The sequence below is a fragment of the Phacochoerus africanus genome, chromosome 15, assembly GCF_016906955.1.
Source record: "Phacochoerus africanus isolate WHEZ1 chromosome 15, ROS_Pafr_v1, whole genome shotgun sequence".
Taxonomy (NCBI): Eukaryota; Metazoa; Chordata; class Mammalia; order Artiodactyla; family Suidae; genus Phacochoerus; species Phacochoerus africanus.
In genome coordinates this window covers 52,463,924-52,522,275 of record NC_062558.1, presented here as the reverse complement: position 1 = coordinate 52,522,275, position 58,352 = coordinate 52,463,924, and the positions used below count along the sequence as shown (strand labels likewise).

Sequence of the window (58,352 nt, the reverse complement as noted above, 5' to 3'; positions counted from 1 at the left end):
CCAGCATCTTTTAGCTACTGTCAATTTTCAAGGCTGTCTCTTGGCCCAAAATGGCTGCTGGAGCACGAGCCTAGACCAGCCACCATGTCTTCATTTCTGTGGCTGGAAGGAGTAAAGATGGAAGTCCAATGGGCCCACACAGCTGTCTCTGATCTATGTGGTGTTTTGGGGGTTTTTCTTTTTGTTTTTTTTTTGTTTTGTTTTGTTTTGTTTTTGTCTTTTTGCCTTTTCTAGGGCCACTCCTGTGGCATATGTAGGTCCCCAGGCTAGGGGTCTAATCGGAGCTGTAGCCACCGTCCTATGCCAGAGCCACAGTAATGCAGGATTCGAGCTCACTCCTTAACCCACCAAACAAGGCCAGGGATCGAACCCGAAACCTCATGGTTCCTACTCAGATTCGTTAACCACTGTGCTACAACGGGAACTCCTGTCTTTGGCTCTATCTAAGCAATCCCCAAATTTTTGCCAAATCCCTCTCCCCACATCTGACTTGCCTGAAATTCATCTGGCCACTCAGAGCTGCAAGACAAGCGAGGCTTTAGAGCATTTAATTTGGGGAATTGTTATCCTCAGTAAAACTAAGCTTCTCTTCTTCAGGAAATAAGAATGAAAACTACATGGAGGCATAAGTTCCCACTGCACAGTGGAAACGCATCCAACTACTAACCTTGAGGTTGGGGGTTTGATCCCTGGCCTCTACAGTGGGTTAAGGAACCAGCGTTGCTGTGAGCTGTGGTGTAGGTCACAGACACCGTGCTGATACAGCATTGCTGTGGCGAAGGCTGATTCAACCCCTAGCCTGAAAACCTCCATATGCCTCAGGTGCTGGGTGCTGGGTGCTGGGTGCTGGGTGCCCACCCCCCCCCACCCCCTGCCAAAAAAAAACACTACATGGGGCTGACCCTTGCTCTCTTCCTACAACCAACAGTAAGATGAAGGGGAAGAGGTGCAATAATTTTCAGATGAGTTAGTTGGACCTTTATTTCCCCACAACCGATTCTCCTTGATGTTTCTTCCTTCCCAGAGAAATGAGAGATGTGGTTTCTAACCAGGATATCAATTGGGAAAGATTCTTTCAATTCCTGGGCAGGCCATTAGCAAACATTAGGTAGCTTTCATTTGCCTTTACCTTGGAAGCAGTTCTGAGAAAATCTTCTTTTATTCTCTAAGGAAAGTGGAACCTTTTGGGGAAGGAGCATGTTCAAAAGTTGGATCAAAATTCAGTATCTGTCATCAAGGAAATAGCTGTGTTGGACACGCACATTTTGACCCTATGGACACATGGACCATCATGGTGATTATTAGTAAATATAATGCATATCCAAAACTCCACATGATAAAGTGTATTCTTGACTGAAAACTGATGGAAGAAAAATATAACTTTGAAAAAATTTGTTATCTGACTCAGGTCAGTTGACCAAGGACAAATAACGATCACCACAGAAATCTTACAAAGGCAGAATCTATAGCCATTTAATTATGATTTGGACAAGAAATCTTGTCATTTATTTTTTAAAATTGAGCTCCAGTAACACACTAGCAGGAAATGAGTAAGAAACATGGGTATCCTGGCCAGAAGTCCTAAGGCTGGGCTGGGAGGCCTGCCTCCCCTTCCCGCCCCCCTGCTCAGGTGGAGCCAGTGCGCAGGCTCCAGCAGAGGCAGGTGTGAGAGCTCAAGGGCAGGGATTCGCCGCTGAAGGCCCCTCGCCCAGAGGAAAGGGAAGTAGGAGACATTGAGGGGGTGGCCAGCGATGCGGGTGTCTCCACGAGGGAGCCGCGCAAAGACGGGTGAGTACAACTCTTTCCCGCGGCCCCGCCCTCCAACCGCCACCGCTCCCCCCAACCCCTGAGCCCACAGCTAGGGGCCCCGACTCCTCCCGCCCCGAGGAGCACGAGCCTCCATCGGTCCTCGGCTCTCGGGGCCGCCGCCACCTGCTGCAGCCGCGGCCCGCCCGGTGAGGACGCCCGTTCGGGGCGGCGAAGGCGGGCGTTGAGCGGCGGGCGCCGCGCGCGCTCTCAGTCCTCCCTCCTTGGCCTGGCCTTCTGCCTGCGGGGCCGTCCCCACCAGCGGCTGGCCTCTGGGTCCGAGGACCCCGGGACTCGGCCCCGTCGCCGCGGGCTCGCGGGCTGGGACCAGGAGGCGCCGGCGAGGAGCCCAAAGTGGGCCCGCGGGGCGCGGGTCCTCGGCGCGGTGGGTCGGCAGGTGTGACGCGGCCTCTGCTTTTGGGCTGCGCGCGTGCACAGCGCGGGGCTCCTCCAGCCCCCGCCAACTAGTAAGGTGCTGAGATGGGGCCTTTGTGTTCTTTCCCACAGCCATCAGCCCTCGGGAGGGTCCCTCCAAAAGGCTCCAGGTGACTCTCCAGTGTTTTTACGCTTTATTAACTAAAAGGAGTCCTCACTGCCTCTCAGAGCGCTCACTGGAGGGCAGTTTGTGACAGAGTGACGCCTAACCAACATCTGAACTAAAGGAATTTTCCTGCTTTTCTAGGGTTTGGCACGATGAAGGGCCCTTAAACACGTTATATTTTTCATGTTTGTGTTACTCTTTTCTAGCAACAGGCCGTCTTTTGGCGAAGCAGGGTTACTCTAAGTTAATGAGCATTTAAAAAATTCATTTTTGAGCAGTTATCATAGAGGCTCAAATCTTTGAAAGTTCTAGCCACTAAAGGGCATGACTGTTTTTGTGGCGGGGGGGATGTTGGGGTCAATCTTACATGAGGAAGGGAAGACTTCTAAATCAGGAGAAATGTTTATTTCATGATATTTTGCTATGTCACTCTTGGAGTTTTGCATATTCATTCTCTGATATATCTCAGATCAGCTCCAGCAAATGCTTATTTTGAGAATAGTTTGGGGTTTTTTGGTTCTGTGGGGTTTTATGTGCTATTTGGTTGGTAGGAGCTTGACTACAAAGTTGGATTTCAGATCATAAAAAAAATGTAGTTAACTTTTTGGCACAGCAGAAATTATCACAACATTGTAAGTCACCTATACTTCAATAAAACTTTTTTTAAAAGAGAATGTAGAATAAACAATGAGGTCCTACTGTATAGCACAGGGAACTATATCCAATCTCTTGTACTAGAACATGATGGAAGATAACCTGAGAAAAAAAGAATGTATGTATGTATGACTGGGTCACTTTGCTGTACAGCAGAAATTGGTACAACATTGTAAATCAACTATAGTTTAAAAATTATTTTAAATATGTGCCAAAAAATCAAAAGCAACCCAAGTGATTACACTAAAAAAATAAAATGAAAAAAATGGGAAAAAGAAAGAATGTAGTTAAAACTGGTGATTAGTATAACTCACAATGCTTTGTGGGATAGCAATTGGTTGTCTTTCTCTCTTGAAATATTTTCCTGAGTTATCAAACTTTCCACACAAAACACTCAAAAATTACTTTAAAACAAAAACAAAAAACCCTGCACCTGGGTAATGAGATAGCAAGCACATGGTTTCATTGTTAAAGATAATGGCACATTTTCCAAAGATGGGAGTTGGGTACAAGAGAGTCTCCTGACCTGGAAGTGACTGTGGCATGTATCCGCTAAGAGGTACTGACTGTAAATGAGTATTTCCCAGGCATCATTGTCCTACAGGTGTAGTGAATTTTTGACGGGGGCAATTGCCAGTGATGATATGTTATGAAACTGCACTGCTGTGTGGCCATGAGAGGCACAGAAATATTAATCAGGCATCAACCACATCACAGATGAGGCAAAAAGAGCCAAAGAGATCAAGTGAGAGAAAGAGGAGAAACAGAGAAAAAGACTAAGAGGGAGAAAAATAGAGTTGAACAAAGAGAAGTAGATGGAAAGAATCAGAGAAACAAAAAGACACAGTAACTGTCTGGGCTGACTGCCAGAAGATGATGGAGAAAGGATGTGTTAGCGAGCTCATTCTGGCTTTGAAAAAGTAAGCATTGTCTCCTCAGCCGGGGTCTTTAATTTGGATACCATGATGATGACTAAAGGAGACATTATTGTTTTCATTGATTATAGATTGTGTATTTCCTGGAACTCTGTGCTTTTATTCAGGATAAAAGCATTATTCTGCATGTAGCCCAGAGACACCCACCAGAGGACACTTAGGTTCTACCCTAAACTGGTGCTTTGAGCCCCACCTGCTTCTCAGTATTCCTAGGGGCTCTGGTGAGTTCTCCTGATATCCTGACATAACTGCTTTAAATGATGTCCTGAATTTTACTCCAGCTGTTTTTCTTGGGACTTGGAGTTCTAAAGAGGGTGCCAGTACATTTTCTTAGGCAGGGACCTAAGGGTAACTTTGGATGGAATTGGGTTGACTGTCCTTTTTCAAAAATGGACTTAAATTGGAAAGATTATATATGATCTGAACAAAGTGTTTGCTATTGAAATGAGAGACTAAGCCGGCTCAACTCTGAAGAAAAGGGACATTTACTTATTCACACTACAGTGTGTTCTCAGACAACTGAGAACCTTGCAGAAGTGTCTGAGGTTCAATCCCCTTGACGGTTAATGGTCCTGCAGGGGATCCCACTACGACCATTAAGTCAATTCTGCTTGCACAGGGGGCACAGTAAGGCTGATCACCTGGTGCTCCAGGCACCCACAGCAATTTCTGCTAGAGGGGAAAACTGAGACAGGTGACAGAGTAGAACTGACGTAAGGGTAAGTCCTTAGGGAGCTAGACTCAGAAGCAGCACACGTTTGATCCATCACACTGCTCTCAGAAGGGTGTTCAGATCCATCTGATTGAGGCTACCAACTTAATAATGGGAAGTAATGCCTCAAAGACTGAACAGCTGGCAAATGGGCAGCCACTCCCTGGAACTCACACTGACTTCATTTGCAGTGGGAATGAAGTCAGTGCTTGCAAGCACTTACCTTTACTCTTAAATGTCCGGGATGGAGCTCTTTTGACACTCTCAAACTAGAGAGAAAGCCAGCTTGATAAAACATCATTTCCAAAATTCTGACCCTGAGAGAAAAAGTATTCCTAGTAGAAACCTTGAAGTTATAACACTTATGGTGTCCTTGAAATGTAAACACAGCCCATATCACCTGAGACTACTGCTTTGGCTCAATTAGGAGAACTTAAAAGTGAAAGGAAAAAAAAAAAGGGAAAGAGGCTTTTTAAAACTCAAGCAGGAAAGATATGAGATCTCTGTTTCGCATCTATCTGGATGGATGTAAGGCTGTGTATATAACAAGCAGGACCCTGTGGAGCCTCTTCGGGATAGGCCCTTCCCCCATATCCTCTGCTTTAGCTCTTCTCTGAAGTATAGCATGTATTTTGTTGGAGGTTTATAGGAACATTGGTATCTGACCTCTGTGGACAGCTTTAAGAACAAGGGATTTCTACACGGAGAAGTGTGCAACAACCAATGGAGCCCCTCCCTCACTGTGCCTTTAAAAATGCTTTGCAGGAGTTCTGGTCGTGGCACAGCGGAAACAAATCCGACTAGGAACCATGAGGTTGCAGGTTCGATCCCTAGCCTCGCTCAGTGGATTAAGGATCTGGCATTGCTGTGAGCCGTGGTGTAGGTCACACACATGGCTTGGATCTGGCGTTACTGTGGTCATGGCAAAGGCTGGCAGCAACAGCTCCGATTTGACCCCTAGCCTGGGAACCTCCAAATGCTGTGGTGCAGCCCTAAAAAAACAACAACAAAAAAAAATGCTTTGCAAATTGGGGAGTTCCCCTTCGGGGCACAGTGGAAACTAATACAACTGGGAACCATAAGGTTGCGGGTTCACAATGAGGTTTTGGGTTCAATCCCTGGCCTCGCTCAGTGGATTAAGAATCCAGCATTTCTGTGACCTGTGGTGCAGGTTGCAGACGCAGCTCGGATCCCGCGTTGCTGTGGCGAAGGCCGGCAGCTGTAGCCTGTGAACTTCCATATGCTGCAGGTGCAGCCCTAAAAAGCAAAATAAATAAATAAAATTAAAGTGCTGGAGTTCCCGTCGTGGCGCAGTGGTTAACGAATCCGACTAGGAACCATGAGGTTGTGGGTTCGGTCCCTGCCCTTGCTCAGTGGGTTAACGATCCGGCGTTGCCGTGAGCTGTGGTGTAGGTTGCAGACGCGGCTCGGATCCCGCATTGCTGTGGCTCTGGCGTAGGCCGGTGGCTACAGCTCCAATTCAACCCCTAGCCTGGAAACCTCCATGTGCCGCGGGAGCGACCCAAGAAATAGCAACAACAACAACAACAAAAATGCTTTGCAATTTTGTTTAAGGGAGTTAGTGATGATTTGGGGGCTTGAGCCACCTGGCTCCTTGCATGGCCCTACAGTAAACCTTTCTCTGTTCCAAACTCCAATGTTTGGGGTTTTTTGTTTGTTTTTTGGTCTTTTTTGCTTTTTAGGGCCGCACCTGGGGCATATGGAAGTTCCCCTGCTAGGAAGGGTCTAATCAGAGCTACAGCTGCCAGCTTACACCACAGCCACAGCAACGCAGGATCAGAGCCATGTCTGCAACCTACACCACAGCTCATGACCATGCCAGATCCTTAACCTACTGAGCGAGGCCAGGGATCGAACCTGCATCCTCATGGTTCCTAGTCGGATTTGTTTCCGATGCGCCACGACAGGAGCTCCAAACTCCAATGTTTTGATTTGTTTGGCCTCACTGTGTGTTGGGCACATGGATTTGCACTAAAAATTCTGGTAAAGCCAGCCTAGGAGTCTGTCCCCGTGGCAGGTTGGCCCTGGCCAGGGTAGGGGTGGGGGAAGCACCCCCTTCCCTGACTCCTCAGCAGCTGCCATAGCCCACTTCGCTCCAGGGATATTGGAGGGACTGTCCCCAAAGGTGCCAGCTGCCCACAGCACAAGGCTGTTGGGAGCTGAGAACCATCCAGAGCTGTCGTCCACACTCAGCATCACCTGGGGATAAGTCACTCCAGCTTGTGCAAGCCGGGAACTCTCTCCACTCTGTGTGGGCTGCTTCCCTTTCAGGAAGGGAGCCATTTGAGACCTGGGCCAATCTGGAGCTTTCCTCCATTTGGGAATGGAAGTGGAATTTTATACTACATCTCCTCTGATTTTCAGTCTCTGTGACTGTAGCCTATTTGTTGTTTGTGTTTTTGTGTGTACTTTTTGGGGTGAGCCAGTCCTGGTCTGGCCACTGTGGAGGCCTCTGTCTGGGAATGGAAGTGGAATTTCTGGGCTACTCTTCATCTGATCTTTGTTTGTTGTTTGTATGTGCATAGTGCTTGCATTGGTCAGTGAGACGTCTTTAGTAATGGGGCTCACATGTGACGACACCAGGTAACTTTGCCTATTGCATTGGGTTTCACCTGTGGTGGAGCCTTGGTTGGGATTTTCCCTTTGCAGTGGATGGGAATCTCCCTTTTTGGTGCCAGAGCCCTGTGATCCTGAAAGACTGTTTTGCATTGCATTTGTTTGGTATTTGATAATACCTGCCCTGATAATCAGAGCTCTATTCCATTTGATAGTACACCTAGGGCCCATTTTGCAAAACTGCAAGATCTTAGGTATGCTTCTATCAAGAGAGAAAGAAGATTTTTTTAAACACTGTATGGCCACTCTATTCTTCAGACTTGAGAAAATTGATTGAGATGAAACTCTTGAAATTCCAAAACTGGTTCTTTTTGCATATGCAGTAGAGAAAGCTAGCTTGGTGACTTCACCTAGGTGAAATAGAAGTTAAATCTTGTTATATCTGTTACCAGTTTGTCAACAAGAAAAATAACTTGGTATGATGAAATTTTATGAGTGAATTAAATGCAAATGAGATAAAAGCTTTTAATAAACTCTGTAGGAATTTTTTGTTGTTGTTGTTAAAAGGATAATTATGTTTTAAAAATGCCTGTTAGAGCGCCAGAGAAAGAAAGACAGTTGACCAGAGCAGTGAGATTTCAAGCAAGATTTATTGACCAGTAGAGTGGTGGGGAGCACTGAGCAAGAGGAACTCAGAACCCCCCAACACACACCCCACCCCACCCCCGTTGGGAGAGAATCAGGTTTTATCATGTGCTGTACTCTCTAGGTCCAGGACAGTGGTTGAGATCATGGTATAAAATTTTAACTTTCTCTTTGGGTCCGTCTTTGTCCATTTGAAGTCAACCATTTCATGGACTTGGTCGTTTCACCTGTGGAAGTCCGATAATGCAGAGACAGACTGCTGGTCTGGGTCTGGATGGGTCCATGAGTCATGAGGACTTCTTCTTTTTTAGGCCTTCATTTTAGTTTCCACCTAAGAATGCCTGTCTAAAATTGTCTCTCTAGATTATGGTAACAATTACTTGCCTCTTGGTTTTCACTAGAAAATTAAGATTTTTAAGAATTGAGGATTCTAATCTAAACATATAATCAGGAGTTCCTGTTGTGGCTCAGTGGGTTAAGAACCTGATTAGTATCCAGGAGGATGTGGGTTTGATACCTGGCCTTGTTCAGTAGGTTATGGATCTAGCATTGCTGCAAGCCGTGGTATAGATTGCAGATGTGGCTTGGATCCACATTGCCGTGGCTGTGGCATAGGCCCGCAGCTGTAGCTCTGGTTCCACCCCTAGCCTGGGAACTTCCGTATGCCACAGGAATGGCCCTAAAAAGAAAAAAAAAAAGTAATTAAAGCAACTAAAAATAATAAACATTTCGCTATATTGCAAGAAATGGGGAGTTCCTGCTGTGGTGCAACATGATCAGCGATGTCTTTGGGGGGCTGGGATGTAGGTTTGATCCCTGGCCTGGCACCACAGTTAAGGATCCAGTGTTGCTGCAGCTGCAGCAGTATAGGTTGCAGTTTGGCTTGGATGTGATCCCTGGCCTGGAAACTCCATATGCCATGAGGCAGCCAAAAAAAAAAAAAAGAAAGAAAATGGTATATATGTTTTTAAAAAAAGGTTTTATGTATGTCAGGCTGATTAGATTAAGCTTAATTAGGTAAATGGATTTTGTTATTAAAAAGTAGACTAATGCAGGACTAGATTTGGTTCTTCTCTGCTAAGAGAGCAAGTTTACTTAGAATGCTGCTTTTGATAACAGATGGTGATCTTCCTTGCCTTTAAGTGATCTGTGTGTTTGTTTTTTAGTATTCACAGTGACCTATGATTCTATCTGACCAAATGTTTTTAAAACTGGTATTTTTGACAAACTTCCTATCAAACTCAGGTTAAAGTTCCTTTGATTTCAGCTAATCTGGGGATGCTTCAGTGGGTCCCTGAGGCATCTCAGAAAAATGTGTATATATTTTTAATTGGGATTGGTTGGTTTGTTAAGTTACACGGGAAGTATAAGCCTCCTCAGGTTATACAATATGACTAAGAGTTATTAATACAGATATTCTATAAATTATATAAGGTTTCTGAAATTTGGGTATGTCCTGGTATGATATAGTTTGGCGGCATACGAAGTTTCTGGGCCAGGCATCAGATCCGAGCCATAGCCGCTGCCGCCCACACTGCAGTGTAGACCTTCAACCCACTGTGCCAGGCCAGGGATGGAACCTGTGTCCCTGTGCTCCAGAGATGCCACTGATCCCACTGTGCCACAGGAGAAACCCAGCTGTTATGTTAAAATGTTGTATGTCACAACTTGGATAAACTTCTTTGTCAAGAATATTGTCATCAGATCTTTACCCTTATTTTAAGTCTTTAATAGGCAGTGAAGCTGAAGCTTTGCAAAACTGCCAACGTCTTCAAGAAGGACCTTTTTAAAAATTAGTTTTCTAATAGCTTTTAATTCCCACTGCTAAAGTAGTTAAGATATTTTGAAAGTCTAATGGAAACACTGATTTCATAGAACTGTTGGTAAGAGGGATTGATTGTATAGGACTGAGGAAACTAATGAACGTAGTGGTGATTTTTTTTTTTTTTTTTTTTTTGGTTTTACCTGAGATGTTACTGGCTTCTGATCTGTGTTTTTTCCAGATGTGGGAAAATCTTTCCCCTTGGGCTAGTTGTGACTTGCAGCAGTTTGATGGATTATGCCTTTGTGGGCGGAGTTGAAGCATTTGTCCTTTCTCTCTACCTAACCTCTCCAGAGAGTGGAAACTCTTAGGTTCCCAATAGCCTTTTCAGATAAATTAGGAAGGCCACCTTCTAATAGGTGCAAAAAATCTCAAAGTATTTTGGGGACCTCAAAAAGGGAAGAATTCACCCAAACCTATAACGTGAAATCTGACAGCTCCTTGGCATGGCCTTCCTGGCCCTGGGAGGCCTTTTAAAATTTCATCTGAGACTCCTTATGAAAAAAATTCCAGCACAGCCAATTTAAAGGAGAAAATTATCATCAATTAACTGGACTCATTTTGAAAACAAACTAATCTTCATTTGGATGTATTTGATTTTTAAATGAGGGTGTTTTTAGAGAGAGACTATTTTAATGGATATCAAATTCTGATTCTGTTAATTGAGATCTGCATATACTGTTTAAGGTCCACCTCCCATTTCCCTCATTATAGCTTGGAGAAGTGTGAGTTAACCTACTTGTTTAATCCTGTTCAATAGCACAGCATGGGAATCTAGTATAGTTAAGACACAGTCAGAAAGTTAATAGATAGATGTGAGAACTGGAACCAAAAGCCTCAGTCCAATTACAAATTAGGCAACAACAGAGCTAAGTCAGGTTCAAATAACTGTAGGCAAAGAAAGAGCGAGCCTTGTGTAATTTACTAGACTCTAAGAAATATTTCCCTGCCCAAACCGATCAATTCTGTTTCACAATCACCTCTTCTTCTCATATCTAGAAAAGCACTAAAGTCATTAATGGTGACATCTGCTTTGGCCACTGAGGAGAGAAATGCATTTTGAAGTAAAAATGGCATAGCTGTGCCAGACTTAGACGCCACCGGCCCCTCTCAAAGCAGTGTCTGCTGGTAAAACCAAGCAGGACCCTGTGGATACCTCTGTCAAGCTTATGATTAACCTTTTTATCTGAACTTTTATTCCTTTTCTTGTCCAACACTTGCTCCCCTCAAGATTGAGGAGTATCACCAGGAAGTAACATCCCCACGGGCCTTGTTTACTATATAGGAAGTGTATCTACGCCCAGATGGACATTAATCTCTAATCTGCTGTGACTCAGTTTATGGGACGAAAGGACAAAGAAACTATGAGATTTACAGGACATTTCCACCCCTAAGACCCTATTGAACAAGCACTGATATAGGTAACTAAGCAAGGCCAATGGGAGAAGACCACATCTCTCTGGACCCCATGTTGGTACCTCCGCCAACTTTAAGGAATAAAAACCCCTATAGGAAAATAGAGAAAGAGAGCTCTTCTCCCCTCTCCCATCAGCCCTGGGAGCTATTTACTTTCCTTTAATAAAGACTTTGCTTTCTTGCTACCTGTGTATTTGCGGAGTTCATTTTCCAACTGCCATGAACAAGAACCCAGATTCCGGTATCATCTTTCCGGTATCACCAGCAGCCCTGGGAACTATTTGCTTTCCTTTAATAAAGACTTTGCTGCAGCTCCATAACAAAAAAACAAACAACCCCATCAAAAAATGGGCAGAAGATCTAAACAGACAATTCTCCAAAGACATACAGATGGCCAAAAAACACATGAAAAGACGTTCAACTTCACTCATTATTAGAGAAATGCAAATCAAAACCACTATGAGGTACCACCTTACCCCAGCCAGAATGGCCTTCCTCAAAAAGTCTACAAACAATAGGTGCTGGAGAGGGTGTGGAGAAAAAGGAACCCTATTTCACTGTTGGTGGGATTGTGAATTGGTGCAACCACTGTGGAAAACAGTATGGAGATGCCTCAGAAAACTAAACATCGAACTACCATTTGATCCAGCAATCCCACTCCTGGGCATCTATCCAGAGAAAACCACGACTCGCAAAGACACATGTACTCCAGTGTTCACTGCAGCACTATTTTCAATAGCCAAGACATGGAAGCAACCTAAATGTCCATCGACAGAGGAATGGATGCAGAAGATGTGGTACACATACACAATGGAATATTACTCAGCCATTAAAAAGAACAAAATACCAGCATTTTTAGCAACATGGATGGACCTAGAAACTATCATGCTAAGTGAAGTCAGCCATACAATGAGACACCAACATCAAATGCTTTCACTGACATGTGGAATCTGAAAAAAGGACAGACGGAACTTCTTTGCAGAACAGATGCTGACTCACAGACTTTGAAAAACATATGGTTTCCAAAGGAGACAGTTTGGGGGGTGGGGGGATGTGCCTGGGTTGTGGGATGGAAATCCTGTGAAATTAGATTGTTATGATCATTATATAACTACAGATGTGATAAATTCATTTGAGTAATAAAAAAAAGATTTTAAAAAAGTACAGCAATACTAAACCCATTCTAAAAGAAATACTGAAAGCAATCACTTAAATAAGCCAGTATACAGATCTAAAAGGAAAAAACAAAACCTATTGTAAAACTGACAATAAGCATAAGGAACAGCAAAAGGACATACATGAAGATGTTAAAAAAAGTACTTCAAAATCATAAAGTGTGGGGAAGGAAAGTAAGAAAATCTAGACTTTCTTTTTTAGAATGTGTTTGAGCCTTTATGACTATCAAGCTAAAGGAAGCAGATATAGGAAGGGGTTAACATGCTTGAAAAACAGGGCAACCACAAATCAAATCCTAACATTATGTTCATTAAAAAGAAAAAGTGCACAAGCATAAAATAAAGGGAAATCATCCAACCAAAAAAAAAAAGGAAAAAAGGAGAAACATAGAATCAACCAGAAAGCAAGGTTTAAAATGGCAATAAATGCATATTTATCAATAATTACCTTAAATGTCAGTGGACTGAATGCTTCAATCAAAAGACATAGAGTGGCAGATGCGATAAAAAAAAAAAAAGCAATATACTGTCTACAGGAGACTCACCTTAGGGCAAAGGACACATAAATTGAAAGCGAGAGAATGGGAAAAGATAGTTCATGCCAATGGAAAAGACAGGAAAGCAGGAGTTGCAGTACAGTCTATTAGGCAAAATAGACTTCAAAATAAAGGCCACAAAGACAAAGGAGGATACTATTCAGTGATAAAAGGATCCTTCAAGAAGAAGATATTACAATCTTCAGTATATATGCCTCAATATAGGCACACCCAGATACATACAACAAATACTAACATACATAAAAGAAGAAATTGATGGGGATCCAATAATAGTAGGAGACTTTAACACCTGCTCACATCAATATACAGATTCTCTAAACAGAAAATGAATATGGCAATAGAGATCCTAAATGACACAATAGAAAGACTTACTTGACATTTTCAGGACACTACATCCAAAAAAAACCCAGACTATACATTCTTTTCAAGTGCACATGAAACATTCTCAAGGATTGACCACATACTGGAGCACAAAACTAACCTCAACAAATTTATAGAAATTATTTCAATTATCTAAAGGTTGTATCTTGTTGGAGGTTTATAGGAGCATCATGACATGACCTCTGTGGACAGCTTCAGGAACAAAGGGCATCTGTACCAAGAAGTTTGCAACAACTGACCCCACCCCTTTAAAATGCTTGCCTTGCCTTTAAAAATGCTTTACAATTTTGGTTGGATGTTTTGGGAGCATGAGCCACCCATCTCCTTGCATGGCCCTGCAATAAACTTTTCTCTGCTCCAAATTGTTTCAGTTTGTTTGGCCTCACTGTGCATTAACATGTTTTACATTATAAATACATTATGTCCCTATCTTCAGATGGTGTTATCAAAATTAATTTGTGAAAGAGCTGTATTTAATTGACTTAAAAGTAAGTGCATACAAATCAAATATTTCTAAATGTTTACTGAAAGTAGCCCTAGTTTTTGAAGGATCATATGACTTATATGGTCTAAGATTAATCTTTAATGAATAAAAATAAGTTCAAATTGATTAATTAATATAGACAATTCTTCAGTCATTAGTATTAAGTATAATACTTTTATTGTAGCTAGATTTGTGAAAGTCTGTAAGATAGTGTTATCTCTAATACAGAGTTTGTCAACAAGAAAATTAATTTGGTGTGATGAAGTTTTCATAAGTAATGAAATAGAGGTAAATGGGATAACAGCTTTTGGGTGATCTCTTTAAGAACAACCATGTTTCAGAGCTGTCTTGGGGTGCAGCAGGTTGAGGATCTAGAGTTGTCACTGCAGCAGCTTGGGTTGCTGCTATGGTGTGGATTCAATCCCTGGTCCAGGAACTTACATGCCATGGGTGTGGCCAAAAAAATAATAACTTATCGTGTTTTATGGTATATTTACCTAAAAACAGTTTCACCAGATATTTGGGAACATTGAACTTCAGTGTTCTGCTTAATTAATTATGGGAATTCATTGCATATCTAGATTTTTTTTTTTTTTGTCTTTTTAGGGCTGCAACCACGGTATATGAAGATTCCCAAGCTAGGGGTCTAATCCAAGCTACAGCTGCCAGCCTATGCCAGAGCCACAGCAACACAGGATCCGAGACACATCTTCAACCTACACCACTGCTCACGGCAACGCCAGATCCTTAACCCACTGAGTGAGGCCAGGGATGGAACCTGCAACCTCATGGCTCCTCATGGGATTTGTTTCTGCTGCGCCATGATGGGAACTCCCCTAGATCCTTTTTAATAAGATAAAATACTGAAACATTAACTGCCAAAGTAGTCTATGTTTCCTTACTTTTTGGTCTCATTACATAGAGATTAATATGTCTGGAACTATTATTAAGTATGTTTTGTGCCTTATTGAAAGATTGTACTATGAAATAGCATATATTTCCTGAAATTTTTAAAAGTGAACTCTGAAATGAGTCAGAAAGACAAAGGCAAATACCATATAATATCACTTATAACTGGAATCTAATATCCATCACAAATAAACATCTCCACAGAAAAGAAAATCATGGACTTGGAAAATAGACTTGTGGCTGCCCGACGGGAGAGGGAGGGAGTGGGAGGGATCGGGAGCTTGGGGTTATCAGACACAACTTAGAATAGATTTGCAAGGAGATCCTACTGAGTAGCATTGAGAACTATGTCTAGATACTCATATTGCAACAGAACAAAGGGTGGGGGCAAAATGTATACATGTAAGGATAACCTGATCCCCTTGCTGTACAGTGGGGAAAAAAAAGTGAACCCTGAGAAGAGTTTTATGTGTGGTCAGGACTAAGATCAAATTGAATTTAATTAAATAAATGAATTTTAATATTATAGGTGAAGTGGTAGAGAACCAGAATTTGGTTTTCTCTGTTAAGAGGATAAACTTTTCTTGAAATATTAATCTGCTTTTGTTAACAGATTATAAAATTTCTTTACTAGTACCTTTCTGCATTGAAATCTTTTATTGTCACCTTGGTTAAGTGAGGAAATACTGTTTTGCAGTGACTTACGATCTTCCATGGTCAAATGTTTAAAACCTTTTGATACCTATAATAGTCTTCTTCAAATCAAATTCTTGATGAAGTTCTTTTGACCTCTGGCTAACTTTGTGATGCTTCAGAGGGACCCTGAACAACTCAGACATTCATTAGACTTTATTTTGTCTATTAAATTACCTGAGGGATACATTGCTAAATGAGTAATGATTAACTTTCTTAAATTACATTGTCTGTGTAAATATTACTATAAATGTTCTATAAATTATATGACGTTCCTAAATTTTGAAATGTCCTTATGTTGTAAGTCATAATTCTAATTATTATCTTAAAATGTTATGTTGCAGAAATAGCCAAATTTCCTTGACAGTTGCATTGTAATCAGGTCTTTAACCATATTTTTCAAATCTTCTGTCATGAATAGACAGTTAATGTCTTACTCTGATGCTTTTATAAAAAAAAATTATTGTGGAGGACTTGCTTTTAAGCACCAGAACTACATTCGACTCATTAAGAAAAGGACTTCCACCTTGTATGAGGGGTCTTTCATGAACAGTCTCATATAAGGCTACTGAAAAAAAATAGTAATAGGGTCTCCTTAAACTATTTATGACCCACACTTAGTTGAGTCTCTTCTAAACTCTCAGCACACTCCACACACTTCTGTAAGCCAACTCTTCAGAAGTGCTTTTGCTTTCAGCACCTAATGCTGTCTTGCACCAGACACTATCTTGGTTCCATGTAATAACACTAACCTTGCAGGATCAACAAATTTAAATGTCTCATTAAACTTTGCTCTGGAAAATACTTTCTCAACACTATTTTTCTTTTTTTTTCTTTTTTCTTTTTTTGTCTTTTTTGCTATTTCTTGGGCCGCTCCCGGGGCATATGGAGGTTCCCATGCTAGGGGTCGAATCGGAGCTGTAGCCTCCGGCCTACGGCAGATCCACAGCAACGCAGGATCCGAGCCGCCTCTGCAACCTACACCACAGCTCACGGCAACGCCGGATCGTTAACCCACTGAGCAAGGGCAGGGATCGAACCAGCAACCTCATGGTTCCTAGTCGGATTCGTTAACCACTGCGCCACGACGGGAAATCCAACACTATTTTTCGAATATTGTTTTAATTATGATTTCAGTGTATATTTAGGTCAGAATAAAAAAAATGTTGAGCAAAGAAATTCTCAAAAGTAAAATGACTGGGTCAGAAGAGGAGGGTTCAGCTGGAGGGTAAAATTGACAAGGCCAAATTGACTTTTGTCATTTTAAATGTACTAGGTTGATACCTATGTAAATTGATCCTATGATTGAAATTTTTGTGTGTATGTTAGTTTATGCTGAATTACCAAACAACTCCCAAATTTTCAGCAACATTTTCTGTATTTCCCACATCACAGTGCTGTGTGGGTGCTCACTATGGGGAGACAGCACTCTTTCACATCATTCAGGAACCTGGAGTCTCCCATCCTATGCCTTCTACATTTCTAGGACCTCATTCCATCTGCATCCATCAGCGTGTACATGGAGAAATGCCTGTGGGAGGTGATAATGGGCCAGGTCAGGAAGAACACGCATCAGTTCCTCTGCGGCTTTATCTGCAATGGCATAGTCCTGTGGCCACAAGGGAGGCTGGCAGGTCTGCTAGCTGTTAGCCCCAAGAAGAGAGATGGATTTTCACAGGCAACCCAAGTTGTCAGCAAAAGGGAGTAACTCTTAGATATATTTTGCTTTCAAAGTGTTATTGAGTACTTAGGAGCTCCTGTCATGGTCCAGCAGAAATGAATCCAACTAGGAACCGTGAGGTGGTGGGTTCCATCCCTGGCCTTGCTCAGTGGGTTAGGGATCCGGCATTGCCATGAGCTGGGGTGTAGGTTGCAGACACAGCTCGGATCTGGCATTGCTGTGGCTCTGGTGTAGGCTGGCAGCTGTAGCTCCGACTAGACCCCTAGCCTGGGAACCTCCATGCTGTGAGTGCAGCCCTAAAAAGACAAGAGACAAAATAATAGTAATAAAAATAATAAAATTTTAAAAATAAAAAAATAAGAAATTATTATTGAGTATTTACCATACTCCACACAGACTGTGTGTGGGGAGCAGACTGAGAATTGAGCAGCATCTTGGCCTGGGAGGACCTCTGAATCCACAGAAGGAGAGAAGACATGGTATGAAGTGCCTACCATCCTTGCTCAGTGGGTTAAAGATCCTAGGAAAAAGGATAAAGAGAACCAGCTCTGGAAGTTCAGGGAATGATTCTAGACTTGGAAGCTACATGGAGATGATAGAATTTGAACTCCACTTTCAGAAAAGAACAAGATACAGTTGAGGAGGGAGCTGTAGAATTAGGTCCTCTAAGAATAAGGTATCATGACAAATATTATGCAGACATTAAAATCTACTTTCTAAAACTTTAAATAGATAATAAATGGATAATTACTCATGTTAAGTGAAAGAGTGACCCTTTTTAAAAACTGTAAATTTGGATAAATTACTCAGCTTTGGTGAATGATAGTTTTCTAAAATGTTTTATGGTGGAGTTCCCGTCATAGCTCAGTGGTTATCAAAACTGGCTAACAACCATCTGGATGTGGGTTAGATTCCTGGCCTCACTCAGTGGGTTAAGGATCTGGCATTGCCATGAGCAATGGTGTAGGTTGCAGATGTGGCTCAGATCCCACGTGGCTGTGGCTGTGGTGTAGACTGACAGCTACAGCTCCGATTCGACCGCTAGCTGGAAACCTCCATATGCTGTGGATGTGGCCCTAAAAAGACCAAAAAATAAATAAAATGTTTTATGGTTAATGTAAACAGGTTTCCATAAATATTCCTTAATTTTATACGTTTAACTTCTCTACACCTGACACACAGAGCTGGGGTGTAGACAAGTGAGCTCCATCATGTTCCTACCCTCTCCCTGCAGGTCCCCTGAAACATGATCTCCTTCCTATTCTCTGCTGTGGACCTAGGGCCTGACTCAGGTTCTCAATCAACACACCCTGAAATACGGCATTTGGGAAGTGGCCTGTTTTGTCATAGCCAAGACAATGACTTTCACTAGAAGGCACCCCGGAACCCTGAACTTTATCAAATTTGGTTTGGTGTAACAGCAAGACTGTGACGGAGAGATTGAGTTGTTGGCTTATTTGGAGCCCTGCTGCTATTCCTCACAAGGCCACCAGAGGGCAGTGTGTAACTGCTTATGACAAACACACTGCCACATTCAAAATGCTTCTGTTTTAAGTTGGCCTCAGAACAACTTCCATAAACTCAGAGGATTTCTTTAAGGTATATTTATTTCCTTTTATCTTCAATAATATTTGTAAGCTAGTTAAAATAGGCTATAGTCAAAATATAAGATGAGCCACTGACGGAAAATTGTTTTTTGTGATATAAGCATTTAAGATTATGGGTCCACAGAAATTCCTGTCATGGCTCAGTAGCTAATGAACCTAATGTCCATGAGGACTCGGGTTCAATCCCTGGTCTTGCTCAGTGGGTTAAAGATCTGGCATTGTGGTGAGCTGTGGTATAGGTTACAGACACGGCTTGGATCTGGTGTTGCTGTGGCTGAGGCGTAGGCTGGTGGCTGTAGCTCCCATTTGACGTCTAACCTGGGAACCTCCTTATGCTGAGGGTGCAGCCCTAAAAAGACAAAAAAAAAAAAAAAAATATATATATATATATATATAAAATGGATCCAACCTCCTTTGTTCACCTCTTTCCTCTCTCCATCCATCTATAAACATCTATTTCACAATATACATAGCATATTAGAGATATTTTTAAACATCTTTTCACAATATACATAGCATATTAGAGATATTTTTTAGTCATATTGCCCCTTGTTTGTGACATGAATCTTTGGATAGCAGGTGGTCTGCTCTAAGACAATAAAAATGTCCGTGGTGCCCCAGTGTGAAGCTGGGAAGTAGTCACAGTGGGGTGGGACAAAGGTGGAGCCCTTCTGCTTAGCATAGCTAAGGTCAGGTCACACTGTCTTCTGTCCCCAAAGCATTGAGTCTGCTTTCTCCTGGGGAATTGCCCGGGACACTAAAAGACTAATAGTTCTATAGCTAAAGCAAGTAATTTAGCTGATCAGGCCACAAAACAGGCAGCCAGAACCAAAAATCCAGATCCCAAGGCCCTGTACTCAATTCCAAGGCCCTGAATCAATTCCTGTTTGAGCCTCAGGATGCCAAAATGGATCTAGGGAGAGCAACTAATGGGATTTCACAGTGACTCCTGAGACTTGGGTGGTGATCAGTACCAAGCAGTCAAAGAAGGTTGGATTTTTAATGAACAAGGACTGATGTTTAAACCCAAGCATTTTAATGGAAATTAAGCCCATTATGGGAGGGATGCAACCTACCACTTGCTACAGATATTTATAGTTGGTTTTCAAATGCAGAGGACCATCCAAAATGTACTGCAAAACTGCCTTATCTGTGTCAGAAACAATCCTAAAACCAGGGCAACCAGTTAAAAAGAGAGAGAGAGGGAACCTGAGGGACAAAACTAGGAGATGATTGGTAAATAAGAGATTATTGTTATGCCAAGAGCCATGGGAAATCATAAATTTTGCTATTATTATTTGTATACACTTTCAAAGGATGGGTTGAAGCATTTCCATGCCGAACAGAAAAGGCTTCTAAGAAGGCTTTTAACAAAGGACTTACTAAAAGAAATTATCCCTCATGTTTGGTCAGCTCTTTCACTTCAAAGTGGCAACTGAGGAGATTTCATAGCCATGGTAACTCAGTGGGTGTCTGAGGCCCTCAGAATACAGTGGAAGTTATATGTGTCATTGAGACCTTGATCTCTGGGAAAGAATGAAAAGATCAATCATACCTTAAAGATGATCACCAAAGTATGTCCAAAAACCAACTAAACTTTTGATGTCTTACCCCTTGCCCTGTCTAGGGTAAGAGTAGCGCCTAGAAACAAACTCCAATTGAACCCTTATGAACTATTATATAGGAGACCCTTCCTTAAGACTAAGTATTATTGCCAAATTGAATCACTAAAAAAGTTTGAAGTAAAATGTTTTCATGGATTTCCAAAGTAATAAGGTCTGTTTTGGAAGGACAGTTAAAATTCATATCTTATGGTTAATCCTTTCATTCATCAAAGTTTGTACTTACTATCTCCTATACTTAAGAAGGCGTCCTGGAATTCCCTCTATGGTGCAATGATTTTTGGTGTCTTGAGAGTGCTGGGTTGAAGGTTTGATCCCCAGCCTGGCATGGTGGGTTAAGGATCCAGTGTTGCCACAGCTGTGGCTTAGGTCACAACTGTGGCTTGAATCTGATCCCTGGCCCAGGAACTCCATGTGCTGAGGGGTAGCCAAAAATGGAGAAAAAGAGAGAGAAAGAAAGAAAAAAAAGACCTCCCCCACTCACAAAATGATTGTCGCTAAGACTTAAGAGTTCAAAATGGAACTCACGAATATTTGCAGTTAAGTGATAAGCAATTTCATTCATGTGGTAAAAAATCCACACTCATAATCAGCAGGAAGAAGGTGGAATAGTCCTCACTCTAGTTCCCTTGAGGCTTAAGAATATACCAAAAAAAAAAAAAAAAACCCAAATTGAAATAGCACATAAAACATTCACCATCTTAAACTGGATTTACTTCCATAACTAGGTTGTTGAGTAGTCAAACCTTGAGTTATATTAAAGACAGCCCTGCACATGTGCTTAATACGAACCCATGTCTGTAGGATGACACCAGAACCATGAATTTTTAGTCTATGGAACTAAAAGAGCAGAACTGTTGCCACTGGAGCCCTTTAAGAAGTGCGGAGACCTTCAGTAAGGAAAATCTGTGTTCCAGAAGCATGAGTAGCTTACATGGATTGATTTGAAAATATACAATTAGCTTCCAAGTTTGAAATTCCCTTAACACTTCAAATTTCTCCACAAACTGTGGATCAGGGACACAGATTTGGGAGGCTTGCCTCTTATCTCCTTGACAGTTGACTTCACAATAAAGCTTTTTGTTTCTTTTTATTTAACTATAGTTGATTTATAATATTGTTAGTTTCAGATGTACAGCTTCAGATTCTTTTCCATTATAGGTTATTACAAGATATTGAATATAGTTCTCTGTGCTATACAGTAAATCCTTGTTATTTATATATGGTGGTGTATATCTATTAAACCCAAACTCCTAATTTATCCCTTCCTGTCCCCCTTACCTTTTGGTAACCATATATTTTCGGTGAGTTTGTTTCTACTTTATAAATAAGTTGATTTGTATCTTTTATTTAAGATCCCACATATTAGTGATATCATTTAATAGTCTTTCACTGTCAGACTTACTTTACTTAGTATGATAATCTCTAGGTCCATCTGTGTTGCTGCAGATGGCATTATTTCATGCTTTTTCATAGCTAAGTAACGTGTATGTGTGTCCTTTTGATGGACATTTAGGTTGCTTCTATGTCTTGGCTATTATAAATAAGACTGCTGTGAATGTTGGTATGCATATATCTTTCTGGGCTTTGTTTTTTCCTTTCTCAGCTGTACCCTCAGCATATGGAAGTTCCCAGGCCAGGGATTGAACCTGAGCCACATCTGTGGCCTGTGCCATAGTTGCAGCAATTCTGGACCCATAACCCACTGCACCAGGCTGGAGATTGAACTGGCAATGCCATAGAGAGAAGTCAGGCCATTAACCCACTGCACCACAGTGGGAACCGCATGTATCTTTTTGAATTACAGTTATCATCCTTTCCAGATATATTGCCCACGAGTGGGATTGGTGGATCGCATGGTAATTCTATGTCTACTTTTTTGCAGAACCTCCATACTGTTTTCCACAGTGGCTGCATCAGCTTAAGTTCTCACCAACAGTTACCTTTTCTCCACATATTCTCCAGCATTTATTGCTGTAGACATTTTGATGATGGCCATTTTGACTGATGTAATGTGATGCGATACCTCATTGTAGTTTTGATTTACATTTCTGTAATCATTAGCAGTGTTAAGCATCTTTTCATGTGCCTTTTGGTCATCTTATGTCTCCTCTGGAGAGATGTCTATTTAGGTCTTCTGCCCATTTTTTTTAATTGTGTTGTTGTTTTTTTCCCATATGGAGTTATATGGGTTTTCTCTATTTTATTTTTGTTTTTTTAATTTTTTAATTTTTATTTATTTATTTATTTTTGCTTTTTAGGGCTACACCTGCAGTATATGGATGTTCCCAAGCTAGGGGTCTAATCGGAGCCACGGCCAGAGCACCACAGGATCTGAGCCATGTCTGCAACCTACACCACAGCTTACAGCAATGCCAGATCCCTAACCCACTGAGTGAGACCAGGATTGAACCCACAACCTCATGGTTCCCAGTTGGATTCGTCTCCACTGTGCCATGATGGGAACTCCAGCTCTCTCTATTTTAGAGATTAACTCCTTGTCTGTCCCATAGCTTGCAAATATTTTTCTCCCAGTTCATAGGTTGTCTTTTTGTTCTGTCCATGGTTTCCTTTGCTATACAAAAGTTTAAAGTTTGATTGGGTCCCATTTGTTTATTTTTGCTTTTTTTTTTTTCTTTTACCTTGGGAGACTGACCTAAGAAAACATTGCTATCAGAGAATGTTTTACCTGTTCTCTTCTAGGAGTGTTACGGTGTCAGGTCTTATATTCAAGCCTTTAAGCCACTTTTTGAGTTTATTTTTGTGTACGGTGTGAGGAAGCGTTCTTAGACTTCATTAATTTAATGCAGCTGTCCAGCTTTCCCAACACCAAAAGAGACTGTCTTTTCTCCATTGTATATTTTGCTTCCTTTGTTAAAGATTGATTGTACGGACATGTGTGGGTTTATTTCTGGGCTCTCCATCTGTCCCCGTGATCTACATCTGTTTTTGTGCCAATACCATGCTGCTTTGATTATTGTAGCTTTGTGGTATTGCCTGCTGTCTGGGAGAGTCACGCCACCAGCTTTGTTCTTTTTCCACTTTCGTGGTTCCATATAAATTGTAGGGAGTATTTCATCTAGCTCTGTGGAAAACATCATAAGTAATTTGATAGGAATCACATGAAATCTGTAGATTGCTTTGGGTAGTATGACCATTTTAACAATATTAATTTTTTTCAATCCAAGAGCAGGGGATATCTTTCCATTTCTTTGCATCATTTTCAATTTTCTTTCTGTTTTATAGGAGGTTTTTTTGGCCATGCCCATGGCATGCAGAAGTTCCAGGGCCAGGAATCGAACCTGCACCACAGCAATAACAATGCTGGATCCTTAACCATTAAGCCATCAAGGAACTCCATATAGTTTTGAGCATACGGGTCTTTCACATCTTTGGTTAGGATTATTCTTAGGTATTTTGTTTTTTGATGTGATTTCATACAAGATGTCTTTTTTCTTTCTGATATTTGTTAGTGTAAAGAAATGCAACAGTTTCTGAATATTGATCTTATATCCTACTACCTTAGTGAATTCATTTATTTTAATAGTTTTTGTGTGGCCTTTGAGTTTTCTATATAAAGTATCATGTCATCTGCATACAATGATAATTTTACTTCTTCCTTTCCAATTTGGATACCTTTTATTTCTTCTCATTGCTGTGGCTAGGACTTCTAGTACTATGTTGGCTGCAGATGGTGAAAGTGGGCGTCCTTGTCTTGCTCCAGAATTTAGCAGGAAGGCTTTCAACTCTTCACTCTTGAGCACTATGTTGGCAGTAGGTTTGTCATAAATGGCTGTTACTTTGTTGAGATAAATTCCCTATATACCCACTTTGGGGAGAGTTTTTTTTTTTTTTTTTTTTTTTGATGGATGGATGTTGAATTTTATCAAATGCTTTTTCTGCATTTATATAATTATATGACTTTGGTCATTTCTTTTGTTAATGTGGTATATCGCATTGATTTTGCACATGTTGAACCATCCTTGTGACCCTGGAATGAATACACTTTGTTCATTCTGTATGTTCCTTCTGATGTGTTGTTGGATTCAGTTTGCTAATCTTTTGTAGCATCTTTGTCTGGTCTTGGTATCAGGTGATTGTGGCCTCATAGAATGACTTTGGAAGTATTTATGTCTCTTCGGTCATTTAGAAGAGTTTGAGAAGGATGGATATTAAGTTCTTCTTTGTAAATTTGGTAGAATTCCCCAGTGAAGTCATTGGTCCTGGACTTTTGTTTGCAGGGAGTTTTGTTTTGTTTTGTTTTGTTTAATTACACATTCTATTTCCCTTCCAGTGATTGGTCTGTTCAAATTATCTGTTTCTTCTTGATTCAGTTTTGGCGGGCAGTACGTTTCTAGAAATATGTCCAATTCTTCTAGATGTCTATTTTGTTTGCATATAACTGTTCATTGTATTATGATTTTTTAAAATTTCTGTAGTATCAGTGGTTATTTCTCCTCATTCATTTATTTTTTATATTACTCAAATAATTTATTACATTTAGAGTTGTACAATGATCATTACAACCCGATTTTATAGCATTTCCATTGCAAACCCCCAGTGCATCTGCCCACCCCCCAAACTGTCTCCTCTGGAGACCATAAGTTTTTCAATGTCTGTGAGTCAGCATCTGTTCTGCAAAGAAGTTCCGTCTGTCCTTTTTTCAGATTCCACATGTCAGTGAAAGCATTTGATGTTGGTGTCTCATTGTATGGCTGACTTCACTTAGCATGATAGTTTCTAGGTCCATCCATGTTGCTAAAAATGCTGGTATTTTGTTCTTTTTAATGGCTGAGTAATATTCCATTGTGTATGTGTACCACATCTTCTGCATCCACTCCTCTGTCGATGGACATTTAGGTTGCTTCCATGCCTTGGCTATTGAAAATAGTGCTGCAGTGAACACTGGAGTACATGTGTCTTTGCGAGTCGTGGTTTTCTCTGGATAGATGCCCAGGAGTGGGATTGCTGGATCAAATGGTAGTTCGATGTTTAGTTTTCTGAGGCATCTCCATACTGTTTTCCACAGTGGTTGCACCAATTCACAATCCCACCAACAGTGAAATAGGGTTCCTTTTTCTCCACACCCTCTCCAGCACCTATTGTTTGTAGACTTTTTGAGGAAGGCCATTCTGGCTGGGCTAAGGTGGTACCTCATAGTGGTTTTGATTTGCGTTTCTCTAATAATGAGTGAAGTTGAACGTCTTTTCATGTGTTTTTTGGCCATCTGTATGTCTTTGGAGAATTGTCTGTTTAGATCTTCTGCCCATTTTTTGATGGGGTTGTTGTTTTTTTTGGTATTGAGGGGTAGGAGGTATTTATTAATATGGAGATTAATCCCTTATCAGTTGATTCATTTGCAAATATTTTATCCCACTCTGTGAGCTGTCTTTTCATTTTGTTTAGGGTTTACTTTGCTGTGCAGAAACTTTTAAGTTTAATTAGGTCCCTTTTGTTTATTTTTGTTTTTACTGTCATAACTCTAAAAGGTGGATCTGAGAAGATGTTGCTGTCATTTATGTCAGGGAGTGTTTGGCCTATGTTTTCCTCTAAGAGTTTTATAGTGTCTGGTCTTATATCTAGGTCTTTAATCCATTTTGAGTTTATTTTTGTGTATGGTGTTAGGGAGTGTTCTAATTTCATTCTTTTCCATGTGGCTGTCCAGTTTTCCCAGCACCACTTATTGAAGAGGCTGTCTTTTCTCCATTGAATATTCTAGCCTCCTTTGTCGTAGATTAGTTGGCTGTAGGTGTGTGGGTTGAATTCTGGGCTTTCTATCCTGTTCCTTCCACTGATCTATATGTCTGTCTTTGTGCCAGTACCATACTGTTTTGATGATTGTTGCTTTGTAGTATAGTCTGAAGTCCAGGAGCCTGATTCCTCCAGCTCCATTTTTCTTTTTCAGGATGTCTTTGGTTATTCTGGGTCTTTTGTGCTTCCAAACAAACTTTAAAATATATTGTTCAAGTTCTGTGAAAAATGTCCTTGGTAATTTGATAGGGATTGCATTGAATCTGTAGATTGCCTCGGTAGTATTGTCATTTGGATAATATTGACTCTTCCAGTCCAAGAACATGGTATGTCTTTCCATCTATTTGTGTCATCTTTGATTTCTTTCATCAGTGGCTTATAATTTTCAGAGTACAGGTCTTTTGTCTCTTTAGGTAGGTTTACTCCTAGGTATTTTATTCTTTTGGATGCGATGGTAAATGTGATTGCTTCCCTAATTTCTCTTTCTGCTCTTTCATTGTTAGTATATAGAAATGCTGTCAATTTCCATGTATTAATTTTGTATCCTGCGACTTTGCCAAATTCATGGATGATCTCTAACAGTTTCCTGGTAGAGTCTTTAGGATTCTCTAGGTATAGTATCATGTCATCTGCAAATAGTGATAATTTTACTTCTTCCTTTCCAATTTGGATTCCTTTTATTTCTTTTACTTCTGATTGCTATGGCCAGGACTTCCCACACTATGTTGAATAGTAGTGGTGAGAGCGGACATCCTTGTCTTGTTCCTGCTCTCAGTGGGAATTCTTTCAGCTTTTCACCACTGACAGTGATGTTAGCTGTGGGTTTGTCATATATGGCCTTTATTATGTTGAGGTAGGTTCCCTCTATGCCCACTTTCTGAAGGGTTTTGATCAGAAATGGGTGTTGGATTTTATCAAAGGCTTTTCCTGCGTCTATTGAGAGGATCATATGGTTTTGATTCTTCAGTTTGTTAATGTGGTGTATCACACTGATGGATTTGCGGATATTGAAGAATCCTTGCATCCCTGGGATAAATCCCACTTGATCATGATGTACACTCCTTTTAATATATTGTTGGATGCAGTTTGCTAGTATTTTGTTGAGGATTTTTGCATCTATGATCATCAGTGAAATTGGCCTGTAGTTTTTTTTGTTTTTTTTTTTTTGTGTGTGTGTGTGTGGTATCTTTGTCTGGTTTTGGTATCAGGGTGATGGTGGCCTCATAGAATGAGTTTGGGAGTGTCCCTTCCTCTGCAATTTTGTGGAATAGTTTCAGAAGGAGAGGTGTTAGCTTTTCTCTAAATGTTGGGTAGAATTTGCCTGTGAAGCCGTCTGGTCCTGGACTTTGTTGGAAGTTTTTTAATCACAGTTTCAATTTCAGTTGTGATTGGTCTCTTCATCTTTTCTATTTCATCTTGGTTTAGTTTTGGAAGATTGTACTTTTCTAAGAATTTGTCCATTTCTTCTAGGTTTTCCATTTTATAGGCATATGGTTGCATATAGTAGTCTCTTATGATCCTTTGTATTTCTGTGATGTCCATTGTTATTTCTCCTTTTTCATTTCTAATTTTATGGATTTGAGTCCTCTCTCTCTTTTTCTTGATAAGTCTGGCTAAGGGTTTATCAATTTTGTTCATCTTTTCAAAGAATCAGCTTTTCATTTCATTGATCTTTTCTATGGTTTTCTTTGTTTCTATTTCATTGATTTCTGCTCTGATCTTTATGATTTCTTTCCTTCTACCAACTTTAGGTTTTGTCTGTTCTTCTCTCTCGATGTAAAGTTTAGATGTAAAGTTAGCTTGTTTATTTGAGCTTTTTTCTTCTCTCTCGATGTAAAGTTTAGATGTAAAGTTAGCTTGTTTATTTGAGCTTTTTTCTTTTTTCCTGATTGGGCTTGTATTGCTATAAACTTTCCTCTTAGAATGGCTTTTGCTGCATCCCATAGGTTTTGGAGTGTTGTATCTTCGTTGTCATTTGCTTCTAGGTATTTTTTAATTTCCTCTTTGATTTCTTCAGTGAGCCATTGGTTGTTTAGTAGCATGTTGTTTAGTCTCCACATGTTTGTGTTTTTTTTGCAGGTTTTTTTTCTTGTTGTTGATTTTCAGTCCTATAGCGTTGTGATCAGAAAAGATGCTTGATATGATTTTAATTTTCTTAAAGTTACCAAGGTTGGATTTTTAGCCCAGGATGTAATCAATCTTAGAGAATGTTCCATGTGCACTTGCGAAGAATGTGTATTCTGTTGCTTTTGGGTGGAATGTCCTATAAATATTTATTAAGTCCATCTGGTTTAATGCATCATTCAGGGCCTGTTTCTCCTCATTGATTTTCTGTCTTGTTGATCTGTCCATTGCTGTAAGTGGGGTGTTAAAGTCCCCCACTATTATCATGTTATTGTCAATTTGTCCTTTTAAGGTCGTTAGCAGTTGCCTTATATATTATGGTGAACCTATGTTGGGTGTGTAGATATTTTAAATTGTTACATCATCTTCTTGGATTGATCCTTTGGTTATTATGTAGTGACCTTCCTCGTCTCTTAAAATAGTCTTCATTTCAAAGTCAATTTTGTCCATTATGAGTATTGCTACTCCAGCTTTCTTTTGATTTCTGTTTGCATGGAGTATTTTCGTCCATCCTCTCACTTTCAACTTGTATGTGTCCCTAGAAGTGAAGTGGGTCTCTTGAAGACAGCATATACATGGGTCTTGTTTTTGTATCCATTCAGCCAGTCTATGTCTTTTGGTTGAGGCCTTTAGTCCATTAAGGTAATTATTGATATGCATGTTCTTATTGCCATTTTATTAGTTGCTTTGGATTTGTTTTTGTTGCTCTTTTTTCTTCCCTTCTTGTCTTGTTCTCCCCTCTTGTGGTTTGATGACTATGTTTAGTGTTGTATTTGAGTTGATTTTTCTTATTTGTTTGTGTATCAATTGTAGTTTTTGGTTTGCAGTTACTCTGAAGTTTTGATATGAGTCTATATATATATGAGATTGTTTTAAGTTGTTGGTCTCTTAATTGCAAGGTCATCTCCAGTGTCCTGCATTTGTACTCTTCTCACAATTTCTGATTTTGGTGGCATAATTGTGCATGGATGATTTCATATCTTTACTGTATATATACCTTTACTGGTAAGCTTTGTCATTTGTGGTATTTTTGTTTCCTGTTGCTGCCTTTTCTTTTCTGCCTAGAGAAGTTCCTTTAGTATTTGTTGTAAAGCTGATTTAGTGTTGCTGAATTCTCTTGGCTTTTGCTTATCTGTGAAGGTTTTGATTTCTCCTTCAAATCTGAATGAAGGCCTTGCTGGGTAGAGTCATCTTGGTTGGAGGTTTTTTCCTTTCATCACGTTAAGTATATCATGCCACTCCCTTGTGGCCTACAAAGTTCTACTGAAAAATCTGCCAATAACCTTATTGGGGTTCCCATGTATGTTGTTTCTTTTCCCTAGCTGCTTTCAATATTTTCTCTTTGTCTTTAATTTTGGTCAGTTTGATTAATATGTGTCTCGGGGTGTTCCTTCTTGGGTTTATTTTATATGGTACTCGTTGTGCTTCCTGGATTTGAGTGAGTGGTTCCTTTCCCATGTTAGGAAGTTTTTGGCTATTATCTCTTGGAATATTTTTTCATCTCCTTCTGTCTTCTCCTTCTGGCACCCCTATAATCCGGATGTTGGTGCATTTAATGTTGTCCCAGAGTTCTCTGAGACTCTCCTCATTTGTTTTCAATCTTTTTTCTCTTTTCTGTTCCACATCTGTAATTTCCACTAATCTGTCCTCCACCTCACTTATTTGTTCTTCCGCCTCCTGTATTCTGCTGTTAGCTGCTTTTAGTGAATTTTTTATTTCAGTTCTTGTATTTTGCATCTCTTCTTTTTTTTTTTTTGTCTTTTGTCTTTTTGTTGTTGTTGCTATTTCTTGGGCCGCTCCCACAGCATATGGAGATTCCCAGGCTAGGGGTTGAATCGGAGCTGTAGCCACCGGCCTACGCCAGAGCCACAGCAACGCAGGATCCGAGCCATGTCTGCAACCTACACCACAGCTCACGGTAACGCCGGATCCTTAACCCACATGAGCAAGGGCAGGGATCGAACCCGCAACCTCATGGTTCCTAGTCGGATTCGTTAACCACTGCGCCACAACGGGAACTCCCTGCATCTCTTCTTGTTTAAGTTTTATATCTTGTATCTCTTTGCTCAGTGTTTCCTGTAAGTTATCCATCTTTGCCTCCAGTTTATTTCCAATGTCTTGTATCATCTTTAGCATCAACACTCTAAAGTCTTTCTCCTGGAGGCTGAGAATCTCCTGATCACTTAGCTGATTTTCTGGGGTTTTTTCTTTCTCCCTCATCTGAGTTATAGTTTTCTGTCTTTTCATTTTTATAGGTTTTTGGTATGGTGACCTTTTTACAGATAATAGAGTTGTAGCCTCTCTTACTTCTGGTGTCTGCCCCCCTTGTGGCTGAAGTTGGTATGGGGACTTACTGTAGGCTTCCTGATGGGAGGGACTGATCCCTGCCCACTGGTAGGTGGAGCTGATTCCTATCTCTCTAGTGGGTGGGGCTTTGCCTCTGGATGAGTTTAGTGGTGGCTGTGTGCCTGGGGGTCTTTAGGCAGCCTGTTTACTGATGGGTGGAGCTGTGATCCCACCTGGATTGTTGTTTGGCCTGGGGCTTCTCAGCACTGAAGATCTGGTGGGGCCAGATTTTCCCAAAATGGCCACCTCCAGAGAAAGGCATGCTGAGGAATATTCCCAAGAGCTTTGCTTCCAATGCTCCTCCCCCACAACAAGCCACATTCACTCCCTGTTTTCCCAGAAGATCCTCCAAGAACTTCAGTCAGATCTGACCCAGATTCCTATGGAGACTTTGCCTTGCCCTGGGACCCAGTGCATGTGAAAGACTGTGTGTGCCTTTTAAGAATGGGGTCTCCATTTCCCCCAGTCCCGTTGAGCTCCTGTGCACAAGCCTCAGTGGCCTTCAATGCCAGATCCCCAGGCATGGATACTTGATGTGTGGCTCAGAACTCTCACTCCTATAGGTGAGTCTCTGTGATACCATTACTTTCCAGTCTGTGGGGCTTCCCACCCAGGAGTTATGGGCTGGCTTATATCATGTAATCGCCCCTCCTACCTCTTGATGTGGCCTCCTCTTTGTCTTCTGGAATAGGATATCAGTTTTGAAAGTTTCCAGTCCATTTGGTTGAAAATTGCTCAGCATTTGGTTGTAATTTTGTTGTTTTTATGAGGGAAGTTGAGCTTCAGTCCTCCTATTCTTCCATCCTAATCCCATCTCCTCCTCTTTCATTTCTTATTTTACTTGGATCCTCTCTCCTTTCTTCTTGGTGAGCCTGGCCAGAAGATTGTCAGTTTTGTTTATCCTCCCAAAGAACTACTCTTAGTATTTCTTTTCTTTTTTTTTTTTTTTTTTTGGCTGAGACCAGCTCAGCAGGTTAGGGCTGAAAATGGGTGCTGTGAAACTTAAGGAAAAAAGTTAACATAAAACAAGACACAGAGACATTTATCTTAATTAAAGGTGGGAATTGGGGGACTAAAGGTCTCAGGGACCAAGAGCCCCGCCTCAAGAAGCCACACTACTTTTATTGTGCTCTTTAGGAGTATGTCAAGTGAGGAGGGGGCTGTAGGTGCAGGATATAGGTTTCTTTAAATTATTTTAAAAGTCACATAGCCAGTTGCTGATTAAGCTTTTATTCTGACCTTTAGGCATTTAACAATCATTAACGCTGAGGAAGCTTGGTGTCAGCTATCTATGCATAGCATTCTAGAGAATCACCATTGTGCTTCCCCAGTGCCTAGGTTTGCACCTCGGTTCTCCTTGCTAATGCATATCCTGCCAAACACCCCTCATAAACCCCTTGGGACCATGAGGCTCATCTTCCTCTTATTCTTAGAGGACATATCATGCTTGTGCAAATGGCATGCCTAGCTGCACAGGTCTGGCATGCCTAGACCAACGCATTATGTCCTCATACAGCTGACCCTATGAATAAGTTATGCCTTTAGGTCTTTGTTCTTAAGCTTAAGTCATTTACCAGCACTGTGACTGTTTTTCAAGCAGGAAGATGGAGTAAAGTAAAGCAGGACAAAATGGAGTTTTCAACATAGAAAATAGAAGCAAAGAGGCTAAGAAAATATTGTAGAAACATGTCTTGTGACTTTTTTCTCTTTTTTTTTTTTTTTAGGGCCACACCCATGGCACATGGAGGTTCCCAGGCTAGGGATTGAATGAGAGCTGCAGCTGCTGGCCTATGCCACAACCATAGCAATGTCAGATCTGAGCTGTATCTGCAACCTATACCACAGCTAATGGCAAGGGCAGATCCTTAACCCACTAAGCGGGGCCAGGGATCAAATCCGTGTCCTTGTGGATACTAGTTGGATTTGTTACTGCTGAGCCACAATGGGCACTCCTCTATTTTTTTTTATCTTTATGTTATTTAATTCTTTGGTGATCTTTATTTTCTTCCTTCTGCTGACTTTCGGTTTTGTTTGTCCTTATTTTTCTAATTCTTTCAGGTGGTAGGTTAGGTGGCTTATTTGAGATTTTTGGTTTTTGAGAAAGGTCTGTATTGCTGTGTACTTTCCTCATAGGACTTATTTTGCGGTGTACCATAGGTTTTTGTACGGCTGTGTTCATTGTCTTGAGGTGTTTTTTAAATTTCCTCTTTGATTTCATCATTGACCCAGTGGTTTTTTTGTTTGTTTTTAGTATCATGTTGTTTAGTCTCCAAGTAGTTGTGGGGTTTTTTCTCATTTTTCTTTCTGGGGCTGATTTCCAGTTTCATGCTGTTGTGGTTTGAGAAGATGCTTGAAATAATTTATGTTCCCTTAGTTTGTTGAGGCTTCGTTTAGTGCTTTAGTATGTGGTCTATCCTAGAGAGTTTTCCATCCACACTTAAAAAGAATGTGTATTCTGATTTTTTTTTTTTTTTGGTGGAGGGAGGGGGAATGTGGTATTCTATAGGTGTCAATTCAGTCTAACTGTTCTATTGTGTCATTTAGATTCTCTGTTGCCTTATTGATTTTCTATCTAGAAGATCTGTTCACTGATGTCAGTGGGGTATTAAAATCATCTATTATAGTCCCATCAGTTTCTCCTTTTATGTCTGTTAGTATTTGTTTTATGTATTTTGGTGCTCCTATATTGGGTGCATATGTTAACAAGTGTAGTATCCTCTTGTATTCATCCTTTTATCATTACATAAATATCATTATATCATTCTTGATCTGTCTTTATGGCCTTTGTTTTAAAATCTGTTTTGTCTGGAACAGATGCTGACTCACAGACATTGAAAAACTTATGGTCTCCAGAGGAGACAGTTTGGGGGATGGGGGGATGTGCTTGGGTTGTGGGATGGAAATCCTGTGAAATTGGATTGTTATGATCATTATACAACTACAGATGTGGTAAATTCATTTGAGTAATAAAAAAAAAGGTCTGTTTTGTCTGATGTGAGTTTTGCTACTTTCTTGTCATTTCCACTTGCATGAAATATCTTTTTCCATCCTCTCACTTCTAATTTTTTTGAGTCTTTCACCCTAAAGTGGTTTCTTGTAGGCAACTATCATAGGTTATTGGGTTTGTTTTTTTTTCCCCAACCCTGCATCTGCAACCTAAGTGGTAGCTTGTAGCAGTGCTGAATCCTTAACCCACTGAGTGAGGCCAGGGATAAAACTTGCATCCTCACAGAGACTACATTGGGTTCATAACCCACTGAGCCACAATGGGAGCTCCTATGTTATTGTTTTATTATCTAGTCTACCACTCTGTCTTTTGATTGGAGCATTTTGTACATTGTTTAATTATTGATAACTGTATTTATTGACATTTTAAACTTTGCTTTCCAGTTAATTTTGTATTTCTTCTTTGTTCCTTTATTCTTTTTGCTTTGCCTTTTGTGGTTAGATGCTTTTCCTTTGTGTTATGATTTAGTTCTTTTCTTACTAGGCTTTTTTTTTTTTTTTTGAGTCTGTTGTATGTTTGATTTATGATTACCCTGGCCTTTCAAGTATATTAACCCATAACTATATCTGTTTACTTTAGACTGGTATTTATACAAGCTCAAACACATTCTAAAAGATCTACATTTTCTTATTCTCTTCCTCTACATTTTGTGATTTTAACATCTTATTTTATGTCTCCATGTTTATCTTTCCGCTGTTCCTTCAAGTTATAATCACATTCACAGAATTTTTTATTATATTTTATGTACTGAGTTATTTAGTCTTCAATATTTTTATATATTTGCCTTTCCAATTGTGATTTTCATTTCCTATACATTCTTGCTTATTTTCTATTTAGAAAAGACGTTTCAAGTTGGCTGAAGTAGCTCAGTTGGGAGAGCATTAGACTGGAGAAGACCTTCCAGTATTCCTTTTAGGATAGGTTTAGTGTTGCTGCTTTTTTTTTTTTTTTTTTTTTTTTAGTTTTTGCTTGTCTGAGAAATTCTTTATCTTTCCTTCTATTCTAAAGGATAATCTGCTGCATAGAGTATGCTAGGTTGCAGGTGTTTTCCTTTCAGGGCTTTGCAAATATCTTGCCCCTCCCTTCTGGCCTGCACAGTTTCTGTAGAGAAATCAGCTGATAGCCTTATGGATATTCCCTTGTAACTCTCTTTTCTTTTTTCTTACTTCCTTTGGACTCCTCTCTTTAACTTTTGCTGTTTTAGTTACAGAATGTCTTGGTGTGGGTCTCTTTGGGCTTATCTTATTTGGGACCCTTTGTGCTTCCTGTACATGGATATCCATTTCCTTCTTTAAGTTTGGGGAGTTTTCAGCCATAATATCTTCAAATACATTTTTGATTCCCTTTTCTCTATCTTCTCCTTCTGGAAGCCCTATTATATGCAGATTGGCATGCTTTATGTTATCCTACAGATCTTATGTGTTCCTTTAATTTTTAAAATTTGTCTTTGCTGTTCTTATTGGGTGATTTGAAATACTGTATCTTTCACATGACTTAGTTGTTCTGCATTATTTAGCTTGCTATTTATTTCCTTTAGCTCAGATTTTATCTCAACAGTTGAGGTTGTCTAGTTTTGATTGGCTCTTCATGATTTCTAGTTTCTTGTTACAGCAATCTGCATTTCTGCTGATAATCCTTCTTAGTTCCTTTAGCATTTTTTATTACCTCATTTTTAAACTCAGGGTCTGATAGACTAGCAAGGCCTGTTCATTCGTGGTTCTTTTAGGGAAGTTATCTTGTTCTTTCATTTGGGAGTAGTTCCTCTGCTTTTTAATTTTGTTTCTCCAACTATGAATTTAGGAGAAAGAGTTACCTGCCATGGTCTTGAAAGGCTCTTTTTATGAGGAAGTCCTGTTTTAGACTGTGTGACTCCAATATTTTTGGTGCAAGGGCTGAATTTGGTATGAATGCCTGCACTTTTGGGGAACATGAAGTCATTCATGAATTTCCATACCTCCCCAACTGTCCTGTGGCTTTGATGGATTGGGACTTACTGGGAAAGCTACAGGTGCAGATAACTTTCAACTCCCACAGCCAAATGGCCCTGACCCTAGGGAAGCCAGGGGTGGGGCCTGTCTGACAAAAGCAATATTTCACCCCTTGTAAGGCCCAGATGGGAATTCAAAGGCACCTAGAAAGGCTCCAAAGTATGGAATTCTCTGGCCTTGCTATAAAGTTTCAAGGAAGAAAGCCCAAATTTGTCAAGAAGAAATCAAATACCATGATTTTCACCTATCCCAGGGACAACATCAACTCATCCCAGAAAGAAAACAGGCCATCTGCTCAATCCTGGTTCCATCCACTCCATGCCAGGTTTAAGAATTCCTTGGGGCCATAGGTTTCTGTAGAATCTGGATACCCAACTTCTCCATTTTGGCAAAGCCCCTTTATGAGGACACAAAGGGGGGTGGCAACAAGAACCTCTGTTGTGGGAACAAGTGCAACAAAAGGCCTTTGAAGAAATTAACTGGGCCCTCACCAATGCACCTGGCCTAGGGTTCCCAGACCTGGCCAAGCCCATCTCGTACATGCACGAGCACACTGGTGTCACAATAGGGGTCTTAACCCAAGTGTTGTGGTCATGGCATACCTTTCCAAGCAATTTGACTCCATTGCCCAAGGGTGGCCACCCTGCCTGTGGGTACTTGCATCCACAGCTCTCTTAGTGTCAGAAGCTGATATATTGACTATGGGACAAGAATTAACAGTCTGAGTGCCACACTTGGTACTAACATTAATAGAGTATAAGGGATGATACTAGCTAATGCCCAGATGGTCGAATATCAGGGGATGTTATATAAAAACCCATGCATTTGCCTGGAGATAGTGAGGACCCTAAACCCTGCAACCCTACTACCTGTCTGGCTGGGCCAGCCAGATCATGATTGTGTTAAAGTCAAGGATGGGGTATTTTTCCAGCCAACTGGATTTAACAGACAAGCCCCCTCAAAGATCCAGATGCTCAATATTTCACCAACAGTAGCAACTTTGTAAAAGAGGGAGAATGCCTTGCTGGGTATTCGGTGGTGACCCCACCTTCCACCATTGAAGCAAAAGCTCTACCAAAAGGGATTTCCATGCAAAAGGCAGAGCTCATTGTGTAACCTGAGCCCTCCAGCTGGCAGTAGGAATACATGTCAATAAGTACACCAACTCTAAATATGTCTTCACCACCCTCCATGTACATGGAGCTTTATATAAAGAAAAGGAGCTAATCAACTCAGGAGGAAAGGTCATAAAATATGGCAAAAAAATTCTTGAACTCTTGGACACTGTGTGAGCACCTAGAAAGGTGGCAGTCATACACTGTCAGGGACATCAAGGGGGGACACCACAGTTGCTCAGGGAAACTGTAAAGCAGACTGAGAAGTGAAACTCTCAGCTTCCAAGGGGATAATAGAACCAGTGGCTCTGACAGCCACACTGTTCCCTAGTCCATTGGCAGAATGGGACCCTAACTACTCATGATGTGAAAATACCTGGTTTAAAACAAAATGGAAACTATCTCCCAGGTGGATGGTGGAAGTTTGAAGTTGGCTGAATAGCTTTTCCTGAAGCCTTAGGCCCAGCCTTTGTCAAACAGTTTCACCAGGAGACTCACATTGGCCAAACAGCTCTCAATACCACATTGGACCGACACTTCTACATCCCTCAGCTTTCCAGCATAGCCTGGGTAGTATGCAAACAATGTGAAAGTGAAATGTGTGCCCAAAATAACCCATGTCAGGGACCTAGGACCACCCCTGGAATACAGAGTGTTGGAGGGGCCCCATTTGAAAATATAGTTGTGGATTTCACTGAGCTTCCCCAATCTGAGGCCATAAATATCTGTTAGTCTTTGTGTGTACTTTCTCAGGCTGGGTAGAGGCCTTCTCTACTCACACAGAAAAGGCACATGAAGGGGCCCGATTTCTCCTAGAGGAAAACATTCCCTGATTTGGGATATCAATCACCATTGGATGGGACAACAGACCAGCATTTGTGGCTGAGGTGGTGCAATTGGTGGCAAAGGGGTTGACAATCACCTGGAAGTTACACACGGCCTATCAGCCCCAAAGCTCCAGGAAGTTGGAACAGATGAATCAGACTCTGAAACTGCAATTAAGCAAACTGTGCCAGGAGACTCACTTACACTGGGACCAGCTCTTCCCAATAGCCTTGCTAAGAATTAGGTCCAGCCCCACTAAGCAGACAGGGTTTTCCCTTTATGAAATCCTCTATGGGAGGCCCCCTCCTCTCATTAAGAGGATAAGGGGGGACCTGAAGGAATTAGGAAACCTCACCTTAAGGCAACAGATGCAGGTGCTAGGTTCCACCCCAGCCACCCTTCATCGGTGGATTAGGGAATGGTTACATATAAGCCTAACCACAGACACCCACCCCTTCAAAGCAGGGGATGCTGTGTATGGGCAAAAGAATGGAATATCCAGCCATTAAAACTTCTTTGGAGGGGCCCATTTACTGTCATTTTATCCACCTCTACTGCAGTAAAGGTAGCAGAAGCAGTTCCTTGGATTCACCACAGCAGAGTAAGTACACTTCTGATCCATCAACACCAGGCAAGCTGACCATCTAGAGGAAACAGATTGTGACCCCAGAGACCCTTGAGGACTGCAGCCCTGTTTTAGTCACTCCAGAAGCTGACTAATCTGTGCATGACAGAAGCTTGAGGAATTGGCTGCCCGATGGGGTAGACTGTTTTTATTTCCCATTTTGGTTCCCTTACTGTGATCACTTCCACCCCTTACACCTGTCTGTTATTACGATCCTTGCCCTGATCTTTCACATAGGGTTGGCAGAGACTGCTCTGGCCAACTGGAAATGTGACAAAAATGCCTGGGACGAGGTCCACACAGACATCAAATGGCCGGCCCCAGGTGGACCATACTGGATATGTTGGAGAACAGCATATACTGTACTTTCTCCAAACAGGTCAGGATCTTATGTGTTGGGGTGGATCTGCCCATCTGTCTCCTTGTTCCCACTTGCCAGAGGGGAACATTTGGGAGTCCAAGTGTATGAGGACTGGGATTCCCAGAGAAAATGATGTGCCCTACAAATTGGCAACTGAAAAGATGACAAATGGCCCCCCAAGTGTATATCCATTGCTATGGTCCAGCCACCTGGGCAGAGGCTGGGTCTTATGGATACTGTACTCCTATCTATATGTTAAACTGCATCATCAGGTTACAGGTGGTTGTTAAAAAATTTGTTTGGGGAGTGGTTTTCAACTTTTAGGGGGATTCCGAACCCTCATAGGTGTTGTGTTTTTAATTTTGAGGGCTTTCCTGATCCTACCCTGTCTAGCCCCCCAGTTATGAGGTCTGTCTCCAGCCTCATTGAGGCCATGGACGAAGAAAAACAGTACACATGTGATGATGCTATGGAAATATAAACCCCTAAACCAAGATGATGCTCTTTGACCCCAAAGAGGAGTCTGAGCATCAAAGGGGGTTATGTGGTAGGGGCCCTCCCAGAACAAAGGGAAGGCAACGTGCACAATCAGCATCTGTGTGCACACACACAACTTTGTGGCAGTATGACGTAATCCATATTCATGTGCAACTTTGTAGCATAGACCATCCAACCAGAATTTACAGAATGTATATTACCTTATAAGGGGAACAAAGGGACAGAAGTGTAAAAGAGAAAAATAATGAAGGGTATATAAGACAGTGCCCCACTGCGTTCAGGGATCAGCCTTTGGATATGAATCTACTGAGCCAGTGCCAGCACAAATAAACACTGTTTTCTGGCAAAAAGCCTTGGTGTCCTATCTCCCTGTATGAGAATCCTGCAACAAGAGAAACATGAGTCAGGTATCAACCACAGCAAAGATGAGAAAAAAAGAGCAAAAGAAAGCAAATAAGAGAAAGAAGAGAGACAGAGACAGACTGAGAAGAAAAACAAAGATGGACAAAAACAGGTAGAAGTGTAACCAAGAAGGGCCCTGTGGGGCTCATGGGCACAAAAGCTTTTCTGTGTCCCCCATTTTTTTTTAGGAAATAAGCTTCATTCAGCCTCTGTGGCCTTTCCTGAAATCCATGAGGAGAGGTTCAAACACGTCCTAATCAGGGAAGGGAGGGGATGCAGAGACCAGGGAGGAGCAGTGGAGACAGTAGTGCAGCCTTCAGGCAGGGCCTTGGTTCCTCCTCAAGGAATATACATAACAATATCTTTGAGCTCTTCTGCAGAACTAAAACCCCCCAACAAATGGAAGATGTTAACTACTTGATGAGGCATTCTCCATTCTGGAACGAAAGAGGACCACCAGCACCAGTCCTGGCGCCATGAAACACCACCAGCTTTGAAAAACACTGCAAACTTGAACCTTCCCTGATCCTTATCTGTGGCCCTGTTTTCTACTCCCAAACTATAAAACCACCTCCTATTCTCTCTCAGAGGGGGCACAGTCTTTAAGGCCTGCTGTGGCCTCTTTTGCCTGGCAAAGCAATAAGAGGTCTCTTTTTCACCTTCACCCAAAACTCTTGGCTCTGAGTTTCCATTCTGCACCAGTACAGAGGCCAAGTTTCGGCCACAGAAGGAGAGAATCAGACTCAGAGACAAAAACCAACAGAGAAAATGACAAAATTGATAGGGAAAGATGGAGAGAGAGGGTGTGTTGGTGAGTTCATTCTGACTGTGGGAAATCAAGCATTGTCTGCTCTCTTAAGGGTTTTAATTGGATGCTATGAAGACAACTAAATGAGAAGTGATTATTTTCATTGATAGCAAATGGTGCATATTCTGGAATTCTGTGTTCTTATTCAAAGATGAAAGCATTATTCTTTAGATAAACTACCTTTGAATCATAAATATTTCCACTGGGTGCAGCTAGGCCATTCTGGATTTTCATTAGTTTGCCTTTGTTTGATCTGTAAATCACTGAAAAAGATCTTTGGAAATATGTCCAGAAGCTTTGAGTGGCAATGGATCCCCTCTTTGTGCTTAGGGTTGGTTTCTAAAACAATGAAGAAGAAATCTGAGACAGCCAGTTGGTGTCCATGAAAACCTTGGGAGAAGGGCAATTGCATCTTCAACAGCCTCAGACTTGTACTTATCAACTTAAAAAAAAAATGCACAACCTAAAAGTAGAGTTAAGTTTTATTTGGGGCAAAATGAGGACTTAAGCCCAGGAGGAAGCATCTCAAGTAACCCTGAGAAAGCTGCTCTGAGGAGAGGAGGGGGAATCAGGATATATAGGAGTTTTTTGCAACAAAGGGCACATTGTAGGAACAAAAGATTACAGAAAGCCAGGTATCTCAAGTTAAGGAATTTAGCACTTTTTAAATAGGAAGATGCAAAGGTCTGGGTTCACTAAAATCATTCTTTTAATATGCACCTCAACTATTGGGGCCAGTACCCTGTGTTTTCACAGCCCAAGTTTCCTCAGGGCTCCCTCTTAGGGGTGGCTGCAGTCTGATAGCTACTAGATGGCAGGTTTTCTTTGTTTCCTTCCTGAGTTTCCTCAGGGCTCACTGGCTCACACTTGGAGGTGGTACACTCACAGATGACTGTGACATCCTTTGATTTGTCAACTTAACTACAGCCTGGGCAGCAGTATTTTAGATATCTCTGAAATACCACCCCAAAGAGGCAGGGGGAAATAATATCAGTGTATATGTGATAAAGGTGAAGGGGGAGGTGCATGCAGCCATGCACACATTTTACAAAAGTTTGCTGCAGAGTTCCCACCATGGCTCAGCAGAAATGAATCCAACTAGGAACCATGAGGTTGTGGGTTCAATCCCTGGCCTCACTCAGTGGGTTAAGGATCCAGCATTGCCATGAGCTGTGGGGTGGGTCACAGATGAGGCTCAGATCCCAACTTGCTGCAGCTGTGGTGTAGACCAGTGGCTACAGCTCTGATTAGACCCCTAGCCTGGGAACCTCCGTGTCCTATGGGTGTGGCCATAAAAAGCAAAAAAAAGGGGGGGGGAGTAAGATGGCCAAGGACTAAGAGGTCATGCACAGCTTCTCCCACAAACACATCAAAAAAAAATCTACATGTAAAACTACTCGCACAGAACATCAACTGAATGTTGGCAGAACTTTAAACCTCCAAAAAGGGCAAGAAACTCTTGACATAACTGGTAGAACAACAGAAAAAAAGAGAGAGAAAAGGCATCAGGACAGCTCTAGCATTCCCAAGAGGGAGCAATGAAGGAGACAATGAACCCATCTCCTGGGAAGCCACTTAACTGATGAAACATCAGCTGAGTCGGTGGGACCTCAGAGTCGTTGAGAAAAGTGCAGCAGCTGGACTGAGAACAGCAAAGCAGAGTGAGAGCCACACAGATCATCTGAACCACCAACCTGGACACCAAGGCCTGAGACACTCAGGCAGGGGCTGGGTGCTAAGGCTCGGGTTCCAGAGGTCAGTCCTGGGGAGTGGAGTGGGGCTGGCATGAGGGGCTAAGGAGCAATGCACCATGGGCTAAGGAGGGGAACACCATGGCAGAGGGAACCCGGGAGAAGGTCCGGACCCGCAGGAGAGGTAAGGCGCCATTGTTGGGGAGGGGAGAGGAGGAGGGATGGGCCACCATAGGAAACTCTCTGCACCTGAGTGTTCACATGCCCCGAGGGCTTAGAGGGTGGGGTGGCTCTGCGGAAGTTAGGGGCATTGAGAAGCCTCTTGCTTGTTTAGGGGAGATTAGGCACTTCTTGTGCAGGCTACCGGTTGCCAGGCACCTATTGTGTGGTCTAAGGTCATAAGGGGGCTAAGTGCAATATGGTGCCTCTTGCATGATCTAGAGGTGGCAGGGACAGACTGCGGTAGTTGTCTGAGAGGCCAGAGGGAGGCGTGGCTTGCCACCACTGGGGGCCTGTGAATAGGCTCCACCTGCAACCCCAGTCACCTCAGGGGTTGGCAAAAAAGAAAAAAAAAGGGCACTGCAACCAAGCACCATACTGTTGCTCTCACTCCCTTGAAACACACCCACCCTGTAGCTGCCACTGCCAAACACTCTGGACGGTGGCCAGACACTTAGTCACTGTCCCTTCCCAAGATTCTACAACTAGGAGCAGCTGGTGCAGCACCTCCTATGTGGGCTAAGTGGGACAGGGTGCTTCTTGTGTGGTCTGCAGGCAGCAGGGGGTGATTCCAGAGGTGGGTGTGACCCACTGCCATTGGAGATACCTGAACAAAAATCACTTGCAGCCCCATTCACCTCAAGGGCACCACAGAGGGCATTGTGACTGAACACCACCTGTCAGTGCTCTTGCACCCCCAGGAACACTCCCGCCATGCCATGCTGCTGCCACTGCCAAATGTTCCAGGCAGTACCCACACTGATCTCTATCACTTCCCCAGATCCTACAACTAGGAGCACCCTGTACAGCACCTCATATGTGGGCTAAGTGAGATGGGTTGCCTCATGCCTGGTCTACAGGTGGTGGGGGAAAACCACTGCAGTTATCACTGACTCTGGAGATGGTCATGGTCTGCTCCCAATAGGGGTCCCTGAACAGGCACCACCTGTGGTTCCAATCACCTCAGAGCTGGGCATTGCAATCAAACAAGCTGTTGTTGCTCTCACTTCCCTGGGAGCTTACACACCCTGCTGTTGCTACTGTCAAATGCTCTGGTCACCTTGAAGATCTGCCTAGAGCTTATTACCACTGCGCAGGGTCCTGCAACTAGGAGTAGCCTGCACCACCTTCCTGCAGGTCCTTGCTGCTACTGAGAGCCCAACAACCAGGCACAGACTGCTGGCCCTACCCAGTGCCTCCTTCTCCCTGAAAACACACTGAGCGTCCTGGGAACAACAGTCTGCTCACACCAAAGACAGATACAGCAAATATTCAAACTCCCACACCAAAAATAAATAGTAACCACCCCACCCCAAAAAATACAAAGGGTTATTTTTGTATAGAAGTAGCCTTGTAAGACTACAGTTTGGCTTTCCTGAACTCACAGAAAAAGAAAAACACAAGCAAGATGAGGAAGCTCAGAAACCATTCCCAGTTAAAGGAAGAGGAGAATTCACCTAAAGCAGTCGACAATGAAACAGACCTCTGCAGTCTGACATAGAGTTCAAAAGGGAGGTATTGAAGATACTGAAGGAATTAAGGGAGGATATGAACAGTAATGCAGATTCCTTTAGAAAGGAACTAGAAAATATAAGAAGGAGCCTAGAAAATTCATTTGCAGAGATACAAACTGAGCTAAAGGCAATAAAGAGCAGAATGAATAATGCAGAGGAACAAACTAGTGACGTGGAAGATAGAATAATGGAAATCACCCAATCAGGACAGCAGACAGAAAACCAAATGAAAAACCATGAAAGCAATACAAGAGACCCATGGGATAATATAAAGTGGGTGAATCTATGCATAACAGCAATTCCAGAAGGAAAATAAAAAGGGGGAAAGGGGATTGAAAATATATTTGAAGAAATTATGGCTGAAAACTTTCCAAATGTAAAGGATACTGATATCAAGATACAGGAAGCACAGAGGGCCCCAAACAGGTCCACACCAAGACATATTATAATAAAAATGGCAAAAGACAGGATTCTAAAGGCAGCAAGAGAAAAGCAAAGCATTTAATTATAAGCATTTAATTATAAGGCTATCAGCTGATTTCTCTACAGAAACACTACAGGCCAAAAAGGAGTGGGAAGATATATTTAAAAGTTCTGAAAGGAAAAAATGTGCAACCTAGAATACTCTATCCAGCAAGAGTATCATTTAAAATGGAAGGGGGGGAGTTCCCATCATAGCACAACAGAAACAAATCCAACTAGGAACCATGAGGTTGCGGGTTCAATGCCTGACCTTGCTCAGTGGGTTAAGGATCTGGCATTGCCATGAGCTGTGGTGTAGGTTGCAGATGCGGCTCAGATCTGGCATTGCTGGGACTGTGGCATAGGCCAGGGGTGACAGCTCTGATTAGACCCCTAGCCTGGGAACCTCCATATGCCACAGGTGCAGCCCTCAAAAGCAAAATAAATAATAAATAAAATAGAAGGGGAAATAAAGAATTTCTCCAACAAAAGCTAAAAGAGTACAGCAATACTAAACCCATTCTAAAAGAAATACTGAAAGGGTTTCTCTAAATCAAAACAAAAAAAAAAGAGAGAAAAAGAAGAATTATGATGGAGGAAGCCACAGTTGGAAAGCAGTCACTTAAATAAGCCAGCATACAGATCTAAACATGAAGATGTTAAAAAAAAAAGACATCAAAATCATACCATGTGGGGAAGGAAAGTAAGAAAATATAGATTCTTTTTTTTTATTTTAATGATGTGTTTGAACCTATACGACTTATCAGGCAAAAGCAAGCAGATATAGGAAGGGCTTAATGTGCTTAAAAAACAGGGCAACCGGAGTTCCCGTCATGGCGCAGTGGTTAACGAATCCGACTAGGAACCATGAGGTTGCGGGTTCGGTCCCTGCCCTTGCTCAGTGGGTTAACGATCCGGCATTGCCGTGCAGACGCGGCTCGGATCCCGCGTTGCTGTGGCTCTGGCATAGGCCGGTGGCTACAGCTCCGATTCGACCCCTAGCCTGGGAACCTCCTAGCCTGGAAACTTCCATATGCCGCAGGAGCGGCCCAAGAAATAGCAACAACAACAACAAAAAAAAAAGACAAAAGACAAAAAAAAAAAAACAGGGCAACCACAAATCAAAACCGAACATTACATTCACAAAAACAGAAAAGTACTCAAGCATAAAACAAATGGAAACCACCCAACCCCCCCACCAAAGAAAAGATGAGAAGAGAAACATAGAATCAACTGGAAAATGAGGTTTAAAATGGCAATAAATGCCTATCTATCAATAATCACTTTAAATGTCAGTGGACTGAATGCTCCAATCAGAAGACACAGAGTGGCAGGTTGGATAAAAAAGCAAAAACCTTCAATCTGCTGTCTACAAGAAACTCACCTTAGAGCAAAGGACACATATAGATTGAAAGAGGATGGCAAAAGAGTGGACAAGACAGGAAAGAAGGAGTTTCAATACTCATATCAGACAAAATAGACTTTAAAATGAAGGCCATAAAGAAAGACAAAGACGGACACTAATGGTTAAAGGATCAATTCAAGAAGAGGATATTACAATCGTCAATATATGTGCCCCTAATATAGTAGCACCCAGATTCCTCCAACAAATACTAACAGACATAAAAGGAGAAATTGATTGGAATACAATCACAGTAGGAGACTTTAACATCCCACTCACATCAATGGACAGATCCTACAGACAGAAAATCAGTAAGGCAACAGAGATCCTAAAGGACACAATAGAAAAGTTAGATTTAATCAACATTTTCAGGACATTACATCCTAAAAAAATCAGAATATACATTCTTCTCAAGTGCACATGGAACATTCTCAAGAATTGATCACATACTGGGGCACAAAGCTAACCTCAACAAATTTAAAAGTATAAAAATAATTTCAAGTATCTTCTCTGACCACAATTGCATGAAACTAGAAACCAACCACAGAAAGAGAAATGAGAAAAAACTTACTACATGGAGACTAAACAACATGCTACTTAAAAAAACCAATGGGTCAAATGTATTATCAAGGAAGAGAAAGGGAACCCTCCTGCACTGTTGGTGGGAATGTAAGCTGGTACAAGCACTACGGAGAACAGTATGGAGGTACCTCAGAAAACTATACATAGAACTACCACATGACTGAGCAACCCCACTCTTGGGCATATATCCAAATGAAACTTTCCTTAAAAAAGACGCATGCACCCGCATGTTCATTGCAGCACTATTCACAATAGCCAAGACATGGAAACAACGCAAATGTCCATCAACAGATGATTGGATTTGGAAGATGTGGTATAGATACACAATGGAATACTACTCAGCTGTAAAAAAAGAATGACATAATGCCATTTGCAGCAACATGGATGGAACTAGAGACTCTTGTACTGAGTGAAGTAAGTCAGAGAAAGACAAATACCCTATGATATCACTTCTATCTGGAATCTAATATACGGCACAAATGAAGCTTTTCACAGAAAAGAAAATCATGGACTTGGAGAATAGACTTGTGGTTGCCAAGGGGGATGGACTAGGAGCTTGGGGTTAGTAGATGCAGACTATTGCCTTTGGAATGGATTAGCAATGAGATCCTGCTCTGTAGCACTGGGAACTATGTTTAGTCACTTATGATGGAGCATGATAATGTGAGAAAATAGAATGTGTACATGTATGTGTAACTGGGTCACCATGTTGTGCAGTAGGGAAAAAAATGTATTCGGGAAATAACAATTTTAAAAAAAAGTTTTCTACTGGTCTTGTGAAGGTTACTGCTAGTCACGAGGAACAGATGTCACCAGGAAGGATTTTAGTGTTTTTCTAGATAAGAGGAGATGCAGGAATTGGGCACATAAAATCTCCTAAAAATATATGACTATCTGAATACCTGTACTTACAGTTTTCCCAGAGCACAGAGTGCCTCACTCCTGATTTCCACCCTGAGCTCCACTCAGGGTGTGTTGCAGGTTTGCAGCTACAGTGGCTCATGATTTAATCCATGTAGAGGCTGATGGCATGTGCCAAAATCCAGTTCATATACTAAAGTAAGTACCCAGCATTTCCTCAGAGGATCTTCTGGAGACAGAATCCTCTCTGAATGTGAAGGATAAATTTGTGGCAACAGATGCTTAGGAGGGAATTAGTGATACCTGGTTCTTGCCCCAGTGGTGCTCCAGATGTAAGCATTGTGCACCTGGTTGTAGGGCGGGTTGATGCATGGCCCAGAAGGCTTTGAATCATCTGGTCACAAAGCTGCCTTCATGAAGTTCCCATCGTGGCTCAGTGGTTAATGAATCTGACTAGGAACCACGAGGTTGCAGGTTCGATGCCTGGCCTTGCTTGGTGGGTTAAGGATCCGGCATTGCCATGAGCTGTGGTGTAGGTTGCAGACATGGCTCAGATCTGGCATTGTTGTGGCTGTGGCATAGGCCGGCAGCTACAGCTCCAATTGGACCCCTAGCCTGGGAACCTCCATATACCGTGGGTTCAGCCCTGAAAAAGACAAAAATAGAAAAAACAAAACAAAAACAAAAAACTGCCTTCAGAGTTCCCTTCTTCCATCACCTCAGCAATTTTATTCTTGGGCTCCCCAGATAGGATTGGTGGTTAAGTACTTTTAAAGCACTCAGTGGGGAGAAAATTGGTAAGGAAAAAAACATAGGTGTGTATATATACATATGAATGTGTAAGAAATTGCATATAAATGCTATTACATTTCATGCATGACACACACTGTATCTACATTGCATGTGCAGTTGACCTAATGTTTCCTCTCTGTATTATTTGTTCTTCTTTAGAATGTTTCCAAAATGAGACCAGGAAAAAGCAGATATTCATCTCTCCATCTCAAACAAGTGCCTTTGTACAAGCCTTCAAGAGGAACCAATTTCCTAGCATTGCAACCAGAGGAGAATTGACTTGTCAGACAGGAATTGAAGAATCTCTAATCAAGTTGTCAGTGGGTGGAACATGACTTGTCCTGTCTAATGAAAGGGGTATCAACCCCTGAGATGGTGCTGGATACACATAGGCATTAGGGGAGTTATCTTGCTGATTGAGGGCAAAGATATAGGTTGGAAAGGCCTGGCATTGCAAGTGAGGGTCCTTCCAGAGTAAGATTTTCTAAATCAAGTTGGCAGCAGTACACACTAGAGTAGAGAGAGTGGCAGGACAGAAGTGGGATAAGTGAGCATCACTCTCTGTTTAAAGAAAACACTGTCAGTGCTCTTCAAGCTTAAGCAGTGTGGTCATATTGGCAGAGAAATGTCTCTGTTATAAAAGTGGGGGAGCTGAACTCTGTGTGGCAGGATTTTTGTCTGCATTGCATCTTGCGCCTCAAGGTCCTTGGACCTGTACAGTCTGCCCTCAACCCATACAACCTCCCTCTCCTCTTGGAGAGATAGCTTAATGATTTAGGGTCGTCTGACTTATCCACAGTTGGGAAGAGGGACTGTTGCCCCTGGATGAGAACTGTTGTTCTTCATATGTTATTGACATCGTGTGTTTGAATATAGGGATCATGAAGCAGGTCCATAGGTGTATAGAGACTGAGTTTCTGAAAGACTCACATTTCACTCAAGAACCTCTGGCTCTGCTTCAAGTGGCTCGTAAGGCCCTGTGTTCTTACATCTGTTCACATGGATTGGGAGGAACCTCAACCTGGTCAGAAGAGCCCCTTTCTTGATCCAGACTAGAAAGTTAGGGTCCAAATACAGACCCAGGTGATTTTCATCTGGACTTGTCCCTGCCTAGGCCTGGACCTCTGTCCATAAGAGATGGGCTGGTGGATGCATATAGTGGAAATGGAGATGTATTTCATCTCATGTTTGACCCAGGGAACACATGGGATCTAGAAAAGATGATTTTTCTTTTGGATCCCAGGCATTGGCAAACAGGAGAAAAGTTTGGAGCAATGCCTGTGTGGCTGAGGTCTAGTGCATAAGGAAGTGGAGATGAATTTCTCATTCTTTCTCATGGGACTAGTGCATAAGGAAGTGGAGATGAATTTCTCATTCTTTCTCATGGGACTCCTAAAGTGGCTGGCCTGAAGGCATCTATTTCCAGAAGAGGAGAGGGCAGTGGAGGTGCTGGAAAGCTCGTGAAGGATCTGGCTTTCTAGGCAATTAGGGAGGTACTGGAAGCCAGGTGTCCAGTGTTGCCCTGACATGCTTCTCATTTCCAGGAACAGGTTGCTGGTTTAGATTAAACTCCCCCCTGAGATGAAGCCTAACCAAAATTGCCTTCTCTGGGCCAGATAAGGGGTGGGGGTCTGGGGCAAATCAATCTAGAATATCTTGCTTCTAATGTGCACACCTCTCTTCTTCTTCCCTAGGTGTGGTTTCCAAACCAAAGAGCTCTGCAGCCAGAGCAGAGCAGAGGGGGCCCATGACGAAGAAGCTCAAGCTCTCCTCAACATGCCACCAGGCTCACCAGGGCCTCAGACTTAGAAGGAGGAAGGAAGCCATCTCCCGAGCCACTTTCAGACCTCTTTCCTGAGATGTTGGGCCATCGTGATAAAAAGGGGAACGTGCATGGTGTTTGGGAGTAACGCCTAGTCATGAAGACCATCCTTCACTTGGAAGCCCAAACAGCTGTCCTGTTGGCCGTACTTTATTGCCTCAGTGAGTGTTGCCCAGGAAGCATGGGCCCCAAAGCCTTAAGGAATTCTAGAATTACAGTGACAAGCATGACCCAGCTCTTCCTCCATCTGCACCGTCCCCAAACAGGAACTGGAACAAGTCATGGAAGTTAGATGAAAAAGGAATCATTCAGGAGTTCCCCTTGTGGCTTAGCAGTAACAAATCTGACTGGTATTCATGAGGACGTGAGTTTGATCCCTGGCCTCTTTTAGTAGGCTAAGCTTAAGTTGTTGCGGTGAGCAATGGTGTAGGTCATAGGCATGGGGCTCTGATCCCATGTTGCTGTGGCTGTGGTGTAGGCCAGCAGCTGCAGCTCTGATTGACCCCTAGCCCGGGAACTTCCATATGCCATGGGTGCGGCCCTAAAAAAAAAAAAAAAAGGACTCATTAACACACGTTCCCTTTCTGGCAAGATCAGTGGTGTATCTGATGGCATATCTGAAGTGAGCTTGGTGATAAGAAGAGGAGTGGGTCCAGGAGTGTGAGTTTTTTTTCATAGCTGTGACTGTCAGACCTGGCAACTGGAAGTGACTTAAGCTTCCAGCTAGCAATGATTGCTTCAAAGCTGCAGCCCTTAATAGAGTGGAGACTTGGCATGTAATTTTCCCCTGCAGCATTTGTAACATAAAAAAGTGGCAGGGAAACATACAATAGCAACTTCAACTCATCACTCAGGAAGAGGTTGGACTCTTGCTCTTTCTGTGATTTTAGCACATTTGTATGTATGGGTCTGTATGTGTACCTATAATTTTTCTCTGCGGATTTTGAAAAAAGTCTATGCTCTAAGGTTCTTGGTGGTGTGCCTTCAACAGGAACTCCTCCTTTCCTTTGAAAAGGACACCTTGAGGGAGTTCCCGTCGCGGTGCAGTGGTTAACGAATCTGACTAGGAACCATGAGGTTGTGGATTCGATCCCTGGCCTCACTCAGTGGGTTAAGGATCCAGTGTTGCCGTGAGCTGTGGTGTAGGTCACAGATGTGGCTCAGATCCTGTGTTGCTGTGGCTGTGGTGTAGGCCGGCAGCTACAGCTCTGATTAGACCCCTAGCCTGGGAACCTCCATATGCCATGGGTGTGGCCCTGGAAAGACAAAAAAGAAAGAAAGAAAGAAAAGGACACCTTGAATTTTCAAGTATATGACATTCCATTGATCCAACAAATATATCTTTGAACTCAGTGCAACTTTTTGGCAGTGGTTTGATGCATTTGTACTCTCTACCATCTTGCCTGCAATTCTTCAGACTGTTGCGGTGCTTCCTTTGCCTGTGACAATGTGGGAATGTGGTTAGGATGCCCAAGTAGTATTTAGCTTCTATCTACAAACATACACTTTAAGAACCACTAGACCATTCTCCCAAAGAACAATATTAACCTGGATTCTGGATGCGGAAGTGTTCCTCTAGGGTATATACATTGAGCCCAAGTACAGAATTATCCAAACAACTTTTGTTACCAGATTATAATCTGCAGAGTTCATATTAACAAATGTGCTGAGTATACTATATAGGCAAATAATCTCTCCCTGTCTACCCTCCTCCTGTCCCCCCCCCCCTTTTCTTTTCTTTTTTTTTTTTTTTTTGCTTTTTAGGACTGTACCCACAGCATATGTAAGTTCCCAGGCTAGGGGTCAAATCAGAGCTATGGCTGCCTGCCTGCCTACTCCACAACCACAGCAATTCAGGATCTGAGGCACACCTTCCACCTACACCACAGCTCACAGCAACATTGGATCCCCGACCCACTAAGCGAGGCCAGGGATCAAACCCACATCCTCATGGATACTAGTTGGATTTGTTTCTGCTGAGCCTCAGTGGGAACTCCTCCTTCCCCCATCTTTCTTTCACTAGCATTGTATGTTTACTGCCACGTATAACAAACACACATACATCTCAAAATATAAGTAAAGTTACAACTAAAGCAATGTACAAACAAAGTAACTGACAAAATACATATGGAAGCTTAAAGCAGAGGCAGGTAATTTCTTCCACTGCTACATTTTTTTAAATTTGAAGTATAGTTGACTTACAAAGTTATGTCAGTTTCAGGCATACAGCAAAGTGAAAAGAATCTGAAAAAGAATTGATACATATATGTTATATATATATATAAATTCTTTTTCAGTTTCTTTTCCATTGTAGGTTATCATAAGATACTGAATATAGTTCCCTGTGTTATGCAGTAAATCCTTGTTATTTATCTATTTTATACATAGTAGTTGGATCTGTTAATCTAAACTCCTAATTTATCTCTCCCCACTTTTACCTTGGTAACCCTAAGTTTGTTTTCTATGCCTGTGAGTCTATTTCTGTTTCATAAGTAAGTTCATTTGTGCCATATTTTAGATTCAACATATAAGTGATATCATATGATATTTCTGTCTGATTTACTTCACTTACTATGATAAATTCTAAGTCCTTCCATGTTGCTGCAAATGGCATTATTTCATTGTTTTTATGGCTGAGTAGTATTCCATTGTATATATGTACCACATCTTTATCCATTCATCTCTGGATGGACATTTAGGCTGCTTCTGTGTCTTAGCTATTGTGAATAGTGCTGCAATGAACAGTGGGGTGTATGTGTCTTTCAAATTATAGTTTTCTCTGGATATATGCCTAGGAGTGTGATTGCTGGATCATATAGTAACTATTTTTAGTTTTTTAAGGAACCTCCATAAAGTACTCTATAGTGGCTACACCAATTTACATCCCCACCAACAGTATAGGAGGGTTCCCTTTTTTCCACAGCCTCTCCAGCTTTATTATTTGTAGACCTTTGGATAATGGCCATTCCAACTGGTGTGAAGTGATACCTCAGTGTTCTTTTAGAGATTTGCATTTCTCTAATGATTAGCAAAGTGGAGCATCTTTTCACATGCCTGTTGGCCATCTGGATATCCTCTTTGAAGGAGTGTCTACCTAGGTTTTGTTTTTGTGTGTGTGTCTTTTTGCCATTTCTAAGGCCACTCCCATGGCATGTGGAGGTTCCCAGGCTAGGGGTCGAATTGGAGCTGTAGCTGCCAGCCTACACCACAGCCACAGCAATGCGGGATCCAAGCCACGTTTGCAACCCACACCACAGCTCTCAGCAATGCCAGATCCCCAACCCACTGAGTGAGGCCAGGGATCAAACCCGCAACCTCATGGTTCCTAGTCAGATTTGTAAACCACTGAGCCACAACGGGAACTCCTCTACCTAGGTTTTTTTTAACTTTTTTTTTTTTCTCTTTTCTTTTTCTTTTTCAGTCCAAACTTGCAGCATATGGAAGTTCCCAGGTTAGGGGTTGAATTGAAGCTACAGCTGCCGGCCTATACCACAGCCATAGCAACTTGGGATCTGAGCCACATCTGTGACCTACACCACAGCTCACGGCAACACCAGATCCTTAACCCACTGAGCAGGGCCAGGGATTGAACCGGCATCCTCATGGATACTAGTTGGGTTTGTTACCCACTGAGCCAAGACAGGAACTCCTCCTCTGAACATTTTTGATTGGGTTTTTTTTTTTTTTACCGTATTGAGTTGTATGAGCTGTTTGTATATATTGTAAGTCAGTCCCTTGTCAATTGCATCATTTCCAAATATCCTCCCAGTCTATAGGTTGTCTTTTTGTTTATGATTTACTTTGCTATGGAAATTCTTTCAAGTTTAATTAAGTCCTATTTGTTTATTATTGCTTTTATTTCCATTACTCTAGGAGATGGAGCCAAAAAAAATTACTGCAATTTATATCAAAGAGTGTTCAGCCTATGTTTTCCTCCAGGAGTTTTATAGTATCCAGTCTTACATTTAGGTTTTTAATCCATTTTGAGTATATTTTTGTGTATAGTATTAGATCGTACTCTAATTTCATTCTCTAATGTGCAGCTGTCCAATCTCCCAGCACCACTTATTGAAGAGACTGTCTTTTCTCCATTGTATATTCTTGCCTCCTTTGTCATAGACTCACCTTGTCCTGAGTGCACCTCCTCTCACAAGTTCACCGGAATCACAACTCTCTGCAGAACAACCACAGATGAAAAAGAGTGGAACCAACCAGAAAAGATCTTCGACAACTAAAGACATAAAGAAGGAGCCACAATAAGATGGGTAGGAGAGGCAGAACTACTGCTTTTTTAAAAAAATCTTCCCAAAGTATTTGCTTAGTACACTGAGATAAGAGATTCTATGCTCACTGAATTCATGCCCTGTTTACAACTTGTCAGTCAGTAATGAAAGAAATCTGAGGAGTTCCCTTTGTGATTCGGTGGTGACAAACCCTACTAGTATCCATGAGGATGTGGCTTCGATCCCTGGCCTCGCTCAGTGGGTTAAGGATCTGGCTTTGCTGTGAGCTTCAGTGTTAAGTTACAGACACAGCTTTGATCCTGTGTTGCTGTGGCTGTGGCGTAGGCCACCAGCTATATCTCTGATTCAACCCCTCCTGGGGACTTCCATATGCTGTGGGTGTGGTCCTAAAGAAAAAAAAAGAAAAGAAAAGAAATCATAGTTGCCATTTCAATGTATACACACAAATACCTCTAGGTTTCTATCTAAATCTGCATCCAGGTCTCTATGTCTATAGGGTGTATCTCTGTGCTAAAATCCCTCAAAATTTCTCCTTTCCTAGGCTCCGAGTTTTTCTTCTCTATATTTATGTACAGATCTACCTTTGTTTTTTGGTTTTTTGTTTTTGTTTTTTTGTCTTTTTAGGGCTGCACTCATAGCATATGGAGGTTCCCAGGCTAAGGGTCAAAGCAGAGCTGTAGCCGCTGGCCTATGCCACAGCCACAGCAATGTGGGATCCGAGCCATGTCTGAGGCCTACACCACAGCTCATGGCAACACCGGATCCTTAACCCACTGAGAGAGGCCAGGGATCGAACCTGTGTCCTCATGGATGCTAGTCAGATTCATTTCCACTGAACCATGATAGGAACTCTTCTTCTTTTTTTTTTGTTTTGTTTTGTTTTGTTTTGTTTAAACCTCTGTTTTCATTAGACAGAAAGGAAGACTGATTCAGTGGCCACACATGGTGAAACAGGGCTTCTGGAAAAATAATTTGAACACAGTAGACTCAGGAAGAATGGGGCTTGATGTTTGGAAGGGGACTCCTTCTGGAAAGGATTGCATCTTTCAGTATGGAGCGAGGAAGACTGGGTGCCCGGAAACACTCAGGTCATTTGTTGACAGGACTTCAGATGTAGAGAAGCTAAGAGCTGTGGTTTACCCCCATTTGGGTCCAGTGCCATTTGCTGCAGAGAAGCCGGGAATGGGCCTTGGAGTCCACAGTCATCTGATAGCCTATGCAAAAATGTACCTGTGTGCTCTCAGGATACCCTGGATGTCATGCCTGTCAAAGTCTCTGTTCTCACAAGCAACCTACCCCCTGGGTTGTCCACTTAGGAGCTGGTGGGGGTCCAGAAGCCAGTGCTTTGGCAGGAATATCCACCTAATCTGAAGTTTCAAGAGATTTTTATAGACAAAAACTTCTACCTTCTCAAAAAAAGACTCCTGATCCAACAAGATGTTCCCATTGCTCTCTGATCTCTGGCACCTCAGGACAAGGGATCAGGATCTGGATTTCTTCAAGGCATTCCCCTGAGACCTACAGAAAGCTTCTGGTCCCATGAATACTGCCTGATGACCATCTTTAGAGTAGGCAGAAAATCAAACAAAAAACTAAAACAATGTAGCAACCAGAATGGCTCTTTGATAATACATTGTAAGTCAACTATATGCCAATATAATTTTTTTTAAAGTGGCTATTTGGCTTTTGGAGCCATAATGAATATGTAGATCCTGGACCAGATTAGGGGTTTATGCTTTCACAGATACTTCAGGGGAGGTCCTCCTTCTGAAAAGACTGGACCCATGTTGGAAGACTCCTACTGAAGCAACTCCTACTCAAGCAACTTCTCAAATGGGAGCCAGCTGCATTCAAGGGTGTAGAACCAACTGCTATTTGGGAAGAATCCTGTGCTTCTATAAATTGTTACTTCTCTAAGGCATAAAGAGAAAGGCATACTGTATGATAGCACTTATATCTGGAACCTAATATATGGCACAAATGAAACTACCTGCAAAAAATAAACTCATGGACATGGATAACAGACTTGTGGTTGCCAAGGGTGGGGGAAGGGAGTGGGATAGACTGGGAGTTTGGGATTAGTAGATGCAAATGATTGTATTTGGAATGGATAAGCAGTGAGGTCCTCCTGTATAGCACAGGGAACTATATCCATTCACTTGTGAAGGAATATGATGGAAGATAATGTGAGAATGTGTGTGTGTATATATATATATGTATATATAACTGAATATATATAATTAATATATTAAAAATATGTATTATAAAAAGAATGTATATATATATATATATATATATATATATATATATATTACTGGGTCTCTTTGCTGTACAGCAGAAATTGACAGAACATTGTAAATAAACTATAATTTTAAAAATCTTTTAAAAATAAGGCATTACTTCTCATTAAAATAATGGTTTTCCTTATGTAGAGCCAGTAGCCAATCTGCCAGAAATACATGAACAACACAGAAACACACTCACACCAGCATTATTCTAACCTAATTGATTTAATGAGTCACATTCCCAATTTTAAATAGACTTATTATCTTCATCTTAATACCTAGTTCTGACTTTCATAAACCTGGGTGGCAAAAGAACACTGAAGTTGGTAACTTAGGTGTGTTTTTTATAAAATTTTTTGAGCTGTCTAGAGCCTAAACTGAACTGAAATGTTAGCATGGTAGTATTTTTCATCCAAATCATTCCTTTCAAACACAGCTGTGTCTTGTATCATCTAAGTTGCTCCAATTTTTTTAGAAACACACCATTTATTTTGGAAAACACACCATTTTTAATGTAAGTCTGTACTTTGTTTTCTTTTCATATTATGTATAATGAGGTCTATCTTGGATGCTGTGGGGCTGTCATTGTACTTCCCACATTCTTTGAATTGTCTTTTTCTTCTCACAAGTTGTTGTATTGTGCCCTTCTTTTCTGTGCTTGTGATTTCAAAGAGACAGTACTCGCAGACGTGACTTGGATCCCATGTTGCTGTGGCTCTGGCATAGGCTGGCAACAACAGCTCAGATTAGACCCCTAGCCTGGGAACCTCCATATGCCACAGGTGTGGCTCTTAAAAGACAAAACAAACAAACACCCAAAGAGACAGTACTGAGTGATGGCTCGGAACAAGATCTTAATTTTCTGGTCAGGAACTGAACCTGGGGAGCCTGGATGAAAACCAGGAATCTTAGCCACTAGACCAGCTAGAGGCTAAAAGCAGAATTGCCCTGATTCTTGTCCCCTGTTGAAAGCAATAATGTTTCAAGGAGGCAAAGACCATTTAAACAGGTATAAAATTCATTGTTAGAAACATAGTACAACATGCGGGAGAACACACATCAAAAGCAGAAGCAAAGTAGTAATACACACCCAAAGGAGCATGGGTGTGGGTGTCCCCCTGAGTGAGGAGACCAGAGGGGTGATTTAAACCACTTATATGGGTCAGTTCTTCTGGGTCTTTGTTTTCCTTTGGCCAATTATCTTGTTTTTTATCTTTCACACCTGGCCACCAAGGGCCCTCCATGATCTGCATGCACATTTTTGGCCAAGATGGGTTCCAGAGCAAGGCATTGTGGGAAGGCTAGCCAGATTTAGGGCTTGGCATCCCCTCCCTTTCCAACCCAGAGGGGTCTCCCTAACCCCACAGATGAGAAGTATGTGACCTCTTGGTCTTTTGCCCAAGCAGAGCTTAGCCCCTTTTCTGATCCTGTTATTATCGTTGTTTAACAAGTTCACAGAAGGCAAGTACCAATTATTTGCCTTGTGCCTTCTGCTATTTCTATCTTGAAATGTAGACAGATGGCTGGTTGTAAATGTCCCAGAGCTCAGCTATCTCCTGCCTCACTTGTGTATTTTCTGACATTCCTAGATCAGAAAAGGAGTAACCAGCTAAAGAGAGTCTGTTTCCCTTCCCTTAAGCCATTAAATGATTATATCTATTTCCCTTTTGGGGATTTTTGTCAGGGAACATTGCTTTAGAATACATTGTATGGAGTGGCTTACCCTCAGCCAAGCATTCAGTGCTGTTTGGCATATGTTATTGAAGTTCATGGAGAGAACATGACCTAGGTTGATCTGAGAGATAGACCTAGATAATTAAATCACCTCACCACCACACACGTGCCCCCCAACCTTGTCCTTGGAATGTGCATTCTGCTTGGCTTCCCCTAGAAATAAGCTTAACAAGGACGCATGTTTGAGATAGCAAGATGTTGTTAACACCTTTGGACAGTAGAGTTGACTGAGCCTTTATGGTGTCTATTTAACCCTTTTAAAGATTCTGGCATACAGGTAGGGAAACCTACTTGTCTTATGGCTGCACAAGATAAGCCTCGGAAGTAAGTTAAACCTGCTACATATCCATCTAGTTCCTGCCCCTTTCTTTGGACTCTCTATGGCATGTAGGTAATAGGGCTAGATTCAAATTACACCCAGAAAGCTGAAAAGTTGTAACCCAAGAGTGTGACCCCTGGGAAGACCCTGGAGAAGCAGTCACCCTTAGAATCTGAAGTATCATGACCTCACCCTCAAATAAGGAAATGATTTAGGAATGGAATGAAGTGGGTTTCTGGAGATGCTGGAGTGATGTGCAGTGTATACAAGGAAGCTAGGCTTTCCATTTTGTAAAGAACACAGCCAAACCTAATCCCAAGGAACCCAGAGTCAAGGAATGCAACTGAGAGAAAATTAT

At 41.7% G+C, this 58,352-nt stretch overlaps 1 long non-coding RNA gene across 1 annotated transcript; it reads left to right on the top strand.

The window, feature by feature from the left end:
* Positions 1–1,686: 1,686 nt before the first annotated feature.
* Positions 1,687–55,637, top strand: LOC125116069 (uncharacterized). The gene is made up of 4 exons (XR_007132246.1): positions 1,687–1,788; positions 49,285–49,573; positions 53,532–53,677; positions 54,568–55,637. It is a non-coding gene; the product is annotated as an uncharacterized LOC125116069 (long non-coding RNA).
* Positions 55,638–58,352: the final 2,715 nt, after the last annotated feature.